General features: G+C 36.2%; 1 protein-coding gene across 1 annotated transcript; it reads left to right on the forward strand.

Annotated features, from left to right (window-relative positions):
• The first annotated feature begins 32,275 nt into the window (after positions 1-32,275).
• CXXC4 (CXXC finger protein 4) lies at positions 32,276-58,761 on the forward strand. Its single transcript, XM_031664376.1, has 4 exons — positions 32,276-32,317; positions 32,436-32,511; positions 34,971-36,301; positions 54,687-58,761. Exons 3-4 carry the CDS (start codon positions 35,228-35,230, stop codon positions 54,729-54,731), a joined length of 1,119 nt encoding a protein of 372 aa, XP_031520236.1. The 5' UTR covers positions 32,276-32,317; positions 32,436-32,511; positions 34,971-35,227; the 3' UTR covers positions 54,732-58,761.
• Positions 58,762-69,501: the final 10,740 nt, after the last annotated feature.

A 69,501-nucleotide genomic window follows, 5' to 3' on the forward strand; every position in this document is an offset into this window, starting at 1 on the left:
CTTGAGGATGTTCAATATCATTCCTGTGGATTATCATGTACATTTTTAATTAAAATTCTCCTCAGAGAACTTTTTTTAAATAAACACAGCATAACTGTCTTAGTCCTTACCGATTTGAATAACAAGTTGTATATGCCTATCTGTGTGTTTGTATGCACAGATATATCTGTGTAATACCTAAAAACCTTTTGGCCTAGGTGGGGCTTGGTTCTCCGAGTCTGGCTAGTTTGTTTTCTCGGATGCCTGTATTTTGTTGAAAACAAGCATGCTCAGCTGATGAGGCAGTAGAAATGGCAGATTCTTTCTGCTAGGCATTTTTATTTTTTTCTGATTTTTCATCACAAGGGACCATTTTGACTTTCTAGCCTTGATACTGAATTGACCATTTTGAAAACTGTAGACTTCATTTACATAGAATTAGAGGTGATGGGTGCAGGAGTAACTGCTGCATTATAGAACGAGTTATACTAGGTAACATATACAACGGTGTGGTTATGATTAGCCTGGCAGTATAATTATATCCATGTCACTGTATTTCTTGGAGTATTGATGACTTTTTTTTAAAGCAGTTCTTTGTTGGCTGGATTTCCAGGAGTACCCACAAGATGTTTATAGTTTTGGACATTGCCAACAAAATGCAAGTAATGCCTCTCAGACATTCTGGTAATCAAAAATGTCCCTTTGTATTTCCAAATACTCCAAAGAGGAATAGGTAACACCCCAGGTTATGGACTACTAAATAAATGATTTCATAAAGGTCACACTAATAAAATTTTCCAAGTGTACGCTTGTTTTACTCTTAGATCTTGTTTTACACTAGATCTTCTAAAGCCCCTCCGAAAATGCTACTTTTTAGATACTACCTAAACTCTAGTACAGCTCTGCTCTGTAAGATATCACAAAGGGCAACATCAAAATTAGGTTTGTTTTTGTTCTCAGTTCTAGTTCCATCTTGGGTTCACTCTCTCCTGCCACAAACTTTGGATAAAAATGTAGAGTGATTTCTCTGACAGATAATACTTTGCCCCTTTTGTGTTTTCTTTTGGAGGCTCTCTATTTCTTCCACTCTATTTGCTGCTTTCCAACCTATGGTTTAAGGATCTAATCTCCAACACGTGAGAGATTCTGGGGTGAGTTGAATCACTGTTCACCTAGAGAAGAGATGAAAGATCATAAGCAATGTTTGTATACACCTGGGTTAGTAGAGTTACTAGACAGAGTGGAAGAAATATTCCAAAAAGAAAGCTAGGAGATCAAGGGGGATAAAAAAAGAACAGTAAAATGTTGCCAAATTAATAATACGTCACAAAATCAAGGGGAAAATAAAAATTTGAATCACTGGAACTGTATAACGGGTTGCATATTACCTATAAGGTAAATCAGAATCATCTGAAAACAAAAAGCAGCTTCTGGTTCACAAGCTGTTTCTACCCACTTCTGCTTTTTTCATGTGGGTGAAGGATTATATACTCTGTTGACTTGGGAAATTTTATAAGGAGGTAAATGCATCTAATTAGGTATCACAAAGCTCACATAAGATAAGATAAAAGGTAAGACAAGATAAGGTTGGTACAAAAGTAATTGCAGTTTTTGCATTGTTGAAATTTGCCTTTTGATATTAGAATAAGTTTTAAACAAATGTGGTTATGTTATACATCATTTTAATGCACATTTCTCGCTTTTTTTTGTGCTAATGACTTATTACTTGCTGTTCATTTTATATTTAGTTTAGACAATGGAAATGATGTCAGACAAAAAGCAAATTCAAGTGATTTTCTTTTTTTATTATTATTATTATACTTTAAGTTCTAGGGTACATGTGCATAACGTGCAGGTTTGTTACATATGTATACTTATGCCATATTGGTGTGCTGCACCCATCAACTCGTCAGCATCCATCAACTTGTCATTTACATCAGGTATAACTCCCAATGCAATCCCTCCCCGCTCCCTCTTCCCCATAATAGGGCCTAGTGTGTGATGTTCCCCTTCCTGAGTCCAAGTAATCTCATTGTTCAGTTCCCACCTATGAATGAGAACATACAGTGTTTGGTTTTCTGTTCTTGCGATAGTTTGCTGAGAATGATGGTTTCCAGCTGCATCCATGTCCTACAAAGGACACAAACTCATCCTTTTTTTATGGCTGCATAGTATTCCATGGTGTATACGTGCCACATTTTCTTAATCCAGTCTGTCAATAATGGACATTTGGGTTGATTCCAAGTCTTTGCTATTGTGAATAGTGCCGCAATGAACATGTGTGTGCATGTGTCTTTAGAGCAGCATGATTTATAATCTTTTGGCTATATACCCAGTAATGGGATGGCTGGGTCATATGGTACTTTTAGTTCTAGATCGTTGAGGAATCGCCATACTGTTTTCCATAATGGTTGAACTAGTTTACAATCCCACCAACAGTGTAAAAGTGTTCCTATTTCTCCACATCCTCTCCAGCACTTGTTCTTTCCTGACTTTTTAATGATTGCCATTCTAACTGGTGTGAGATGGTATCTCATTGTGGTTTTGATTTGCATTTCTCTGATGGCCAGTGATGACGAGCATTTTTCATGTGTCTGTTGGCTGTATGAACGTCTTCTTTTGAGAACTGTCTGTTCATATCCTTTGCCCACTTTTTGATGGGGTTGTTTGTTTTTTTCTTGTAAATTTGATTGAGTTATTTGTAGGTTCTGGATATTAGGCCTTTGTCAGATGAGTAGATTGCAAAAATTTTCTCCCATTTTGTAGGTTGTCTGTTCACTCTGATGGTAGTTTCTTTTGCTGTGCAGAAGCTCTTTAGTTTAATTAGATCCCATTTGTCAATTTTGGCTTTTGTTGCCGTTGCTTTTGGTGTTTCAGACATGAAATCCTTGCCCATGCCTATGTCCTGAATGGTATTACCTAGGTTTTCTTCTAGGGTTTTTATGGTATTAGGTCTAACATTTAAGTCTCGAATCCATCTTGAATTAATTTTCATATAAGGAGTAAGGAAAGGATCCAGTTTCAGCTTTCTACTTATGGCTAGCCAATTTTCCCAGCACCATTTATTAAATAGGGAATCCTTTCCCCATTTCTTGTTTCTCTCAGGTTTGTCAAAGATCAGATGGCTGTAGATGTGTGGTATTATTTCTGAGGGTTCTGTTCTGTTCCATTGGTCTATATCTCTGTTTTGGTACCAGTACCATGCTGTTTTGGTTACTGTAGCCTTGTAGCATAGTTTGAAGTCAGGTAGCAAGATGCCTCCAGCTTTGTTCTTTTGGCTTAGGATTGTCTTGGCAATGCGGGCTCTTTCTTGGTTCCGCATGAACTTTAAACCAGTTTTTTCCAATTCTGTGAAGAAATTCATTGGTAGCTTAATGAGGATGGCATTGAATCTATAAATTACCTTGAGCAGTATGGCCATTTTCATGATATTGATTCTTCCTATCCATGAACATGGAATATTCTTCCACTTGTTTGTGTCCTCTTTTATTTCACTGAGCAGTGGTTTGTAGTTCTCCTTGAAGAGGTCCTTTACATCCCTTGTAAGTTGGATTCCTAGGTATTTTATTCTCTTTGAAGCAATTGTGAATGGAAGTTCATTCATGATTTGACTTTCTGTTTGTCTGTTGTTGGTGTATAAGAATGCTTGTGATTTTTGCACATTAATTTTGTATCCTGAGACTTTGCTAAAGTTGCTTATCAGCTTAAGGAGATTTGGGGCTGAGATGATGGGGTTTTCTAAATATACAATCATGTCATCTGCAAAGAGGGACAATTTGACTTCTTCTTTTCCTAACTGAATACCCTTGATTTCTTTCTATTGCCTGATTGCCCTAGCAAGAAATTCCAACACTATGTTAAATAGGAGTGGTGAGAGAGGGCATCCCTGTCTTGTGCCAGTTTTCAAATGGAATGCTTCCAGTTTTTGCCCATTCAGTACGATATTGGCTGTGGGTTTGTCATAAATAGCTCTTCTTATTTTGAGATATGTTCCATCAATACCGAATTTATTGAGAGTTTTTAGCATGAAGGGCTGTTGAATTTTGTCAAAAGCCTTTTCTGCATCTATTGAGATAATCATGTGGTTTTTGTCTTTGGTTCTGTTTATATACTGGATTACATTTAATGATTTGCGTATGTTGGACCAGCCTTGCATCCCAGGGATGAAGCCCACTTGATCATGGTGGATAAGCTTTTTGATGTGCTGCTGGATCCGGTTTGCCATATTTTATTGAGGATTTTTGCATCGATATTCATCAGGGATATTGGTCTAAAATTCTCTTTTTTTATTGTGTCTCTGCCAGGGTTTGGTATCAGGATGATGTTGGCCTCATAAAATGAGTTAGGGAGGATTCCCTCTTTTTCTATTGATTGGAATAGTTTCAGAAGGAATGGTACCAGCTCTTCCTTGTACCTCTGGTAGAATTCAGCTGTGAATCCATCTGGTCCTGGACTTTTTTTCGTTGGTAGGCTATTAATTATTGCCTCAATTTCAGAGCCTGTTATTGGTCTATTCAGGGATTCAGCTTCTTCCTGGTTTAGTCTTGGGAGAGTGTAAGTGTCCAGGAAATTATCCATTTCTTCTAGATTTTCTAGTTTATTTGTGTAGAGGTGTTTATAGTATTCTCTGATGGTAGTTTGTATTTCTGTGGGGTTGGTGGTGATATCCGCTTCATCATTTTTTATTGCATCTATTTGATTCTTCTCTCTTTTCTTCTTTATTAGTCTTACTAGCAGTCTATCAATTTTGTTGATCTTTTCAAAAAACCAACTCCTGGATTCATTGATTTTTTGGAGGGTTTTTTGTGTCTCTATCTCCTTCAGTTCTGCTCTGATCTTAGTTATTTCTTGCCTTCTGCTAGCTTTTGGATATGTTTGCTCTTGCTTCTCTAGTTCTTTTAATTGTGATGTTAGAGTGTCATTTTTAGATCTTTCCAGCTTTCTTTTGTGGGCATTTAGTGCTATAAATTTCCCTCTACACACTGCTTTAAATGTGTCCCAGAGATTCTGGTATGTTGTCTCTTTGTTCTCATTGGTTTCAAAGAACATCTTTATTTTTGCCTTCATTTTGTTATGTACCCAGTAGTCATTCAGGAGCAGGTTGTTCAGTTTCCATGTAGTTGAGCGGTTTTGATTGAGTTTCTTAGTCCTGAGTTCTAGTTTGATTGCATTGTGGTCTAAGAGATGGTTTGTTATAATTTCTGTTCTTCTACATTTGCTGAGGAGTGCTTTACTTCCAATTATATGGTCAATTTTGGAATAAGTGTGATGTGGTGCTGAGAAGAATGTATATTCTGTTGATTTGGGGTGGAGAGTTCTGTAGATGTCTATTAGGTCTGCTTGGTGCAGAGATGAGTTCAATAATTGGATATCCTTCTTAACTTTCTGTCTCATTGATCTGTCTAATGTTGACAGTGGAGTGTTGAAGTCTTCCATTATTATTATATGAGAGTCTAAGTCTCTTTTTAAGTCTCTAAGGACTTGCTTTATGAATCTGGGTGCTCCTGTATTGGGTGCATATATATTTAGGATAGTTAGCTCTTCCTGTTGAATTGATCCCTTTACCATTATGTAATGTCCTTCTTTGTCTCTTTTGATCCTTGATGGTTTAAAGACTGTTTTATCAGAGACTAGGTTTGCAACCCTTGCTTTTATTTGTTCTCCATTTGCTTGGTAGATCTTCCTCCATCCCTTTATTTTGAGTCTATGTGTGTCTCTGCATGTGAGATGGGTCTCCTGAATACAGCAAACTGATGGGTCTTGACTCTTTATCCAGTGTGCCAGTCTGTGTCTTTTAATTGGAGCATTTAGTCCATTTACATTTAAGGTTAAGATTGTTATGTGTGAACTTGATCCTGTCATTATGATATTAACTGGTTATTTTGCTCGTTAGTTGATGCAGTTGCTTCCTAGCCTCGATGGTCTTTACATTTTGGCATGGTTTTGCAATGGCTGGTACCGGTTGTTCCTTTCCATGTTTAGTGCTTCCTTCAGGGTCTCTTGTAAGGCAGGCCTGGTGGTGACAAAATCTCTAAGCATTTGCTTATCTGTAAAGGATTTTATATCTCCTTCACTTATGAAACTTAGTTTCGCTGGATATGAAATTCTGGGTTGAAAATTCTTTTCTTGAAGAATGTTGAATATTGGCCCCCACTCTCTTCTGGCTTGGAGAGTTTCTGCCAAGAGATCTGCTGTTAGTCTGATGGGCTTCCCTTTGTGAGTAACCCAACCTTTCTCTCTGGCTGCCCTTAACAGTTTTTCCTTCATTTCAACTTTGGTGAATCTGACAATTATGTGTCTTGGAGTTGCTCTTCTTGAGGAGTATCTTTGTGGCGTTCTCTGTATTTCCTAAATTTGAATGTTGGTCTGCCTTACTAGGTTGGGGAAGTTCTCCTGGATGATATCCTGAAGAGTATTTTCCAACTTGGTTCCATTTTCCCCCTCACTTTCAGGTACCCCAGTCAGACATAGATTTGGTCTTTTTACATAATCCCATACTTCTTGCAGGCTTTGTTCATTTCTTTTTCCTCTTTTTTCTTTAGACTTCTCTTCTTGCTTCATTTCGTTCATTTGATCCTCAATCGCTGATACTCTTTCTTCCAGTTGATCCAGTTGGTTACTGAACCTTGTGCATTTGTCACGTATTTCTCGTGTCATGGTTTTTATCTCTGTCAGTTCGTTTATGGCCTTCTCTGCATTGATTATTCTAGTTATCCATTCTTCCACTCTTTTTTCAAGATTTTTAGTTTATTTGCACTGGGTACGTAATTCCTCCTTTAGCTCTGAGAAGTTTGATGGACTGATGCCTTCTCTTATCTCGTCAAAGTCATTCTCCGTCCAGCTTTGATCCATTGCTGGTGATGAGCTGCATTCCTTTGGAGGGGGAGATGTGCTCTTATTTTTTGAATTTCCATCTTTTCTGCCCTGCTATTTCCCTATCTTCGTGGTTTTATCTGCCTCTGGTGTTTGATGATGGAGACATACTGATGGGGTTTTGGTGTGGGTGTCCTTCCTGTTTGTTAGTTTTCCTTCTAACAGTCAGGACCCTCAGCTGTAGGTCTGTTGGAGATTGCTTGAGGTCCACTCCAAACCCTGTTTGCCTGGGTATCAGCAGCAGAGGCTGCGGAAGATAGAATATTGCTGAACAGCAAGTGTTCCTGTCTGGTTCTTGCTTTGGAAGCTTCATCTCAGGGGTGTACCCCACTGTGTGAAGTGTAGGGTGTCGGTCTGCCCCTAGTGGAAGATGTCTCCCAGTTAGGCTACTCAGGGGTCAGGGACTCACTTGAGCAGGCAGTCTGTCCATTCTCAGATCTCAACCTCTGTGCTGGGAGATCCACTGTTCTCTTCAAAGCTGTCAGACAGTGTCATTTGCATCTGCAGAGGTTTCTGTTGCTTTTTCTTGTTGTTGTTTAGCTGTGCCCTGTCTCCACAGGTGGAGTCTACAGAGACAGGCAGGACTCCTTGAGCTGCTGTGGGCTCCACCCAGTTCGAGCTTCCCAGGGGCTTTGTTTACCTACTTAAGCCTCAGCAATGGCAGGCGCCCCTCCCCCAGCCTCACTGCTGCCTTGCAGTTAGATCACAGACTGCTATACCAGAAATGAGGGAGGCTCTTTGGGCATGGGACCCTCCCGGCCAGGTGTGGGATATAATCTCCTGGTGTGCCGTTTGCTAAGACCCTTGGTAAAGCGCAGTATTGGGGTGAGAGTTACCTGATTTTCCAGGTGTTGTGTGTCTCAGTTCCCCTGGCTAGGAGAAGGGATTCCCTTCCCCTTTTCGCTTCCCAGGTGAGGCGATGCCTCGCCCTGCTTCAGCTCTCGCTGGTCAGGCTGCAGCAGCTGACCAGCACCGATTGTCCGGCACTACCTAGTGAGATGAACCCGGTACCTCAGTTGCAAATGCAGAAATCACCCATCTTCTGTGTTGCTCGCGCTGGGAGCTGGAGACTGGAGCTGTTCTTATTCGGCCATCTTGCTCCGCCCGCATGATTTTCTTATTCAATTTAAAAATGGGTTATAAAGCAGCATAGACAACTTTCTGTATCAACAACGCATTTGGCCCAGGAACTGCTAATGAACGTACAGTGGTAGTTAAAGAAGTTTTGCAAAGGAGACGAGAGCCTTGAAGATGAGGAGCGTAGTGACCAACCATTGGAAGTTAACAACCGCCAACTGAGAGCAATCATCGAAGCTGATCCTCTTACAAGCACACAAGAAAAGTTGCCGAAGAACTCAATGTCAACCATTCCAGGGTCGCTCAGCATTTGAAGCAAATGAAAAAGTGAAAAAGCTCAATAAGTGGGTGCTTTATGAGCTGAATGAAAATTTTAAAAATCATCATTTTGAAGTGTTGTCTTCTCTTATTCTATGCAACAACGATGGACCATGTCTTGATAGGATTGTGACGTGTGATGAAAGTGGGTTTTATATGACAACCAGTGATGACCAGCCTTGTGGTTGGACCGGGAAGAAGCTCCAAAGCACTTCCTAAATCCAATCTTGCACCAAAAAAAGGTCGTGGTCGCTGTTTGTTGATCTGCTGATGGTCTGATCCACTACAGCTTTCTGAATCCCAGTGAAACCATTACATCTGAGGACTATGCTCAGCAAGTCGATGAGATGCACCAAAAACTGCAATGCCTGCAACTGGCACTAGTCAACAGAGAGGACTACAGTAACCCAAACAGCATGGTACTGGTACCAAAACAGAGATATAGACCAATGGAACAGAACAGAGTCCTCAGAAATAATACCACACATCTACAGCCATCTGGTCTTTGACAAACCTGACAAAAACAAGAAATGGGGAAAGGATTCCCTGTTTAATAAATGGTGCTGGGAAAATTGCGTAGCTATAAGTAGAAAGCTGAAACTGGATCCTTTCCTTACTCCTTATATGAAAATTAATTCAAGATGGATTAGAGGCTTAATGTTAGACCTAATACCATAAAAACCCTAGAAGAAAACCTAGGTAATACCATTCAGGACATAGGCATGGGCAAGGACTTCATGTCTGAAACACCAAAAGCAACGGCAACAAAAGCCAAAATTGACAAATGGGATCTAATTAAACTAAAGAGCTTCTGCACAGCAAAAGAAACTACCATCAGAGTGAACAGGCAACCTACAAAATGGGAGAAAATTTTTGCAATCTACTCATCTGACAAAGTGCTAATATGCAGAACCTATAAAGAACTCAATCAAATTTACAAGAAAAAAACAAACAACCCCATCAAAAGTGGGCAAAGGATATGAACAGACACTTCTCAAAAGAAGACATTCATACAGCCAACAGACACATGAAAAAATGCTCATCATCACTTGCTATCAGAGAAATGCAAATCAAAACCATAAGATACCATCTCACACCAGTTAGAATGGCAATCATGAAAAAATCAGGAAAGAACAAGTGCTGGAGAAGATGTGGAGAAATAGGAACACGTTTACATTGTTGGTGGGACTGTAAACTAGTTCAACCATTGTGGAAAAGTGTGGCGATTCCTCAAGAATCTAGAACTAGAAATACTATTTTACCCAGCCATCCCATTATTGGGGATATACCCAAGGGATTATAAGTCATGCTGCTATAAAGATACATGCACATGTATGTTTATTGTGGCACTATTCACAATAGCAAAGACTTGGAATCAACCCAAATGTCCATCAGTGACAGACTGGATTAAGAAAACGTGGCACATATACACCATGGAATACTATGTAACCACAAAAAAGGATGAGTTTCATGTTCTTTGTAGGGACATGAATGCAGCTGGAAACCATCATTCTCAGCAAACTATCACAAGAACAGAAAACCAAATACATCATGTTCTCACTCATAGGTGGGAATTGAACAATGAGATCATTTGCACACAGGAAGGGGATCATCACACACCAGGTCCTATTGTGGGAAGGGAGCGGGGAGGGATAGCATTAGGGGATATACCTAATGTAATGACGAGTTAATGGGTGCAGCACACCAACATGGCACATGTATACATATGTAACAAACCTGCACGTTGTGCACATGTACCCTAGAACTTAAAGTATAGTAAAAAAAACAAAAAGGCCCAATTCTTCTCCATGACAACATCCAACCACACATCACACAACTGACGCTTCAAAAGTTGAGCGCATTGGGCCACCAAGTTTTGGCTCATCCTTCACATTCACCTGACTTCTCATCAACCAACTACCACTTCTTCAAGCATCTGTACAACTGTTTCCACGTAAAACACTTCCACAGCCAGGAGGATGCAGAAAATTCTTTCCAAGAGTTTGTCAAATCCTGAAGTATGGATTTTTATGCTACAGGAATAAGCAAACTTATTTCTCATTGGCAAAAATGTGTTGATCATAATGGTTCCTATTTTGATTAATAAAGATATGTTTGAACCTAGTCATAAGGATTTAAATTTCATGGTCCAAAACTGCAATTATTTTTGCACCAACCTAAGTACCTAAAGTATTCTTTACTTCCATAAAGCAGAACAAATGTGGGTTTCTTTAAGAAAAAAAAAAAAAAACACTATTAGAAAAAAATGTGAGTATAGCATTGATACATATACACACACACATGCACACATACACCCCTGTGTGAAAATCCAAGAACATGAAAAAAAATAATAATAATGATTTATAGACTACCTTCTCTATGCAAAGCACTTTGCTAGATAATGAACCTACAAAATCTCTAGTTCTCACTAAAACCCAGCAAGGCATTCACATTTTACACATGAGAAAACTGAAATTGAGAGAGTTTGAGTAAGTTGGATATTGCACATGTAATGTTTTGTATAGCCAGGATTCCAACCTAGTGTTTGTGATTTCAAATTTTACAGTTTTTAATATTTTTTCATTGCATATAAATTAGATTGAGAGGATTAAATGCAGCCTTGTTACTTTTGTGTGAGCGATTTATCCCAGTTAAAGAATACTGATAGTACTTTTTTCATATATTTCACAAAATTAGGAAAAGAGGAATGACCAAAAAATTGTGGAAGACTTTAATTCTATAGAAATTAGCCATGGATTTTAAAAATTATTGACTTGTGTTGATAACATTGGAACTCTCAAAAAGTACATAAAGATAAGGGGAGTAATGTGAACTTCATTTAAAAAAAAAAAGAACTAACTAGTGAAAAAAATGTAATAGCAACTTTGGAAGCAAGTAATCATGTAATTTTCAGTTTAAATTGATCTGTGACAGGGACATTTATTTCAGAACTTTTTGTATGTTTAAAAATAAAATTTGGAAACTACTAGAATGTTCCGTAGTATGGAAAGTTGAACAAATTGTGGTGCATGAAAATGCTGGAAAATTACATAGTCATTCAAAAGAAAGCCTTAGTTCTATGTCAATCGTCTGGGTCAGAGTCTGTGATTATAGTGAGAGAGAAAAGCAGAAGCAGAAATGAATACATGGTATGATCCCTTACACAGGTTAGATTTTCCAGGAAGCAGAATCTGAGATGAAGTTTAAGATCTTTATTTGGAAGTGTCTTGCAATTAACATTTATAAACAGGGGAGGAAAAAAGCAAAATTGGGCAGAGGGTGAAATTGAGTTGTGAAGCAAGCCTGATGAGAATCTTGGCTGACCCAGTGGGGAGGTCTAGAGCTAAAACGGCCATCAGAGTGTCCCTGCATCAGGTCCAAATGGCCAGTCAGTCACACTCTTAACTGGATTAGTCATTTGATGTGGGCTGCTTAGGAAATAGTGTGACCATGGGTGAGGCAGTTCTCTGAAGCTAGTAATCAGTGAAGGGACTAAGGCATCTATTGATAGCACCCCCACCGCCCAGCTTTTAGTCCTTCATTGAGGAGCAATCTGGGTGGTGCCTCTGTCCCTCACAATACCTAAAACAAAGTATACCAAAACCCAAAAGGTATAACCATATTTGTAAATGATTACATATGCATGGAGAAAAGTAGAATATAACCTTGATCATGGGGAAAGCAATTGGGCTGGAGGTAGTATAAGTAACCAAACAAAACAAAAGGGAAAGATATTAATAACAAGAATCCATAATATTTTATACCAGTAAACTTTAAAATGCATCAATATAATACTTAGAAGTATTAAGGAATAGTCATTCCAATAGTATTTATCTCTAAGTTGTGACTACCTTTCCATTATGTGTCTCTATGTTCTTTGAGTAAAAATAAACATGTATTGTTTAGATAATTTTAAAGATTATAAAACTATTAATTTTTATTTTTGAAACAGAGCCTCACTCTGTCATTCAGGCACTTGATCTCTGCTCGGTGCAACCTCCACCTTCTGGGTTCAAGCGATTATCCTGCTTCAGACTCATGAGTACCTGGAATTACAGGTGTCCGCTACCATGCTGAACTAATTTTTGTATTTTTAGTAGAGACAGGGTTTCACCATGTTACCCAGACTGGTCTCGAACTCCTGAGCTCAGGCAATCTATACCTCTTGACCTCCCAAAGTGTTAGGATTACAGGCATGAGCCACTGCACCCAGCCAAAACTAAAAATTAATCGCAAATGACAAGGTCACTTGATTAAAACAAAGCCTTAAGTTTTCAAAGAGCAGATTTCCAAAGGTTTAAATCATGTAGCAAGATGCTCTAAAAGACAAATGGTTTTCAGAGGCATCAGTGGTGACACCAGTCGTAATATCCAAAAGTTAATGTTAATAAGTTAAGCTTCTTTATGCAATATACATTTAGTCAAATGTTTCTTGAGTGTATTTAATGAGCCAGAATCTGTTGTAGGTGTAGAGTTACATCCGGATGGAAAGCAAAGAAAAATTCTCACCCTCATGGACCTCACATTCTACAGGAGGGAAAGAGAAAATAAACAATAAGAGCAATAAATGAGTTAAATACTATGGTAGGTTAAAAGTTGGTGAAGCCCAGTTTCTGAGAAATCAGGCTGTCAGACTCAGTGATTTGCATTCAGGAGTGTTTTGGAGGATGCTCTTGGAAAGAACAACTAAGCGAACAGTAGGAAATAGGTACAAGTAGCCCAAAATGATAGCTTGATGACTAAGTTTAATGACTAAGAGATGCTCATTGTGCCCCCTGTTGGAAGTTTTCTCACTCTAAGAATATGACAAGTAGGCTGATAGAATCTGCATTTGGATACTTTCAGACTACTTCTTGATTCAGGGCAGGAGTGTTAAGGTAGTGCTTATGAAAACTGAAAAGTATACTCTTGTCCATTCCGAGTGAATACAAATGGTATCTTGCCCTCCTTTTCTGAAGAGGTGGAAGAGAATACCCTGGCTAGATCACTTACTACATACCATGGATGGCAAGCATTGTTAACTGGTTCTAGTAGAAATAGCCTATCTAGCAAAGCAACTGCACCTGGGGTTTCCTTTTAATTGAGTTACAGTAAGCCATAAACCCAGGATCCATCTGGGTTTTCTAGAGAACTGTTTGGAAAATTAAATGAAAACATAATGCAAGTCACTAATCTTGAATCTATTATGTATTTAATAGTGGCAATAATTTGCTTACTCTCCCCTGGTTTCAATAGCAATTAATCCATGACCACTGTGAGGGGCAAGTTCCAGTGACTTTGACTTTTTGCTTTTCCCACCATGATAGCTCTTAGCCTGTGGCCAAAGAACAAATGTGGGGTATTTTCAAAACCTAATTATGTCTATTTCAATTGTTCATTCAGAAACCAAGTGAGTCTGCAAATCCAGTGGTCCCAGTGAGTCCACCATGAGCCACACCTGGGACTTGACTCCATTTAATAAGTACCGTCCTCTCCCAAGCAGGAGAGTGTTGCTGCTTTGGGCCTCCCAGGTATCTAGGTCAGCTTGGACCTTGTGTCTAGCAAATCTTGAAGTATGTTTTTCTTTCTCCCTTACTTCACTGTACAATTACCCAAGTAAATGGCAAGGTCCGATTGGGATGAACTGGGAGAATCATTACTGTGTACTTTCTGTGGTGTGGCAGGTTTCTTCCTTCTGAGGCAAAAGTCTAGCCTGCAAGCAGCAATTTCAAGGTCTGCAAAACTGGCTCAGCATTGGAATCTGGAAAAGGGATTGAAACATTTTATTTGGGTGACTTCCCTCAGCCTCCTCATCTTCCATCCTTTATTTTGGTTGTATACATTGTGCCTTTGTTGGCTGCACATATGTCTTACTGTACCTAGACATGCTGTATTCTGTTAACCACCTCTATAGCTCTCCGCAGGTTCTCTCTCCTGGCTGCCACTCTGATGTTGCTGCTCATTATAATAATTGCCCCAACTGGTGTCTGACAGTTCAGCACTGCCACCTGGTCTCTATTAATTAGGGATCCTATGAGTCCCATTGTTATCAGTGAGCCCAGTTATTAAGAGCATCTCTTACCCTCATCCCTGGCTGATAGAAGACAGCCACCACCGAGCTTCTCAGTAATGCCCATGCCCTTCTCACCAGCATATGCCTTTTTCCTTTGGTAAATGAAATTTCCTCTCATGGATCATAGTGGTCTGGTAGGTTTTCTGACCTAGTTAGTGTAACCACTCTAGCATGCCCACTTCTATGAGCCCTTTGATCCCTCTACATCTGTAAGATAAAGTAGTTCTGGCACTTCAACCTCACAGAGTGCAGTCCATTACTTTCTCTAAGCGTCTAGGAGTCATCCTAGTACCTTGTTTGCTCCACATCCCAGAGACCTTGCATAGGTTTTAAATCGTGTAACTTGTAGAGTGTTCTCACATCAATAAACTCTCTTTTATCCGGCATCCTCAGAATCCAGTCCCATGTATACTCTCGTGGATGCTGCCACTATACACTGGCTAGTTTTCCCTTCAGGTTACAATCCCTTTGCTACTTCAGCACTTCCCCTGATGGATTAGGTTATGACTTAACCCAGTTATTGGCTTACTGTTTGGGACATGGGGGATGGAGAGTGGTGGCATATCCTAAAGGGAGCACAACTGGTCTCCAAGGAAGACATCTCAAGCAAAGGTAGGCTAGCCTATTAATTAGCAAAGAGGAGTGTATCACTGTGACAGTCTCAAAGAGTTCAAGAGAATCTGGAGATTTAAAGTTTGGAAGTGCTTCAATCCAGATATCCGTATCCCAGTTTTCAAAGTTCTACTCTTTCCAAATCAGACACCTAATCTTGGCATGGCAGATCCTGGAGTTGAGGATTCCACTTTTTAAAGAGTGTGCTGCTCTTTAATTAAGTGTTGAATCTCTAGCTTTTGCTCTCCTCTGGCCACAGGAGACCCTTTTTATATTAGTTGTTAAAAACACTCACACTTTTCTTGCCATTCTCCAGGTATCATTGGCCTGAAGAAATAGCCATCTAATTCCAAATTTCTTAAAATTACTATTATCCCTGAAAAATTCAAACTCCTAGGACAGCTTACCTGCCAGTGAATTGCTCTTAATGCCTATCTGTTCCCAGTTCCACATCACTGAAAATTTTAATAATTTCACTGCAACCAAATATCTGGGCCTAACAATGTTCCATCTACCTCCATTGAAGGAGTTTTTATTGGCAGCTGACCAAAAAAAATCATGAACCTACAGACATCCCATTTTAGATTCTGCTTTCTAGGATCAGTTCTAGTACAAAAGTCATAGGTCAATTTCCAAAGAACTCTGATACCAAGAAAAGGTGTGTACACAAGGAGTATTGGATAGAGATCTCAGAAACAATTGTGAGGCATGAGAGGAGAAGAACTGGTCAGAAGCAGAAGCTGAACTGTGATGCAGTTGCAACAGAAGATTCAGCTGATCCTACAGGAAGTTCTAGAGTTTGGCTGGTCCATTATAGTTATTGCAACGTTAGGCATGGGGGACAGACAATCAAGTCTCTTGCAAAGGCTAATCATTGTATGCAGGCTGCCGCATAGGAGGGACATAACCTTCAGTGAGGCTGCTCTCTTAGTTCAGGGCAATTATTGGAGGGGAACTCAGTTTAGCTTTATAAGTCACCACCAGCAATAGGGGAATGAGTGACTCTCCCTGGGGAGTAAAGGAAAAATCTAGGCAGTGCAGCACATTTTAACTGAAATGTTGATAAAATCTATAGGGAAAAAATAATTATGTGTGGAAGATCACAATGCCTGAACTGGGGTGAGAAGAGGTGAAGTAGTGGGTTGGACTTTCAATAAAGAGTGGGAAAATGTAGGTCTTATTGAAAAACAACATTTGAGAAAAGACTTGAAGTTAGCCATGCTGAAACCTGAAGGAAAGAAATATGCTCCTGGAACAGGGAATAACCAATGTTAATCTCAAGAAATGAACCTGTTAAGTGTGTTGGAAAATTTGAAGATGGAAAAACCCTAAAATCACAAGTTGCAGAATTATGGTCACCATATAATAGTATTGCTACATATATGTAAAGAATATGTACAGAATCATGTACCCAACAAGAGAGAGAGAGAGAGTGTGTGAATATAAAAAGGCTTTCAAATCTACCTGTAACTTTTGTTTCACTTACTTTTCAAAATTCTGAAGAAATGGAAAAAAATTGATGTTTTAAAATATATGTAAAGATTATATGATATTAATTATATTATTCCCTATTATTTTTAATATACCTGTTATATTTCATAACAAAAAGGAGAAAAATCAATAGGGGTGCCAGAAACAGACATGAGCAGTATATATTATTAGATTAGTGAAATAAAATATCCTGACTGACCAAGAATTATTTATATATAGACAGTGCTGAGCATAGTGATAATTTGTGTAACTAAACTTCATCTTTTTATCATCAATTTTGGCCCTACTCTACCCTGTTCTTCTGACCTACCAGCCACATCCTGGCTTATATATATTTTCAAATACATTCTTTGTCAGATTTTTTAAAAGATAATATCAGATTATTATGGAACATAATTCATTTTATATTTATAAAACTTGAAAATATTAAAAAAAGTTGTGAAGATTAAATAGGGTATATTTTAAATGCCAAAATTACCACAGAAGAAATTTAAGAATTTGAACCCAAAGCCTATAGCTAACATATTGTGAATAAAGGGAGTTTTGATTCATCTCCTCGAAGTTCAGAAGTTCAGAACCAGAAAAGCATACCAAATGTCAACAGAGTTTAAAACACTGGAGAATCTCAGCTACACTTGAGGGAGTTATTTAATCTTATTTTCCTTATCTGGAAAATGGGGGTTGTTAAGTAAGGTATGCATCAAGTAAGGCTATTGTGAACATGAAGAGTTGGGTACAGATGGAATCTTTGCCCAAGAGCTCACTAAGCATTTGCTGTTACTGTTAGCAGCAGATCAACATATACTAATTCTCTCATCTTCATGAAGTTTGACCACACTCATAATGCCTATCATCTACTCTGCATAAATCCAAGAACACATTTCTTAGCATTCTGCACCTGAGCAGCTGAAAATCCACTGCAAAGGTATGCATTCATTTCTTTCATATTGAACTATCAATATTGCTTTCAACCAGCTTACCCTTCTTTTGTTTACTTAATTGAATTCAAGCCAACACATACTCATTGAGCATTTAATATGCTACATATATTATATTAAGTCCTAGACTTCCCTCCTTGCTTTCCAAAGCTAATGTTTCAGATATTTACCACTGATTTTATGCATTGAATCTGCCCTTACATTTACCAGATACTCCTCACCTCTTGCTTCAATGAAACAATAGAGGTAATCATAGGTAATCAGAATTGAATTCTGTTTTTCATCACTGCACCTCAAAATTTGCCTTTTTATTCCCTCATTTTCTCGTTGCTTCTTTAGCTTCCATTTTTGTTCCCTTTTTAGAGAGAGAGGAGAGAGAGAGATTTGTTCTGAGAAATTGTCTCTTGAGATCATGGAGGCTGAGAAGTCCCGTGATCTGCCATCTGTAAGCTGGAGGCCCAGGAAAGCTGGTGGTATAGTTCCAGTCCAGGCCCCAAAGTCTCAGAACTAGGGAAGCCAATGGTATAACTCCCAGTCCAAGTCCAGAAAACCAAGTAACAGAAGCATAGATGTCTGAGGGCAGGAGAAAGTGTATGTCCCAGGTCCCAGTTCAAGAAGAGAGAGAATTCTACCTTCTGCCGCTTTTTGTTCAATTCAGCAGTGGATTGGATGATGCCTTCTTGCACTGGTGAGGGCAATCTTTACTCAGCTTACTGATTCAAATGCGAATCTCTTCCAGAAACACCCTCAAAGTCACACCCAGATGTAATGTTTTACCAGCTATCTATTAGCTTAGTCATTCTGACACATAAAATTAACCATCACATAGATAAAGAGTAACAAGAATGACCCCAAGATTTCTGATCTGAGCAACTAGAATGATGGAGTTGCCATTACCTAAGAGTGCATTTTAGGGTAGTTAAGGGAGAGAGGTGTTTAATTGTAGATAATTTAAGCGGAATTTTAAAGTAGTTAGATATAAAAGTCCTGACTGGAGATTTACATTTTGGAGTGTCTAGGGCACAGATGAAATTTAAAGCCATGAGACTGGATAAGATCAGAAAGATAGTGAGTGTAAACAGATAAGAAAAAGTAGTCTAATGTCTAAACCCTGGGTCACTTCAGTGTTAGGAGGGTAGCAGGGTAGGAGATAAATCAGGGAACTGGTTTTCTAAAAGCCCTGGAAAGAGAACATCAAATGTTGCTGATGGGTAAAATAAGAGGAAGACTGAAGTTGATCTTTGAATTTAACAAGGTACAGTCACTGGAAACCTTGAAAAGAGATGGACTAATGTGAGTTTAATAGATAAAGGAAAAAAGCAAATTATGACATTGGTATATACCATTCTTTTAAAAAAATTAACTATCTAAGGAGTGAATGGGTGATTGGTAGAGGGAGAAAGTATGGTTTAAATTGTTTAAAAATGTATTCCAATGGTAATACTACAGTTGAGAGGAATAGTTTGATGATGACAAAGAGGGGAGAATTGCTGGAGTGAGACTCTATGTGTGGTCCAGTGAGAATGGGAGAGTGTGTCTTTGAAGAGAAACATGCAGAATGTATTCCAGTGGGAGGAAAGGAAGAATGTCTATATACAGATATTAGAAGGTAAGTAGACACGACAGCAGGAGCTCATGGAAACTGCTATTCTAGTAGTTTCTATGAACTCAGTGAAGGAGAAACTTGCATAAAGAACAGGGAGATGGTATTAGAGGTTTGAGAAAAGAAGATATAAAACAGAAAGAAAAAGGAAGAGTAAATGTAATATAATTGCTCTGCAACATTAAAGGCCCACTTGAGTAACTACCATGAAGCTAACATGAGACTTAGATTTGTAAATATTTTTCCAGCCATATGTAGCTATTCAGGGAAGGGAATGGAGCAGGCATTCCTTTACTGTGTTTACTTTGGTTAAACACAGCTTACAAATCCCAAAGTAAGGGTTTAGCCAAGAGATAGCTAAATAAATTGAGGTTTAGGAAAGAGAGTGTTCAAAATGATTGATCATGGAAAATTTAGAGTGTTTGAAAGGGAGTGTTTATAATGATTGACCAAGCTGAGTATGTAGGGAAACAGAGGCATGGGAAGATGACGGTAACAGTGGCAGGATCAATGGATTGTAGGTTCAGTGGGAGAGACCACTGAAGGATATTTGAGAGCCAATGATTTGAGGAAGTGATCCAGAAATACAGGAAGCGATGAGTAGACAGTGGTTCCAGAGTGTGACCACAGAGTTTAGTGACAGAAGGGAGGTGGGAGAAAAAAATAATCGAAGGGAGGTGATCAAGGAGGCAAGAGGACTCGAAGAATTGTATGGCTAAATACTGAAAATACTCAGAATCAAGGAAAGAGTTGTGGTGGTGTGAACCAAGAGTTACAGCTAAAGTTTTCATGGATTGAAGAAAGCCCTTCAGTCCTTTAGATGATTTAAACAAGAAACAGAAGTAGGGAGCGTAGTCTTATGACATTACTGTTACAGCAGTGGAGAACAGAGTTTGAATAGCATGGAACAGTCTGGAAATGACAATGACGAGCAAGAAGGAACCTTCCCCAGGATCACAATTTGACAGCACTACAGGCCATGCAAGTGCTTCCCAAAGAACCACATTTCAACAAGAGCAAGATGAAGGGGATTTTCAGAGAAGCTATTGAGAACACAGGGGGCTTTGCTGATGGCAGACACTCAGTCTCAAAAACCAACAATGTCAGGAGATGGCTATTAGAAGGTGGATATACAGAGCTATATATAGAAACTGGAATGTGAAAAATCAACAATGCTCTGGGAAGCCAGGGTTTATGGCTGTGACTGATACGACAGTAATAGAGTGTATAAAGAGATGAGTCCTAATGGTCTTTGGCCAGTAGTGGAGGAGGTAAGTGTTGGGGAGTATGCAAAGGTTAGAATTTATGGGATTCTCTTCTCCCATAAATCATCCTGATGGCAGTATGAAGACCAGAAAAGGGATGATCTTGACTGCACATTTATCCATGTAACCACTAGGTCTTTGAAACTGTTTACTGACAAGTTTTTCTTATTGCCACATTTATTGGTTTCAATCAGGGGCAAGCTCAAATATGTAGCAAAAGCCTCTAGTTTTTCAGGTTTTCCACGTAAAATAAATAATAATTTCCCATAAAATAAATCACGAAATAACCATAGTTTAGGCACACAAATGAGCAGAAGCCAATTTTGGCATTGTACTCCAAGCAGCAGTAGAAATAGGAGTTTCCCATCTCTTCCCAAACCAACTAGTGGTTAAAAACTGCTCTGAGCACAACTCTAGAATTGCCCCTAGAAACTTCTTTCAAGCCTTTGTAGACCTTTCAGCATCAATGGTTCACTCACTTTAGGAATATCCTTTCTTTCGAGAATTTTTGTTTTTTGGTTAACATCTCCCTTCCAGATGACTTTTTGTGAATCACCCTTCTTGTCCTCTGAAGTTCGTCTTTCCTTCAAACAAACTGTAGGTTTTCCTCAAATTGTCTGCATTGTCTCCCTCCTCTTCCATCCTCTTGCTGGGATCTTTATCTAAAATGCTGCTAAGCGACAAAATGTCTCACCTCCTTTAAATCATCTTCTCCAATGTAAGTCAGAAGGATACTTTAAAACAAAAATAAACAAAAACACACAAGTGAGTACAGATATGTTGAAATAAACAACATATATTGGCCTCTTTTTACTCCTAAGCAAGTCTTTTTCCTCAGCATAACCTTAAAGGCTGTATGCAATTTAACAGTATTCTTCTTTCTGGGTCTCATTTCCCATCACTTGTCTCTTCTTGATGTCTCATTACTGCAGCCACAATCAACAACATACCATTTCTGGGCTCTGCTATGCACTTGTGTTTCCCCAGCTTTTGCTTACACCCTGTCCTTTATGCCAAATATTCTTTCTCCCCTTCTCCAGTTGTTAGTCATGCCACTTCAAAGACTTCTCTTGTGAGGTTTTCCTCTGGAGCATCCCAGACCTCCAAATTATCCAGGCTTTCCTCATTGCTTTTATTACACTATATTGATACTTACAATACAGAGATTTTTAGGGTCTGGTTTTTATTACACTCTGCTTACTTAAATTCTTCTTTTTATAGAAGAGGTGAGATAATTATAATATTAGACCTGTCTTTGTGTGTTTCCTGTCTGAGTACCCTCTATTAAATTGTTAGTTTTTCAAGGAAGTTTCTCATTTCTTCAGTACTTGCCATTATGCCATGCACATAACGTGTTCAAAAAATATTTATTCAATTAAAATGTGATAGAGAATAATCTAGGCTGGAAAGAAAGAGTAAATGGCTATTAGTTGAATTAAGACATGGCAGTAGAATATAAGTTCCATAAGGATAGGGATTTTAACATGTTTTGTCTTTTAAGAATGCTATAAAAATATATTGAATATAAAAGATTAATTTAGGAGATTTCATACTTAATATTTAACACTTAATCTTGAGCAACATACAGGTATTACATGAATAGTGGGGTTGGCTACCTCCCAATTAAAATGCACTTTTGAATAAAATGGCGGCTATTTTTCTCACAGTCAACGTTTAAAAAAATCAGAACAGACATAAAGGAGAAAAATGTTTTCCCAAGTATAATACTAGAAAAAATAGCCATTCTTTCTGTTACAGAACTTTAAATTTTAAAGAATGCCTATGTTCCTTAATTCTATTCAATTTTTAAAATCAATCACTCTCGTGCTGAATATTTTTAAATGAATATGACACTTTGCATGGATCCCATAAATAAACAAAACGTGCACAGCTTTGTTTATGTTAGGAACCTTCTGCTAAGTGTTGCTTCTATTTATTTACTTTTAAATTATGCCAGATTTTTGCAAATTTGAGTCAGTTTGGGGATCAACTTGAAATTTTAAGGACTGGCTATTTACTTTGCTTCTGATTACTTGCAAATATGTTAAGGTAATAGTTTTAACGGCCAGTAGAAGGTATAAGAGGAAAATATTCAAGATATACTTAATTATGGAAATAGATGTACCTTGCCATTTTTAAATTGTTTCTCTTAATTTCTTTTAACTTCCTCATTCTCTTTGCTTTCTCCTCACATCCTATAGCCCTATACCTTATAGATCAAGTTCAGATACTCCCTGATTTATGTAACACAGTATAAAATGTCTGCAATGATGAACATGAGATAAGTTTCAATAAAGATAGGTCAGTAAATCAAAACTTTGCTGGGAAAGCCATGCTGCTAAAAATAAATCTTGCTTATAGGCATTCATAGCTGAAATTATAATTCACTAATTAACCCATAATAAAGAGCTGGCATCCATAAACTGACCTTCTCTTGTTATATGTAATCTGACATGCTTCATGTGATTTAGGGCTGGTTAGTTTTTCTAAGACAATAGAAATCAAGTGATAATAGACTTATATAAGACAACAGACACTGATACTGGTCTCACCAACAACCATCCAATTCCCTATCTTCTTCTACCTTCTTAACCAAATCATGGCTATGTTCAGGAATTTCCTATCCTTCACACTGTCTCGTGTTTCAGAATGATTCCACCTCTAGTTCCAGGGCCGGTAGATACTTATTAGGAATAAGACAATCTCATTCTGTTTGAAAATGGTTGGTTTATGTGTCGTCACATAACCCAATTTTGGGTAATTGGATCTTAGCGGAAGTCAGTGGTGGTGCTTCTAGGAAAGTTCCTCTCTCTAAACACACAAACACATAAAAAAAAAAAAAGAAAGTCCTTTTCTTTTCCCGAATGATTTTTAATGTGTGGAATATGATGTTGGAGCAGTAACTGTGAGGGAACTACTTGAAAGAAAAAATAAGATAATGGGAATAATGAACAAAGAGATGGAAGAAACCTATATTAAGTGTGACATCTATAAGCCACACAGGTTGTTCCTTGCCTGGAGTCTGCCCTACAAGAGACCTCATCATTTAAGCCAGCCAGTTTGAGTAATTTTCTCTTACATGTACTCAGAATTCTCAAAACCTTCTTTCTATGTATTCTTTATTAAAGAATAAAGTTATTTTGTTTTCTCTAACGAATGAATATACCTGTCTGATTTCCTCTGCAAGGAGATTAGCATGCAGTAAAATATCTAGAGGCTAGCTTTTTTTGGACATTGTTCAAATGTTGGACTCTTGATACTTGGTAAAGAAAGGTATGTAAATCAATCAGTGTTCCCATTAGGTAACAGAGTTATTTCTTTTTCACTAATATAAAGTAGCCAAGAATTACAGGAATAGGATATCTTTTAAAATAGAAACATTTTAAAGGAAATGCCATCATATCATCATGCATTTTAAAAGAGCCAAGTAACAAATAGGTAAAAACGACTGCTCTTTCAAGCAGTCCTACCACTATAAAATGTTAGCAGATAACAGAAAGGAACTGGGGTCTGAACAGTGTCGCCCTCTTTTTAAAGAGTAGTTGTTCCCAAAGAAAGAAATACAATGTTATTACGACTATCCAATTCACATTACTAGTCATTTTGTTGATATTCAATGAAATATAACTCCTGATTCAGTGGTAATGAGTTCATACAATTGAAAATTTCACATTATTTACATTCTATTTGAAAATTAGTTCATATTGGAATATATTTTAGGTGAAATCGGTTCACAAAAAAGGGATACAGATAAAATTGAATATGATTTTAACATTAATCTAAATATAATCTTGTGGGATATAATTTCAAATTATAATTAACTTTTTAATATAAATAAAGGTGGCTGCAATGTTCATTGCTTTACTTAACTGACCTATAATGGGGATACTGATAAGGCCATTTCTAGCCCCTAGAATGCCTTTTTGCAAATTAGACCCACCAGAACATGGCTTGGCAAGCAGAGCAATGGGCTGGATTCCAGCTCCTACTTGCCCATTTGGCCAGGCATTGTTGTGCAGTGAACAGCTAGCACAAGTGTACTTAGTTGCCTTAAGTTACAAATTCCAATGCTTAGGTGGGCAAGTGTTAGACAGCAGGGAATGCTAAAAGTGCCAGCAAACTAGAGACTCCATCACTAATAATAGCTACAGCTACTATTTCCAGGATGGAATGCAGACACAATACTTACAGAACTTCCAACTTTCAATAAAAAACTGGAAGTCTAATTCAGTTTGCTTTAACACCATGGATACAAACACAAGGTGTTTGAGAATCAAATTCAGATTATTAACTGGCAGTTTCTAACTGGAATTAAAGGAAGTATGTAGCCACAGCTACTTGCTCAGATACTACTGTTAATCCCAATCCAGTTAGATTCAGAAATGTTGAGCTCCTGGAGGTGATAGTGCAATCTAACAAAAGTGGGACAGAGGCTATGTTTTACATCCAAAGTAAGTCTCAAGTAGCAAAGACCATAGACGTAGATATGGAGGGGACAGAAAAAAGAAGCAATAAATGTTAAATTAACTCTGAAGGAAAAAGAAAAGAAGTGTGTAAAATTAAGTACTATGTAGGGAGAACATAGTTGTGATTTTCAGGTAGTTTGCTTTTTATAGTACTGTTCTACTAAATAGCTCCAACACTTTGCTAACATTAATTAAACCTCACGAACCCTGTGAGATAGGTAATTACTATAATTAAACTGATATTCCAGATCGGTAAAATGAGAGGTAGAATGCCTAAGGTCATAATGATTGTATGACCCAGGTTGGCAGAAAAACTACGTGTTCTTACATCATGTTACTCCCCTTCTAGGGGGGTAACTCTCTCTCTCTCTCTTTGCTCTCTTCCTGTTTTGATTAGGAAGATATAATGATAGGATAAATAAACTTGGTCACTGAGAAGTTAAACTGCAAGTTGATCAGTGAAGTTCAAAGACAAACTAGAAAAATGCCTAAATAAATGATCTGTATTCCATAAATAACATATATAATGTGCAAATTCCATTTCAATTAATTGCATTTATTTTTAAAATTTCCATTCAAATTGCTGGTTTAGCTAAATGCATCAGTAAATCAAGAAATCAATGCACGTAAAGCATTCCCCATACTACACAACAGCATATAAAAGACTGTCATTATTTTGGAAAGAGAACACAACAGACAGACAGAAGGAACTCTTCTTGTTGCTATAACTACGGCATAACAAAGGTCAGCACTGGGAAGGAAAAAAACCTTTCTGGACTGAACATTAACAACTCAGGGATATTGTCTTGAATTCTTCCTCTCCACAAAGAAAAATAGAATTCTTTTTTAAAAAAGGGAGTTAATTGAAGATAAACTAAATGGAAACACACTTTAAAAAAACAAGCATGAAGAGTGGCTTTGATTTCAAATAAAATATTGAGACTAATATTAAGAAACCTGTACTTTTGCAAATGCAGATATCTAGGTTACACTGGAAGTCTAAAATCTCCAGGGAAAAAAATATAATTTTTGTGTTCACAACCATTTTGTAAACATTTCTTTATTCTACTTAAAGATGGCAAATTCAAAAAGGGTGACATTATAGAATAGGAAATGGTTTAAGACAGATTTAATTTTGGAGTTTCACAGAGCTTAACAATATGACTTTTATAAACCTAATTTTATGTCTTCACAAGGTACATTCTTGAAGTAACTCTGTTATTAAAAATTGAAGATTATTTTTTCTAACTGGGTAAGTCCTGTCTAGCAATTTGAAGATTCAGAGGCCTCTTAATAAAATGTCCAGTGCCTGAATGTAAGCTTGCCTTAAATAAAAGGTCCACTTCTTCCTGTTGAGAGGAGTATTAATAGAACATTGGTTACCTAAGTTATTGAATTTGGAGTTTTGATAGAGAATAGGAAGAATTGAGATAGGGGACTATGTTATTGACTTCCAGTGTCCTGTGTGCAGAAGAGAATGGGCGAGAGCAGAAGGAAGTGACACCATCACATTCTGGACTGCTGTCAGGGGAACACGGACTATTGGCACACTGAGCACTGTGGACAAAGTGTTTCCTGGTTAGCTCTTAACTACAAATTTCACCACAGGATTGCCTCACTTTGTATTACTTTACCATTACTTAGCTATCTGAAGAGATTTATGTTCCAGAAGGCACGCAGGTAGTTCTGTGATTAAGGAGAATTTTGCTGGGACAAAGGCCAGCACGGGATGCTTTGATTCTGTCAGGCAAAGGAAAAGGGAGACCCCAAAGAACAGCTTGGGGCCCACGTTACAAATCTGTGTTTAGATTTGTTAGTGCCTGGAAGCTATTTACCATCACTTGATGTTTTGTAGCAAAAGTGATCCATTGTTTCCTTCATGAGTAACTACTTTGACAAAATCTGGAATGTTATTGTTTATATTTTCTAATAATCCAATGAACAAAGGATAACAAATATTTATGGGAAAGTACAAGGAAAACAGCAGCTAATAAAAATCAAGCTATGTCAGTGAGCCTATGGAAGAAAAAACATTCTTCTGGAGTTTTCCCTTTCTAGCCTATCATTGAAAGTTTGGATTTCTGTGTTTGGGGATAGCACTTTCCATGGAGTATCAGAGCTATAGTTTTATAGAAATGGAATTTATATGATGAGAAAAAATATCATGAGTAAATTAAAATGGGGCTATACCAGATTTGGTCTGGCAAAGAACAATTCTAAAAATTAATGCCCAGAATAATACTTGATACATATTTGTCTAGTGTCCAAACTGTATATGAAAATATGTGAATATGTGGTACTTGATTAGCTTAGTTGATTTGAATATGATGTTAATGAGGCCATCGTAATGGGTTTAACCCTGTGAACCCATTATTTTCATTATCCTCAATTGTCACAGTTTTTATCCTTAACAGTGGCCAGCCATTCCATAAGTACCTCCTATTAGTCTTTAGAAAGACAAGGTAAGAGAGTAAAGATAGCTGGAAAAACAGCTCAAAGCACGTGACCTACTGTGTTGGCAGGTTAAAAGTACCAGCTTTGAATATGAAGGTCAGCATTGTGATAACAATGTATCAATATTTAATTAGAAGTGAAAGAAAACAACAGGTGTGCAGAATATTGATTTTAAGAAGTAGCTTCATCAAATCCCAATCGTTAAGACACCAAGACAACTTCCCAAAACGTTCTGAAAATGTTAAATCAAGGGATTTAAAAATATTATTTCATTATGCTATAATAATTTTTTATATGCAAAAAATTTCTTTTATGGAAATAATAGTACTTCAGTTTAGCTCACAGTTCATTATTAATTAAAGATTTTCTCCCCCTCTGGTCATAAGGCAAATGAAGTTTTCTGAGCTAAGTGGATCTGCTGGGATAGTGGGTTCTTAGAAGGAATAATAGTAGATTAGATTCAAAAGATGGAACCAGTTGGAGAAGGGCTTCATGAAATTAATTTTATAAATTTTGCACTTTTATCCTATAGGCAATGGGGAATTTACTTCCATACATCTCATGTATACTATATTATTTCAATATGCATGACCCAGAATGTTTGGAACCTGCCATGTGGTAGGCATAGTAGGTATGAGGTGGGACACAAAGCTGAATAAGACACAATTCCCAATATCAACCAACTCAAAATCTGGTAAAGGAGCCAGGTAAATAAAAATCCTAGGTAGATCTTTGGCCAGTCAAAAGAGTTAAAGAAATTATTCCCTAGTTGTTTTAAGGGAATATTCCTTCCATAATGAGTGTGATTATTTACTATATTCATAGTGAATTACTGTGGCAAAAGAGGTGGTTCGCAGAGCCCATGAACATGAGTTGAGATGTGAGTCCTTGGATATTAGGTAAGAAAGCTCCACACACCTTTTCTGACCTTCATGTTGTGTATTTTCTTATGACTAATAGTAAACATCTCATTAGCGGGAGGTTAAAAATTACCTCTTGGTTTGAAAACACCAGCAGACAAGTTGCATGTTCCCAAGATTTATCTCAGTTAGTTTATTTTTTATTTATGCTTTTTCCTCTGATTGTGTTACTTCTGCTGTCTTTTTTCTTCAGTAAATTCTTGTTTGAATATTCTAACCATGCCTTGGCTATCCTACAAGTATTTAAGAAAGCTTAGTTCTTTCACAGTTGCCAAACTTTCTCTAAAGTCATTAAGACTGTTTTCAGTGGTAATCAGCAAAATAACTTCCAGGGAGCAGAGGAATTTCAAGGTCACATTCAGGGCTGTGTGGTCTACTTAATCCCTTCATCAGATTATTCACCTTCTGTGTTACTCTATGTGGAAGACAGCCAGCTGTCCCTCAGAATTGTTTCTCTACCCCATAGGAATAAAGCTGCATCTTGGAGTTGGCTGCCCAGTAATCTTTGCAGCTAGGTGTGGCATGTAATGAGTTTTTGACAATTGCATGTGAGCCACAGTGCTATGTTCCACTTCAAGACCAAGACCTTTAAGAAGCCATCATAGCTCCTTCATGTCCTTCTGCCAGCTTCATGCAGTTGATGAGCTGTCCTTTGGAGATGAAAAACGTCCCAAGATAAAAGGAATCTTAATCTATGGATCACTCATAGAGAAGAATGGTGTCTGACCTGAAATTCCCACCCTGGACTGTTCCATGAGAAAACATATACTTCTGTGGATTTTGCATTGCTAAATTTTGAGGTCTATTTATTTCAACAGAATATGCTACCTTTTTGAAGATTCTGGATAATGATGAGGATATTGATAATGATTATGATGGAAAGTAGCAGTATTTTAAAGATATTTCAGAGCAGAACAAAAAATGTATGCCGAGTGGGGATACTTTTTTCGGGTGATGCTCAAGATGGGCTTTTAAAAAATTCCCATCAGGTTATCTATGAAAGCTTTGAACTCTCTCCTAGTTAAGATTTTTAAAAAATCATAAATCAGGGTAAAGGCACAAACCACTTCCAGGTAATTGGAAGCTGTCATGGGCATTTTGCAGAGAAAACAACTTCACTTTTTGGTGTTTCACACAAAAATGTGGACTTAGAGAGAGTTATCGGAGAACTGAGTGTTCTCAGGTATTATTATTAAAACCCTGATATGTCATTTTAAAGAAGACAGACATAGACTAGTGAGAGGCATGGTGCATATACGTGTCTACACTAGTATACAAAATTAATGGATATGAGATGAGAAAAAATATTTCCCCTGATCATATTTGGCTAAGTATGCAATCAATTCCCTAGTGGAAAGGCAATAGAATGCTATATCAAAGCCATGAGGTATATTGTTTATAATTTATTTTATAAGTTTAATTGATGCCATATCAACTAGGGGCCTACAATCATAATTAAATCTGAGGTTCTAGTATCAAGAGAAGGTTTATTGATTGATTAATTATTGATAGTGAGAATAGGGTAGAGGTTATAAACATAAGGCTTTGGAATAGACTGGATTGGGTACAAATTTCAAACTTTTTACATACTAACTTTATGACTTAATCCAGGTTACCTAATTTCTCTGGGCCCCAATTTCCTTGTTTGTAAAATGGAAATAATAGCCACTTCACAGGATTATTGCAAGGACAAAATAGAATATCTGCAAATTACTTAGCACAGGATCTGACACTCATGGATCATTAATAGGGGCTATTATTATTAATTATTAAGACCAAACATTCTATAGTTTTCCTTTATCAGCTGGAAAGTAAAATTCATTGGAATTTAGAACATATTTTCTCTCATGTGTTTAAGATTTCATTTTGAAAGTAAGCTTAAAGAGTCTCAAAAAGGAAAGCATGAGAAAAGGAATTTCCAGAAAAGAAAATTTGGCAAAAGAAAGCATGATGTCTTTATTTGATTAAAAACATTGCTTATTTATAAACTTCAAAATTTCTAACATTGGACTGATATTTTAAATATTGTGAAAAGATGTTTAAGAATCTATCATTTTTCTAGCATGTTTTCACTCATTAAAAAGTGACTATATTTTCCTGATAAACTTCCTATGAAGCTTAGCTAAAACAACAAAAAAAAATCAAACGGAAAATTTCCTTTTTTGTTTTTATAAGGCATTAGCACAAGTATAAAAATATCTTATTAACTTGAATAATTAATAGCCATCCAGTTATTTTGTCTATGTCAAATAACCAGTAATAATCAAACAGCTTACGCTTTAAAAAATTACAAAACATGTATATTAATAAATGAGTCACAAAATAAGGCATTAGCACAAGTATAAAAATATCTTATTAACTTGAATAATTAATAGCCATCCAGTTATTTTGTCTATGTCAAATAACTAGTAATAATCAAACAGCTTATGCTTTAAAAAATTACAAAACATGTATATTAATCAATGAGTCACAAAATACACCTGTTTCCTATTGCAATAGTAGCCCACTCTTGAAATAACACCTTCATTTAGGCATACACACACCACAGTTTTAAACTTGCTATCAACAATTTATCCTCCATAGTTGGTAATGTCTTGATATGGTCAAAGTCTATCTTTTGAAATTCAAATACAAAATGGTTTAAAATGTCTTTTCAGCATTTTTTTCTTATTAAAGAAAACATTATATTTTCCTCGCTTATCTGAAAAATTAATATTGCATTACTATAAACACTTTTAATTTTAATACAAAACTTTCACTCTGCTTGATAACACCAATTTAAATAATCTTAAGTTTTTTTCTTTCCTACTCTATAACTTACCTTAGCCACTGTTTTTCTTTTAGAAAAAAATTGTTCAAAAGTATTCATAATTCTGTATCTTATTTTTATAACTATTTCCACTAGAGTATACTTTAATAGTAGGATAGCATGTGTCCACAAATATTTTATTTGAGGCAGCAGTGAAGAGGTTAATTTACAGCTGCATTTATGAACGAGCTTTATTTGTATTTGACCTGCGGTAAAATATTTATATTTCAATTCATAAACTATGTTTTCCCAAGTGGCAAGAAGTGAAATGTTAATCACTTACTATTCTAAAATAGACTGAAATACAAAAGTTTTTGTTTAAGTAAAGTTTGAAATTAAAAAATAGGGCAGTGAGTTAAAAATCTGATTTATTCTTTGTAACTACCAGATGGAATAGTAAAAGAGGAGTTTGGGAGGAGAGAGAGAAGAGAAGAGTAGAGGAGAAGAGAGACAGAGATTGAGATGGATTTTGAGATTGGCCAAGCATCATATCACCGATTTTTTACATTCTGGAATAATAGTATTTCTAGTATTTCGAGGGTCTGAAGAACCACACCAGTCCGTTTTCCCTTACTTTAAAGATCTAAATGGTATTTTTTTTTTTAAGTCTTCCTGGGTACACTAGGAAATTTATTTAAAACCACGCCATTGGGTACGAACTAAGAGCATTCTTCAAACAAACATGACCTTTTCTGTTTCTTGTATTGCTCTTCTCAACCCAGCCAAAAAATCCCAGACAAGTTTATTTACACACACACACACCCGCACAGCACACACACCCCACACGCAGAGTGTCGGAAACGCCCTCTTTCCAACCCTTCCAAACAATTATCTCCGAGAGCAAAAGAAAATAATCAACAGCCCTGTGTGCTGGGCTGAGCCGGAGAGCCGGGCGCGAGGAGGGAGGGCGATCCGCAGGCGAGCAGGGAAAACGTGGCTCCTCTGCCGAGGAGAGGGTTTGTGAAAAGGAGCGCTGGCCCGCGTGCGCCTCTTGTTCCCCGTGTAATTTGCAGCCAATCATCAGTAGGTGTCCACGTCCCTGCGTCCTCCTCACCTCGGCGCCAATCACCCCCACCCCCGCGCCCCCGCCCCCAGCCTCCACACCTCCTCCCTCGCCTTTCTCTCTCGCTCCCCTCCCCCAGCAACCGCACACTCGCACACACACAAACAGAGAGAGAAGGGGGGAGGGTGAGAGAGAGGGAGAGAGAGAGAGAGAGAGGAGAGAGAGAGAGAGAGGAGAGACTCCCTGGCTCCCTCCCTCCCTCGCACACAGCGACTGGAGACGGACGGAGAGCAACGCGCTGGGAGAGGAGAGACCACCGACAACAGCCCCGCGCTCTCACACATACACTCACACTCGACTCTTTCCTCTCCCCCCACCTCCTCCTCCTTCCACCCCCACCACTAACACCATCTCCTCCTCCTTCTCTCTGCAACAAGAAAAAAAAAGCCATTTACAGGTATTTTTTTTGATCCGCATATTTATTTATCCCCCCTCCCCAACAGTTTGTTTACAAGTATTAAAGTTGTAATTGGGAGCTGCCAAGACACATCTGGATTTGTGTTTCTTTGTGTTAGGGGGTGATGTGCAACTAATTAAAGGCAGACTGGCAGCGTCTGCAAATTCTAAGGCTCCCCAAATAAAAAGAGACTGGTAAGTGATTGTTCTTTCTCTTTCTCTGGCTTTTTTTTCTCTTAAATGTTTGCTGTCCGTTGGGATTGTGAAAGTAGATTATTAATGCTGGACTCCAGCAAGAAAAAGCGTCGCTGTATTAATTTATTAATTAATCTGCACCCGCCCCTCCTCCTGAATGTTAAATATGACCTTTGATCTCTATGTCTCTGGTAGACCAGACATACAATATTAGGCATGTACAGTCACATTGTTTAAAGGCAAAACAGGATCATGAAGTATGCATCTCTAATTTAGCTTTGGCATAGAACTATAGTTATTTGTGTGTGTGTTATTTTGTTTTTTAATAAAATCCAAACAATAGCTGTGGCTTAGATACCTTTTTCATGCTCCAGAGATGCATTGATTAAACAATAATGACCTGGATACTGGGCATAATCATTTTCTCCAGTTTCTGGTGGTATTAAACCTTGAGGTAGGAAGGGGGATGGTGATGGCAATCAGAAAAGCAAGGAAAGCTTGTGTTTGGAAACACCACTCTAAGACTCTAAAAAAGGGACATTAAATTATTTCTTTATTTGGAACAAGGTCAAAAGACTAAAACGTTGAAAATTTTCCCTCCACTCAATGTGATGATATCTAATGCATGGTTGACATAACTAGTTTTTACTGAGTAGCAGTTATTATGGTCTTGCAGTTACAATGTGATTCGCAGAAACTGAAGCTATATGCATATTCTTGCTGTGTCTTCCCCCACCCCTTCCAACCATCAAGAATATTTAGCCAAGAGCATTTTGGGGGCACCTTTTGTATTGCCCTCAGACCTCAGAAGGGAGCAGTTTTCCCTAATGCGAAACCACAGAGGTGGTTCCTGAGTGATTAGGGACTTGCTGTGATTGAAAGACGCCTGCAAGCTTCTAATCCAGCCTGGGGTGAGGTTCCTTATCTTGATTTACTTTGCCTAATAGGGATTTGTTTACATAAACCCCTCTTTTTAGGGCACCTCATCAGTAGGTCTTGAAGTTTTTGCACTTGGAGTTTGGGCAAAACTGGTTCATTAACCTAATTATAAGCATAATTACTATAATTGATAACCATTTTGAACTCTGAATATTTGAGACTGAGACTATTGGGCCCCCATGTAGAATTCCCTGAACTCTACATTCTAGACCAATCTATGGGCTTCAAAAGATGTCACAAAAAGATATTCTGGCCAAAAAATCTGGAAACAAAGAAACTGGTTTTTTAGGTGAATATACACTTTATGCTTTTGCTTTACTTCTTGAAAGGTTGTGATGTACTTCTCCCTCTGTAATAAACAACTAAAATACCTCTTCCTAAAGCATAATAATGGCCTGTAAGCAAGGAGATGAATGCAAACACCCAGTTAACATTAAACTTTCCTCTTAAAAAGAGCACAATTTAAAAATAATTTTAATGGTTATTTTTCTCTGGCAAAGAACACCTTAAGGGCTCCCCCCCTCCTTTTACTCAATGCAAAAATCAGTGATTGTGAGAGATCCTTTTCAAAAAGTGCCATGCTTTCTTCTTGTCTTGGGAAGAGACAGCAATCTCTATTAGGAATGATTAGGAATATTCTTAAAGAGGCTGCAGGCACTTGGTTTAAAACCTGAGACATTGCTGATACAAATATGTATCTATGTAATTATGTGGCTTATCTTTATTTTCTACCTTAAAAAAAAAAAAAAAATCAAGTAGAACATCACCCTCTTACCCCCACCAAGCCCCGCCACCAAATGGCTTGTACAATTGAGACCTGTCCTTGGTCCATTGAATTAAGACCCTAACAGAGCCAGCTGTGCTGGGATTCAAACTAATGACCGCAGACACAGAAGGACACCGTGGCAGCTGGTAGTTCTTTTTTCCCTGCCTCTTTAGTTCAGATTGTATGTGGGCAGTCTCTTAGCTCTCAGTTGTATTGTGTTTGCTTACAGTTTATACTCGGATGTATTGTAGACTTTCTCAGTACTTCATTTGCTAATTTCCTGTTCATTTTCCTCATAGGGCCATTGCTGTTTTCTACTTTACAGCATTTGCATGCCCAGGCAGCACTTGTTCACACATTTCATAATGTTTAAATGCCCTCTGCTTCTAGGTAGTATCGCCCTCCCACCCATGATTTGCATGTCTTTAGCACTCCAATTGCCCTTTTCCTTAGGCGTTTGTCACCCCCGTCTTCCCTCTTTCCCTGGGTATCCTGGCTATTAATACATTTTCTCAGGAGGGTTATAAGAATAGGGGGGAGGAGCTGTGGTTTGCTGTGGGGAGGGAGGGAGGGGGGTTGGGAGCGTTGGGGGGATGGGCTGGGGGGGGTCACATCTTGGTGATTCTTATGCAAAGGACCTGATGGAAGAATGTGGGAGCTTTCGCTGTCTGCGGTGGGTTAGTGAGGGAGGTTGTTTATTTATTTTTAATCTTTTTCCTCGTGCAGCTCGTTGGAATGACTTTCTTTATTTTAGTTGTAACAGTTGGAGGATAATGCAAAGGAAGACGCTGCCTGGGAATTCACCGTCTGTGGAAATGAGCCCCAGAGAGGAATAAAGCAGCCCTCACCTTGCTCTCCCCACCCGAACCCACTTTCCCCTCCCGCCTCGGCCCCCACCCCAACACCACCATCACTCCCTTCCCTCCCCCCCACCTTTCCCCCTTTTCCACCCAGGTGTCGGACCAGGCGGTCCCCACTTCCACCCTGCACCCCTTCTTCCCCCCCTGCACCATGAACACCAATGTCTGCGTGGAGCCCGGGCCGAGCCCGGAGGCCCCGGGCTTGCCCAAGGAAAGCCACTTGCCCGAAGGGGCTCTGAACAGCCTTGTGGATTACAACTCGGAAATGGAGCGCTACCGCTCCTTTGCCACCTCCTTCTACAAGACCAACGGGGGCGCCTTCCCACAGGCGGCTAAGATCGCGCGCATCACCACCCCCATCTTCCCCAGCAGCGCCGCCGCCGCCGCGGCCGCCGCGCGCATCGGCATGTCCCCCTGGAACTGCGACAACGCGGCCACCGCCGCCGCCGCCACCGCCATGCTCTGGGGCAGCGGCGGGGGTGGGGGCGGCGGCGGGGGTGGCGGCGGGGGTGGCGGCGGCGGCGGCGGCGGGGGCGGGGGCGGGGGCGGTGGGGGCGGCAGGAAATCCTCCTCCGCCGCCGCCTCCTCCTCCGCCTCCTCCTCCTCGGCGATCCTCCCCGCCGGCGGTGGCGGCGGCGGCGGCGGCGGCGGCGGCGGCGGCAGCAGGACCAGCATGCACCACCGAAACGACTCCCAGAGGCTGGGGAAAGCTGGCTGCCCGCCAGAGCCGTCGTTGCAAATGGCAAATACTAATTTCCTCTCCACCTTATCCCCTGAACACTGCAGACCTTTGGCGGGGGAATGCATGAACAAGCTCAAATGCGGCGCTGCTGAAGCAGAGATAATGAATCTCCCCGAGCGCGTGGGGACTTTTTCCGCTATCCCGGCTTTAGGGGGCATCTCATTACCTCCAGGGGTCATCGTCATGACAGCCCTTCACTCCCCCGCAGCAGCCTCAGCAGCCGTCACAGACAGTGCGTTTCAAATTGCCAATCTGGCAGACTGCCCGCAGAATCATTCCTCCTCCTCCTCGTCCTCCTCAGGGGGAGCTGGCGGAGCCAACCCAGCCAAGAAGAAGAGGAAAAGGTGTGGGGTCTGCGTGCCCTGCAAGAGGCTCATCAACTGTGGCGTTTGCAGCAGTTGCAGGAATCGCAAAACGGGACACCAGATCTGCAAATTTAGAAAATGTGAAGAGCTAAAGAAAAAACCTGGCACTTCACTAGAGGTCAGAGGAGATGATTTCTTGTTTCCCAGTCTCCCCCCTTCCCTCCTCACTCCCTCTCCCCTTCAGGGATTCTTGTCTGGCTTCAAGATGCAGTACCCCTTCTCAGAAGCTTCATTCAGGTGGTAAGAGTTGTAGGTGGTTTGCGAAAGGCTTGGCCTCTCCACCACCCGCCCCAGCTGCACTTCACGTGACACCGCCCTTCTGATAGAGAGAGTGCCCTCCTTTTTATCCCTGGGGGAAAAATAATGTAATTGGTTTGAAGAATCAGAAGTTTCACATTCAGTATGCTCAATGTTTTCCCTTGGTGGTTTAAAATGCCTCCTGCTCCTTATTAAAAAGGGTGGGGCATCTTTGACCAAAGGACTGGACACATCACATCCTATGCAAGTTTACAGGCTAAGTTAGTGGCCCAGTTATAACAGTGAGGACACAGTTTGTGGCACACAAGCCTGTTCTCATTGAAAAAACAATAACAAACTACACAACGGTATTCATTGAAGCTGAAACACCTGGATTCAGAAGGGGATTTCCTACCCCCTTCTAGAATCGTTTTTCTACTCATCAAGGCAGAATGTTTGTTTCCTATTTCATTTTCTGCATATCTGATATTTTTGGAGAAAGTTGAAACTGTGTAGAAAGTGGATTTCCACCTGCAAATTTTAAGGAGATGTGACATAGAATAAAGGGATGCAATTAGTTAATTTCAGGGCAGATGAGAGTGATTTTGTTTAAAAAGTTCTTTTATATAGTTTCAGAATGAATAATTTCTAAAACTCAGTTACAAAAAAAGTATTTCCCTTGGTCTCTGCATTGGACAAAGTAACCATTTTGTGGTTACAAAGTTGGTCTATACACCAAGCACGGTTTTGGTTGATACCTTATATGGTCAATAATAGTTTCTTTTACCTATAGGTCTTTAAAACAGATATTGTACAGATAGTCACTAAAGTAATTGTTAAATTAGGCTATGAATTATGCTACATACAGAGATTGATACGTTGGATACAAATTTTGTATTGTGTCCTGATCAAAACAAAAAAGAGGAAAAATGAAAAATCACAGGTAAATGACTTTGATGGTATATTAAGCAAAGAAATGTGGACAAGTAGTTATAGTCTCTTGATAAAATTTACAGGGTAGATAATTAGATGTTCATATATATGTGAGACTGTAGGTGGTGGATTTAGCATTCTGTGCTTTAACATTTTAACATTCTGTGGGGTGAATTGCAGGATGAGAGTGGCTCTCACAAGGTATCTTAGGGGTATCTGTAAATTATTTTAAAAATTGTGAGTACTGCTTAAAGGAGTTTTCTTTATGAACTGGGAAGCAGTCTTTAAAATAATAAAGAGAAGAGTTAAAGATCTTTGGTACAGATTTGAACACAAAGAAGATACAGGTTTTTTTAAAAAACTTTAATGGTGTAAATCAAACTAGATAGCACTCTAGGATTCTAAAAATATCAGAATTATGTTGATGCTCACTATTGGGTATGATCAGTTTCATCAAAATATTGCATTTTGCATTTATTTTTCTTTATAAGATGCATCAGCTCTTTTTGGAAAGTTTAACTTTACTCCTGGATGGTTTATTGTATTTTCTTTGGCAACTTTCTTTGTGCAAAGAGAATAGCAACTATAATTCAGGTCCATGTATTTTCTTAGGTGGCAAAAAATAGCTTTTGAATCTTCCTTTCTGGATTAATTTATTGTAACTTCTAAGGACTATGGGAAATTAAAATTCAGTTCATACTGAAATACTCTATTCCCAAATGATAAGGACAACATGGCTTTTATTTTTCCTCCTGAAATGCAGTATCTAGAATTATACGTTTGATTCTGCTGTTAGGCCTCATCTTTAGCTAGACTCATGGCACTACTTGCATCCCAATTTAGGATATGTAGTAACTGAGTAATTCTGATTTATTTAGTAAATAATTACCCTGGAGGAGTTTGATATGAGTACCAGTAGGTTCTCTGCACAAATTTCTATGCTGGTGTAATTTTTTTTATGTGATGGTTTTCCTACAAGCTTGATGTGATATTTACATTCTTCAGGCATTTTGATGACAAAATCCCACAAAATTCCATTTTCTTCTTTTTAAAAATTATCATGCACAAAAATTCTGTTAATCTTCACGAGGTGAGGTATGGATGGAAGAGGAAGCTGGTTTTTTCCTTTGAACTCTCAAGGTGATCTTCTAACTTCAGACCCCTTCTATCAGAGCCTGGGTCGTGTTTCAAGGCTAAGATTATTAGCGAAATACTATTTGGCGAAAAGAAATAAAAACTTTAAAAAATTGTATAAGATTCTATCTAGATCATTAAAAAAGACAATGCCATCATGACTGCCTTAAACTGCAAATACAGTTATGGTTGTAGGAAACCAGCTGAGCACACGTCAGAGTGACAGGGCTTCCATGACTGAACTAAAGCTGGAAGAGGAATTGTAGGGAGGTGAAAATCCCCTTGCTGACCTGGTTTCTCTCTTAAATTTGGTTCATCCTCATCTGAGAAAATGTTTTAGAGATTGGATGGGTTCCTGGCTGAGGGCAGTGACTTGGGGACTCATTGTGGATATTACCTGTGGGTTCCAGATGTAAACTCCATAGCTAATATTTGTTGGCTTTGAATTATGGATGCCATTAACATCTGGATCATAATAATAACATATATTCTTATTTATCACTTCAAGCCTCATGTGCCACTCTTCCCATTGACTTCTCATCCCAAAGACTGGAGTCATTTTTTTTTTTTTTCAGGGTGAGAAAACTGAAATTAAGACAGACTCGCATGGATATGTTGGGACTCTCATCCAGATTTTTATCAAAGCCTCCTCTCTAGTATTCCTTTTAAAACTGCCTTCTATTTTTCTGCTTAGTCTCACCTTAAGAGCATCTTATGATGCCCTAGTAATGTGTTTATAAAATCACCCCTTGATCACATTTGATATGATAATGCACACAAAACATTTAGTTTTTCTGTTATACTGTGCACCATGTATTTGCATAACCACTGTTCAGTAAGTCAATTACTCTGTTAAAAAATAGCCACTAATTGTTCAAAGCAGTCCTTACAAATGCTGTCTGCCCCTTGTGTGACAAAAACTGTTTTAAAAATTTGTCTCCTAAATGAAAAATATTAAGTTCTTAGATGTTTTAATAAACGTGATCATATAGAAGATCCTTGTAAGTTACATGATAACACTTTGTCTCTTGCAAAGATAATCCTTCAGTTTTTACATTTGCAACAGTTACATTTCTGCTACTTCTAACTTTTCCCAATCTGATATGGCTCAAGAGATAAAATTGTCCCATGGGCAACCCCAGCCTCTTAGTCTCTGAACATTGTTCAGGTGACATGATTGATCTCTGTGGGACAGCATTAGAGACCACACAGATCTGGTTTCTCTCCCATTAGTTGATTTATGGAATTACATTAGTAAACAGTGCCTCAGGAGGTTTCCCTGCCCCCAATCTTGGCTCTCTTTGCAGTAAGTTTCACACTGCCACCGCTGAGGCTTTCCTTGAGCTGGTGAAGAAACTAGAGAGGGCAGGTTATAGTGAAGACATTGAGAAACTGGAAAGTCAGGAAGAAGGATGGTGCCATTCTTTTTTTCTTTACTTTCTTTTATCTCTTAAAAATCTATCTGCCGAATGTACAGGCCAGCCGTAATTTTTCTACAAGTTAGGTTGAGCTTCTAAGGGGGTTGGTGGAAAAAAATTCGAATGCTGTCTCAAACTTGATAACTTACTTCAGAAGAGTGTAATAGGGGAGGAGGGACATGTTGTATATGCTGTTAAGTTCTAAGAGCCCCAACCATAAATGGCAATTGTAAAACTCTGGACAAAGCACCGTCTGTAATGGGTGCAGGAAGGTGGCACCTGCCTCCTGAGGAAATTAACTTGTAGACCAGATGTAAAATAGGTGTGTCACTCAGACTAAGAGCTTTTAGTCAATAATTGAACATATACATTTCTGAGGTTTGTTGACTTAAAAAAATCTATGGATAAAATGCAAATGTTTTGTGTCTTAAATGGAAACATCCACCAATTTTTCTTTTATGTCATAATTTTTTAAAAAATGAGTCCTCAATTTTTCATCTCAAGATTAAGAAAATTACCAGTAGAAAAATATTTTTATTTTAGCCAAAAAATGCAAATATATAATTAAGTATGAAAGGGAAAGAGGAATTTTTTCAATAAAATTCAAACAAAATGATAGTATATTAACATTAGAATGTAACATATGAATAATATAGGAAAAAGCACCTCAATTTTGTAAATAATAAAGAAAAAGCTTGGAAAACTTTGTCTTTGACTAAAGCTACAAATGAATTTGTGGCCAAGGCATCAAACTGCAATACAAGTTCAATGACATTATTTTTCCATCACTGGATTTAATAGAAGGGAGTTAAAGTTGTTTTTTATATACTTCAAAATATCATGTTGTACACACAGTAAATACGTGTAATTTTAACTGTCAGTTTAAAAACTTACAAAGCGTACATTTTTAATACTTCCTTATTGAAAACAGTACCCTCACCCATCCAACCATCATGTAAATTCTAAGCCATGTTTTAGATGGCAATTAGGAATAGTAAAATAAAGCAATTAAAATTAATTTGTAAATTATGCCATAAGAATGTTTGAAATTCAACCATCATCAAACAAAATATAAACAAAACAAAACAAAAACAAGCAAACACAAGGCATATAAGAGCAAATTAAAAAAAAAAAAAAAAAACTTTAGGTTTCCATTTAATCCGAGAAAAATATTTGGATATTTTAAGAATGAAAAGTGTTTCTAGTGATGAAAGAAATACAAGTTGTCTGGCTTTTCAAATTCTTAAATAATAGATTGCTGAAGTATTTCTCTATATTTTGTTTAGTCTCAGTCATCTACTTTTCTGAATTAATAGTTAAGTTTTGCATAGTCAGACTTATAGATTGATAAATACAGAACAATTTAATAAAATAGCCTGTGAGATTGAAAATTGAAAGGCATGCAAAAAGAACAGGCATTTGATCCATGTTTGCTCCAGTTGGAACATTGTTTAACAGGTTCTAGACTGAAGATCCATGGTGGGGTGGAAACATTGTTGGAATATTCTGGATACAAAGTATCTTTCTGGATACAAAGTAAAACATTATACTATTTGAGTGTTTCTCAGGCGTAGGTTGAAAGTGTGCTTTTCAGAAAGTTGTCTAAAGTTGTTGGTGCTCTTAGAATTTACTGCTCAACCTCAATTGGACAGATTGTCTGAATATGCAGGAAACATTTCACTTTAATTTGCTCTGAAAAAGCTTGACCTAATGTCCTACTGTTCAATATGAGTGGATATGCTTTAATTTCTCAAATTTATTTTTACTCGCATTATGCAAAATACCAAAAATAAATGCTTGCATTTGTCATATAGAAATATCTAGTTAAAGTCATGAGTTAAATTCAAGATTTATTTGAAGGGCCATGTAAATATACAAATTGGAGAAAGGACTAATTCTTTTATAGTTTCTCTTTATTCCCAGATTAGTTTGTAAAAAAGCAAAAATGAACTGAAAATAAAATCTAAATTTTATTAGTAATGTGACTTTTAGTCACTGATTAACATGTCAGATGACCTTAGGTGGGGCAGCAGGGTGTTCTAGCAAGCATAATCTTTTATAAAAAATTGTTTTCAAGAAAGTATATATTTTTTGTAATCCATGTAAATTTTGAGAATTTTGTGCATGTGTAATTTTGTTCCTTCATTTGTGCTTCAGTGTTTCTGCCCATTTTTAACATACTTTTAAATCTAGCATTTTGCTATTAGTCTTAGGATTTTCAAAATATTGGGGGAGGGGCGTAAGAGTGATTTTATCCTTGAGTCATATCTTGTTCCATCACATGCAAACACCTGTCCTGAAATTGAATTATTCTTTGGGGTAATCGAAAAGCCTCCCTCCATTCAGCATCTTATGTTTTCTGTTGTTTATTGAGTTATGTTGTACCATACTTCAGATGCGACAGCCATTTAATAATGTTGAAGACTTAGCTCTGCAGGGGCTAAAAGGGTCCCAGCAGGCTTGTTAACTTCTACTGTAAAACGTTATGAGAAATATTTTTTCCTCTGTGAAACTTCTGGGCTTTCTCTTAATTTATTTTAAGAACATGAGAATCCATAGCTAGGTATGAAATCAAGCCTGCTGAATTTTTTGGCTTCCTCTTTCTTAATCTTTAACCCATTTATTTCCCACTACATTTTTTACTAAAGAGACTGTGGCAAAGCAAGCAATTACTTTTTCAAAGACCTCATATTCAAGATGTATTTCTTTGGTTTATAATAAACGACATAAATTATATTCAGGAAATAGATGACTAAGCTCCTAGATTTTAATTTCTTTTTATTTAAAATTATATGTGCTCCATGTGACCAGATAGATACAAAATTGTAAAAAGAGCCACTAGTATCAAGTAACTTAACAGTTGAACAATGTTAGGTACATCAGCATGACTTCTCTGAACTTTATTTCCTCATCAATAAGATGAAAGTAATATCAACCTACCTTATAACGTTTTAATATGGTATGTAGTTTAATACTGTTGGCAAACTAAAAGATGCTATATAATTTCTCAGTCCAGTTTTAAAACCATCAATAAAAATGGAGAATAAGGCAACCGTATTTATAGATAACAAACCAACAGGTTACTTATAGTTTTCAGACATTAAAGTCCAGATGTCCATTAGTGGTGTGTGGTTTTTGAATATTTGTTTTAATCACGCAGTTGGCAAAGATATGGCTTGAGTTTACTTGGAAAGAGATAAATCTAATTGAACATGTTTTCCTTGTTCCTGTACTTGCATTGTCAAATGTCTTAGGAAACTGAGCATATTATCCAGCGAAGTCAGTCAATGTGGTGAGCCGATTTCAATTATTTAGTGCTCTTTCTCCTTCCTTACCACAGACATGTCACCACTATTAATTTTTATATATTTCAATAGATGTGTGTGTATGTTTCACATTACTAACCCAATACTTTTATTTGACTATTATATTTCCAAGACACAGAGATATTCTAAATGTGAATTTGTGAAGTCAAGAGAATTTTTGTAAGAAAGAAATGAATTCCAGTTGGAAAACTTGTGTAACAAATATTGGAAAGTGAACATATTTAACAAATTTGGAAAATTGGAAAATATATACATATAAGTATACATAGGGAATAAAACAGGTAGATAATCATTTTACATAAAAAGTAAAGTAGCTATATGAAGTTTTTCTGTTTGTTTTTGGCTAAAAACAGAATATTTTTTTAAATGAGGACAGTTACTAAGCATTAATAGGAATAGCTGGTGTTTTTCTGGGGAAAAATAGTGATAAGCCCTAAAAGATTTGTAATGCTGACCAAGAAAGATGAGAAACAAAGGAGAAAGGAATATTTAAGCCAGAATCCAATGCAGTGTATAGAAAGAACTTTGACAAGATGGAATTATGGATTTATGCTTTGCTTCAGCTGTTATAAAAGTTTTTTCAGATGATAGAAAATATTTTTTAAAAAGATATATTTTTTTAATGACGACCCAATACTTTTGGTGTGAGAGTCAGCTGAGGCTTGAGTGGAGTGGCAGATGAGTTAGAGATAAGGAAAAACAGATTGTGTTATAGCTGATGTTATTATTTTTACTTATGCATTTGAAACATTTGGTAGAATAATTCCAAAGTGTAACTAAAAGAGAATACTTCCAAGATGGGTGGAAAATGGTATCCCATTTGTGTCTCTTCTGCATTAAAATTCATATTTTAGAAAACATTCTTGAGAAAGTAAAGTGTCAGACTATGGGAAAGACGGTGCTGAAAGTGCTGTTTCTTGCCCAAAGACTAAAAGACAAAAGTCAAAAAACCCACACCAAACCACAACTGGATTATTGGTAATACTATAATGATAGGGATCAAGAAGGATGAGAAAAGAAAGGGATATATGTTTGTAGATTAGGAAAAATTATGGACATTTCTATTTCAGCAAATCTGGCAAATGCCAGAGAAGATATATTTTCTCCAAAATTTAGAGAATGAGACAAGATTAAATACATTTTTAAGTGAATAGAAGACCATATGAATTTAATCATTTGGAAATGGCAAGAACTAGTGTGGGTGAATCGGGGTAGAAAAATAACTATGCTTGGGAATAACTTCTCTATTGGCAATGCTTTTTAAAAAAAACTAGGATAAATTAGAGAAGTGATTATCTTAATGGAGTGAAGATAAGAAAAAAAGGATAAAATTAACAGTCATATGTAGATGTATAAGAAGTGAAAAGTTGTGGAGTCTTCCATTAAACATGAAATATTTTGTATGCTCTACCTTTAGTCCATGAAAAACAAGAGAGAGAATATTGGCTTGTTTCCATCATAGGAAAAATACATTAGCTCTTCTTTGTAATGCTGCTATATGTAGAGTTAAATTCATCATGAAGTGGAGTGGTTTTAGATTTTCCTCATGTGATTCTTTTCACATGAATTCATTTTTCTATAGTATGGAGGTGTGTTTATCAAACTGCTGGTGACAGTATGTTGGTGGTCCATGAAACCAATGTTTTAACTTACCATCATGATTTTTTAGAAAGTAGATTAGAATAGAATGGAACAGAAAATGTATGAGCTTATCACATGTAGTAATAGCAAGTACTGTTCAACTTCTGTTTCAGTTATGTACACTTAAAGAAATGTATGTGTGTCTATGTGCTGAGTTGCTATGTAAAATGTATTTATAACTTTTGGTTGCAGTCAAGTTTGAAAAACACTAATCTAGCAACAGCAGCATCACTATTGAACAAGTCTGTAGAAGGAAAGAAATTATATTTGAACAATGTTAACAAGATACAGAGTAAAATTGAAATGTTTCTACAAATAGTGTACTTTTACTTATTCCAGGCAGGTCTATACCTATGCTGCCTATTCATGAATATATGGTATTAATTAGCACATAGTAAACCCTTGATAAATTCAATTCAATTTAACAAATGTTTAGGTGGAACTGTTATCTTCCAAGACTTAAGTTCCATGTATACATACATATGTGTATACCAATATATATGTACATGCATATATACACACATACACACATCCTGGCTTAAAGAACCTTAAATGTTCTTTATTCCTGCTCTGTTTACAATACGCATGTAATTCTCTAGCTCTAGGTCTTAGTCCTTAGTCCATATATGTGTATATATATATATGGAACTATATATATGTATATATATATTTTTTTTCCTTGAGACAGGGTCTTGGTCTGTTGCCCAGTCTGGAGTGCAGTGGCATGATCTCAGCTCACTGCAACTTCTACTTCCTGGGTTCTAGCTATTCTCATGCCTCAGCCTCCTGAGCAGCTGGGATTACAGGCGTGCACCATTATGCCTGGCTAATTTTTGTATTTTTTTAGTAGAGATGGGGTTTCACCATGTTGGTCAGGCTGGTCTTGAACTCCTGACCTCATGCAATCCACCCACCCCAGCCTCCCACAGTGCTGGGATTATAGGCATGAGCCACCACACCCGGCCTCCCTATTTATATTTTAAATTTTCAGTCCAAGAAATGGACAAATGGACACATTTAAACTAACATTGAAATTTTAGAAAATTCTGTAAGCAATCTCACACCTATTTAAAAGCTTTAGAATTCCTTGACTCATCCTTGGTTTAGTTCTCCACATCTAGATAAGTAACACAGACTAATATGATCTCTGCCTTGCTACCTCATGTGATTCTGTAGTATTATATTTTCTGTTTTATTTCAAGGCATATTTTACAGAGTGCTGGAAAACTTTGTTTTACCTGAATAAGAGAAAAGATTATATTGGAAGAGAGAAAGAAGGGAGGGAAGGAAGGAAGGGAGGGAGGGAGGGAGGGATAGAGGGAAGATAAAAGCAAGGAAGAGAGGAAGGAAATACAGGAAGGTTACAGGATTGCTACTCTTTAAGGGAAATCAGAAAGGGGCATATTGGCAAAAAGAAATGGCATACTTAAGGTCATCTTGAGTCTGGTTTAAATAAGAAATGAGAAGCAGTAGTTAATGTCTCAGAATTTATGGAAAGGTGTCATGGGTCTGGGTTTAGATCCACTAGAACCACTAAGCATTGTTTTTTTGTTTTGTTTTGTTTGTTTGTTTGTTTTTGTTTTTGTTTTTTCATTTACCATGATGGAAAATCTAGTTTCAGGAAAACTAAGTATGTTTTCAGGATTTTTTAAAAAATATTTTTAAAAGTAATTTTCAAGTCTGCAATCTGCAATTAGAAACATAGAAAGGCCAAGATGGGAAAATGAGCGCTCGAAACTAATGACAGTGTTTAGGGAGCTCGAGGCTCTCCAACTCCTATAATAAACTGATAGTACAAAATATCAGTGTACTTTTTAAGTAATCATAAGGAGAATTTCTAAGAAAATACAGAATCTTGTATATAAAAAAGGCGACTGAAGAATGATGGTGTGAACGATATCAATCACTACATCTTATAAATCCTATGGTGAAAAATTAAACGTATTAATTTCCTTTGTTAGTTATTTGACTATCTGAATGTGGCTATGTTCTACATAGATTTATATACTCTGGATGGAGCACATGATACTTACAGAAAAAGAGGTAGTTCATGAAAACTTCCTGAGGAGAAATTAGAATCTAAATACTTGAGAATTTGTTCCAGCATAAGAGCAAATGCCTACCATGATGTTATGGTAGTGGAAAATGCTTAATAGTATTTATCTTCTTGATGAGATAGATGAACCAAAGTATATTTCTAAACAGTTAAGAAACATGTAAAGACTTGATAAAAATTAAATTATTATTGACCGTATATTTTTCAATTTTATTATTTTAAAAGATAATTAAGAGAAAAGACCGAAAGTCAAAGTCAGAGTGATTGTGAATTTGAGCATTCCATATGATGGCAATTGAAAGGAAGGAATAAAGGGAGGGAGGGAAGGTGGGAGGGAAGGAAGGAAGGAAGGAAGGAAGGAAGGAAGGAAGGAAGGAAGGAAGGAGAAAAGGAGGGAGGGAGGGACAACAAAAGCTACATGTTATTCTTAGAACTATAGTTTTAATCAAAGTAAATTATTTTGGTGATAGCATCTAGTTGACAGAAATATTTAGAATTAATGTTTTCTAAATTCCTTTCAGTAGGTCATAAACGTAAAACATGCTGTGAATTTTAGGCGGAGTCTGTCCCAGTGGTTGTATGGTTCATAACAGATTCTGAGCCACATGAAGTTCAGTGACTACATCCAAAATGCTACTTGACTTAGCCTAACAGGAAAATTTCTATTAAACTTATTTTCGCTTTTATGTAATTAAGAAATAAATATTTCTCAGATCTCAGAACTGTAATAATAAAAGAGATACACCATATTGATTTGCTTATGGAGGTTAAGTGTAACTACTTTATTTTCATATAAATTAGAGGGTGTCCAAATCATAGCTTTGATAGTCAGGTTAAACATTGCCTCCGAAGATAAAGTGATTTCTCATTTTCTAGTATTTTATATGAATATTTACACTGACTGCTTTAAAATTAACCAGATCTTCAAAAGTGTCCAACCACTTGGTCTGGAAAAGACTACTCATTGTTTTTCAATGGCTAATTCACAGTGAACTCACCTAATGCTATATTGCTGCATTCAACAGGAATTACTTGAGAAGAAGTTGAATTGTTGAACTTTTATACACACATATATATTCATATATATGCACACATATTTATTTAGAGCCTATAACCACATATATTTATTCATATGTATACATGCAAATGAAATATGAACATAGGAATATATATAAATATTTTCAACCATTCTTGAAGGTGTAGTATTGATTTTATTAACCTAATTTTTACTTTATAAATCTTAATTTTACTTCTAATTTTCTTTCACATTCTCTCTTACACATAAGGTTAAATATATAAAATTGTTTTGATAAATACCTTTTAAATTTGTGAATTATTGAAAGATTTTCCTCTTTCTGTTTACCATGGTACCACCATGCTATGTTTTATTTTTATATGGGTGAGAACATTTTAACCACTAAAGTACCCATTTATAATACACTAAATTTACTTATTTGTTAGAATGATGTGGTTTGAAGTATTTTTACCAAATTTAACTGAAATAGAATTATACACACATAGTATTATCAAGAGACTTGCTTAACTAGTTACGTTAGATCTATGGCCAAAATTGGGTATATTTTTTGGTCACTTCTGGACCAGTGTGAATCGTGGTGTTAATCTGTCTATCATTTTACCTCCCACCAACCCACTCCCACCCTGTACACACATTCTCCTTTAGACATCTGTTTTCATGACAAGCTTTATCACCATATGGACTTGACTTAGTGCCTTTACAACATAATATATAAAGTCCTCTTTCCATTTGCAAAAGTTAGCTAGGTTTACCTCCTAAAGTCACACTGTCACAGTCTAAAATCATGTTGTCACAGTGGTGATGGTGACTGTGGTGGTTGCAGTGTAGGAGTGCAAGGCAAAGAGAGCAACAGGAGTAACAGCCAAGGGAGAATCAATTATCAATGAAAAGGCCATCTCTAGTTCTCCATCATTAATTGGAGAAATCTTGGTCACAAATGGCAATTTGGAAACCAAAATATGGAATGTTTCCTATAATAATATTTAAAGCCTCCAAAAGTTATGTCATAAAAATTATCTAGTTATTTGGTACTTCCCCCTTTTTAAATAGGGGTCTAATATTCCAGTTAGTGGATGATGTTGAAAGTTGTTTTTAGTTTATATTTGGGTAATGACCAAAATAAGGTGTGATTATACCAAAGACATACAGTTATGTAATAAATGAATCTGGATTATGGGAAAAATTAATCTGCTATACATTAAATACATAATATGGATTTATTACAACACAGAAGAAAAAAGTGAGGTATAATTTAAAAAATGGAAACAGTATATACTTACATTACTCCAAATATTAAATTTAGATATTATTAATAAAATCTTATCTTGTTTATAATAGCAATAAATTATTGGACTGTGTGATTATCATTAATGGTTCTCTTATATTATTAGCCTATACTTTACCAGTGTTTTCTAATAACTCTATTTTAGTTACTAGACTATGATTTCTAAAATTTATCACTTACAAATGGAATATAGAAACACCTTTCTGCTAAAAACTTGTTGGGGAGGTGTTCACCTTTGCTTGGTATTATTTTATATCATAATTATTAATTATTCAAAGATTCATATTACTATGCATTAACGTGTGTCAGTCTGGTTGTTCATATTCACAATACTGTATATGTAATACAACTTTCCATTTCTCCAAGTAGATTTTGAAATTTTGTCAGTAACATAATCAAGAACCTGTATAACAATGTTTTAGCATTCTTCATGAATCAAATCAGAAAAAAAGGTAGTTTTTTTCACCATAAGGAACCTTCTTGCATTTGTTCATCCAGAAATTTCTGAAGTTTGAAAGTTTTATATATAGCCACAAATGAAATCTATATAATTGAATAACTAAAGGCAAACAATTGGGTCCATTATTATGTTTTGTCATATTTATTTGCATACTTTCTACTGCAGAATTTCAGTGATTCATTAAGGTCTTTGCATTCTAGTGTGAAATGATAGACTTGAATACAGTGAAGGTTTCCAGTAGCAAGGCCTCAGATGCCCAGGAGTCTAAGAAACTTATAGTGGGCCTCCTCATAGTGAAAACAGTATTTCAAAAGGTTATACAATAGGTGGTGTTGGCTAACTACAGCCTAAAATAACCCTAAGTTTGGTTGGGATAAAAGCATGCTTCACGATTATATGGGAATCATAAAATGATTTCATGACTTTTGTTTCTTTAATAAAAAATGGGAAAACAGGAAATTATTTTTGATTAGTATAGAAATAATGGTATCCCCAAATAGTAACCTCCAGTTGGAAATCATGAGAGCCATCTTGTTCCACAGTAGAATTTTGAAGGCCTAGGTGAGTCACTGAAATTTTTGATTTGAAAGTATATGAATAAATATTGGAAAGATAGGTTTAACTCTAGTTCTAGACATTTCTAGGGTCATAATCATGATCTCAATTTAAAATTGTATGTAAGGTGAATTTCAGCATCAAAAGTTATCATTAATTTCCTTTTTGAAATCTCAGGTCTAATATTGTTATAAGTTTTAAGTGCAATTTTGTAAATATTGCTACATTTTACACACTGTACCTAGATATGAATGGCCAATCCACATATCCTCATATGTACAGAGTTAGAGATACCCCATTTTCAGCTTTTAGGAGCTGATGTTTTATTAGACTTGACATATTTATGACAAGAATATGTAGATGCATTCTTCACCTGATGATACCACTTTCCATGTGACTTCTTCACAGGTATGAAAAGAGAAACATGCTAAAATCCTTAAGGTGAAAGCCTTTCGTATTCTTTATTATTTTAGGTTGTTTAATTATTTCTTCACTGCTGATTTAATGAAAATCAAACTGAAATATATATCTTCCAGGGACATTATTAATTTTTAAATTTATTTTTAAAAGTAAATATAAAATGTACTTGGACTTGGATTTTATCATTCTTTTATTCAAGGAAATTCCCTTATTTTTCATGTAATTTAGGGAGAAACCGAAGACTCCTTTAGACTTGAGGGTAGTGTTGTACCTGGCCTGTGTAGGGATGAGTTCTGTGGAACACTGTGCTTTACAGCAGTACCGGAAAGAGAGCTGGGGCTGCAGGTTTCTCCACAGGCCTCCTGGGAGCAAGATGGCTGTGTGTCAGTGTTTGCACCTGCATGAATAGTGAAGGCTGCCTTAAACAATGCTGATCAACTCAATTCTATTCTTTACCTCCCCACCCCCTTCTCTTCAGGGGAATCTGGCTTTCCTGTCACTCAGGATAAAGATCCCCTGCAAGCAACACTGAGATCCAGAAAGTCACTGTAATCTCATCAAGAGTGTGAATCCCTAGCTGGGACTTTGAATTTATATAATCCAAAGGTAGCTAGCTGGTCAGGGTATTTAATCTCCCACATTGGTGTGCTGAGCCCCTGCACCATTTAAAAACAAGTCTTCTTACAGGGATAACCTCATTAGTTGACAGAATGAAAAAATACGTGTCCTCAAATTAGTATAAACTTAGTTAGACACCTATAGTTTTAACTCCACATTTTATCTATGAAAACATTGTTGCTTCACCCAGCTTGGCTGAAACAAACTCATGCTTCACCCAGCTTGGCTGAAACAAACTCAATCAGTCCTAAAGTACATTTCCATTGTTCCTGATGAAAAGTGGGCAGGAGATTAAATATACATCTGTTTTGGGTAGACTACAGGCCCCTAAAGAGTTTTGACACTTAAAATCCTGAAATACAACTGTTAGTTACAGAAACCTTACTACAAATTTCTGGTGTGTGCCTTGATTATTTTCTAATTACTGCACCAGTAGTTTTCCTAATTTTTCTCACATATTTTATTTGGTGATTTCCCAACTAATCGTTTTTAGGCTTTTTGACCTCAAGGATCTTAACATAAGGAAGAAATAATTTTTAAAAGAGGCTTCCCTGCTTACCTTCTCACTTCTCCTGCAATAAACTGTCCATATTCTTACATCTGGGGATGCATACTGGTCTCAATGTATGCATAGTAATATCACGATGCACAGTAATATCAAGTAAGTGTAGAAAACCTTTGCTCTGCTTTTCTCATGTTTGCATTGTTTAATTAATTTTTACTGCTAACAGGTATTGAGAAATGATTATCTTTTTTCCCACAACAATGACCTTTGACCCTAAGTGGCATTTGATGAGCTTGCTTTTTCTAAATGTTGCAAATAAAATTGAATAACTGAAAGGGGCACAGGAGGAGCAAGAGTTGGAAAAGAGATTTAAAAGTATATCTAAGACATAAGGACTTCATCTCATTTAAAAAATGTACTCCATATATTTTTGCTGTTTATCTTCGTAAACATATATGTTTATCAAGATACAAGATTACATAAGTATATATTTATAATCTTGTTTCCAGTTGGCATCTGAGAGTAAGTTGGCATCTCTGTGTCATACATATACACATAAATGTGAATATATATGAATATATATGCACATGTTTATTTTTCATATGTGAATCTGTAACCATAGATCTATAATTGCATGAATATGCTTGGATCTAACTTATCTCGTTAGAAGTGACTACATTTATATAAGTGTGCATACTTATATAAAATTTATTCTTAGTTGGCATCAGCCAGTGAGTTAGCATCTGGTATAAACTTTTAAGTTTTCATTTATTGCTTTTGTGTGTGTATAAGGCATGAATATTAGAATGGGAATGTTCTTGTTACTTCATATAGCTTCCTAATAATGATTAAATTAATGTAATCAAAGCATATAATTATTAACTTTATTCAAAAGTTAACTTTAGAGAGTAGTGAAGAGGTTTTTCTTACCAACTGAATCAAATGATAGAGATTCAGGTATGCATACTGAGCTGGAAAGGAGAAAACCGATGAAACCATCAGGAGTAAGGCATAACATATTAATAAGATCAGTACAATTTCCATGGGAATAGTGAACTTTTTTGTTTTTGCTTTTAGGAAACTCTGCTCGGGTAGATTTGTTCTGTATACGTATATGCAAACTTGGAGTAGGTAGATAGTCATTTGTCAATGATTTGTTCTTAATACAGTCATTTTGAAATTTATTGTGTTTGTTGTTAGGACAGTCTTTTTAACACTTATTTTAGTACAGATAGTGAAAAGCAGGTTTGCTTCCCAAAATATTTTATTGATTTCTAATTGACATCCTAATCAATACTTTTATTACTAGATGACATAATTACAATAGGACAATGTCAACCAAATAACATGTGTGAGAAAGTAAATAAAAGCTAACCTCAATTATTAGAGGGTTTTTAGTAGAATTTTGTATTTATTTTCTGAAATCCAAAAGTCAAGTGCTATTAACAATGTTTTAAGATGCATTACAAGAAATGTGTGTATATGTATGTGTTCATGTGTTTTTGTTTACCTAGTAAATATATTGGCACTTACATTCAGCACACCAATTTATATACTTATTTATCCTTAGCAGCCATTTTACGATTTATACAGGCTTGTTGGGCTGGTCTAAGGAATAAAATCAACTTTCTTTTACAGGAGAATGTATTCTTAGCTTGTTGTTTCTTGCATATCTTCACTGTATATTCATGTGATTGTTTTATGTATACCATTAGAATACATTTTAAAGAAGGATATGGCATGAGGAATTATTGGATGTTAATGTACATAGAAAATTCAAACTTAAATACCATTTACCTCACAAGAAAACCTCGTAGTAACTATAAGCTTTTTGTTAGGAGGATTGTTTATACTTTGGTGCTAGCTTGATACTTCTTTGGAGAAACCATTTATAGGATGTTTACAATTCGATAGGGTGGTTATTCTTCATTGAATATCATTGGTTAGTAATCAATTTGCTTTATATATATATTAATTTGTTGAAAATAGAAACTCACTTTGAAACAGTGATATGTTTTATCAGTATAGTTCTCATTTGACTATAAAATGTGTTTAGAATTTAATAATTGATAAGTATTGCAGGTAATATTGATATTTGTTATTATTCTGTCATTTAAGAAAATCTTCAGAATAAATTACTTAACTGAATTTTGAACATCAGCTTTACATAATTGGATATGTATGTATATATTGTGATTTTTGTACATAAAACAGTGACCTAAATTTCAGTTTCAGTTTTCGGTTGCATTTTTGTTAGGGTGATTAGAAGCACAGTAATTTAATCATAGTCATTTTAACTGCATAGATGCTTACATGTCTCACTCATGTTTAAGACCATTTGCATAGCTGATTGTGTCTTTAGAAATACAAAAATACAAAATAAATAGCTATCATTAGAAATGACTAATGTAGAAAGCTAACTAGCAAAAGTGAATCCTTTCTTTTTTCATGATGTGATTGTGCCTTCTGTGTGCATGTTATCGTGACAGTAAGATGATCCACTCAAAATGATGTAGGCATTCTGCAAGGCAGATAAAGATTTTAAGTACCTGTGCTGACTGGTCTTCCTAATATTGGTTAAGAGGTTGAACTTTCCCTTTATTCTGCTTCCTATGTGTGTTTCAGGCTACATTTCCTATATTTTTAAACCAATGTGTTTTAATCAGTATATTCAGCAAGTTAGCATTAAATTCAATATTCTAATTATTGTCATGTTATAAGATTGAGCATTTCTTCTTTTTATTAAATGTTGAAATATACAAGTCATTATGTTGTATATTGGTAGCTAAAAATATTGTTGAAGTGTAAAGGAGAAAAATCTAATTTTATATTGGCATAGAAAGAAAGCTTAACTTGTTTTCTTGCTCTTTTTTTTATAGAGAACACCTGTTCCCAGCGCTGAAGCATTCCGATGGTTCTTTTAAAGCAGTAGTATATCTTATTTTCAAGGCATTTGGAAATGAAGGGCAAACTAATGTCTTGTTTTAAGAAACTGCTTAGTCCACCACTGAAGAAAATATCCAGAAATTATTTTCACTTTACATATAGGGGTTTCTTCAAAAAAAAAAAAAAAAAAAAAAAAAAAAAAAGGAAAAGAAAAAAAGACATAAAAATAATGTGGGAGCTTGGAGAATTGGCCAGTCTATTTACTTTCAATACCCTGATTCTTTCTTTGATGTAATTTAGCTATAGTAGTGAAGTTGTTGTCTATTTTGAAAGTGGCTGTAAAAAATAAGTTTGGGTAAACCCCTGCTGTAAAATCATGTATCTTTGCAAAGTACATATCTATACTTCATTTTCAAATATATGTGTTTCAGTACTGTAAACTGTACAGATAGCAGCTTGTATTTTGTGTGTTTAGACACAAGGAGACAATCATGTCTGAGCATCTATGGAGATTAACAGTTTGTACACAACAGTATGGTTCTGCAAGTTAAATCTGGAGCAATAAATTTTAGCTTTAACTATTTTTTGCCAGTGGTTTAGAAGCAGCAACAGCACTGGCACCATTTTGCCATGCATCTTTCCATAGAGACTTGATGCCAAGTGTTACAAGACTAAAAGATGATGATGCATCCACCAGTTACCTTCAGTTTTATTGTTATAAGAGGGGAAGATGTTATGAAAGTTTCAATTAATCTTTTGAGCACTATATTAGAGTAGTGGTTATGCACTTGCATTGCTTACAAACGAGCTGTACAGAAGGGTATACCTCCCAAATACTTAGTGTAGTTGACTTGTCCTGGGTTGCACTGTAAGGCGGAGTACTCAGAGTAGTTGGAAAATGCAGAATCAGTTGTATATTTTTTTTTTTATAAAAACAGTGTTTTTTAGGCTAAAGAATAAAGTATCATATCTTAGGAGGGGGAAATTTATAACTGACTTTTTTCCCCGGCCCAACATGGGCTGTATACGTTTTATTGTTTCTTAATTGTTTTCTTATTTTTTCTGTAGGAAAAAAATCTTAATAAAAACTACCCCAATGTTTTCATTTCATGTATGATATTAAATGGGTAGTTTTAACACTTGAATATGTTGAAGGCTTCTGCCTTGAGGCAGGACTTGATATATTTTTAATTTACAAAGAATTAAACATATTCATAAAAGTGAGGCATTTTATCTCTTTTTATTTTCTTTTCTCATAGCCACCCAGTTGGACTAGCGGTCTTCCCCTAGTCCCTCAGTAAAATGCTCCATTGCTGCCATTTCCATTCTTGTCACTTGACGCTTTCATCCTGAGAAGGCAGGGCTGCAGTCTGTGGAATTTCATAAATGCAAGACATACTCCTCCCCCTACAATCTACACACAAAGGATCTGATGCTTCATAGAACCTGTGCTACCTTTTCATGTAGGAGTTGGTTTTCTTATCACAGTCAGGGTTCTTAAGACCATCCCATCAGGACAAATATTTACATTTCATTTTATTTTTGTTTGTCTCAATTATAAAGACTATTTTCAGTTTCAGGAGTAGAACAGGGTTAAGCAAAAATATGTAGAGTATAAAAGTTGCCTACTGCAACTTTTTGTTCTTTGTCCACTAGCCAGTTGATTTAAGCCACTACATCCATTAGCTTGCTGAAAAATGTTAGCAAAGTAAATCACGCGAAGAAAGATAATTTGAGAAGAGAATGGGTATGGTACAATGAAAGAGGCTGTAAAAATTAGGTAAGACTAGTAAGTGAATATTTTTAAAAATTTAGTTGTAGATTTGAATGGGATATGATAGGACAGAAAAGATTTTTTAAAAAGCAGAAAGAGTGTTTCATGGTGAAAGTACTGGGGGAGGGTGGACAAAGCATGCACACATGCCAATTTGAAAATCAAGTGTAACTTACCTCACGTAGAGTATGAATACATGGTCCACAGTTATGGTCAACAAGCATTTTCAAGAAAAACTCATGATGTGTTACACCCATCCATGTTTAGAGACGAGAATTAACTGATTACAAGCTAAAATGTGCTATATACTGTATTAATTTTGAGATAGCTTTCTACTTGATGTATATTTCTTTCAGGCTTTCAATCTAGTTAGAATTTCAGCTTCTGCTGTGGGACCAATGAGAGCTGTATGAGTTTTTTTTTTTTTTTTTTTTTCTTTTTCCATTATTTTATTTTATTTTTCTTTGTTTTTTGTTTACCAATTTGCTAATTAATTACAAGTAAGTGAAAACTTACTTTCACACTTGAATAAGCTTGCCTTGCTCTTTGGAAAATGATGATTGTTATTAATGAAGTGAAACAAACTTCTAGTCAGGCTATATTAGGCATACAATAACATAAAGATCTCATAGCAGTATACTGAGAGTCTAAAATACATTCTAGTATTGCATGTCTTGGTGTTCTTTTGTTTGTTTGCTTTTTAAAAGAACTAATGAATCTGTATATTGTAAACTGTGGTGTTTTACATGTCAATTCATTTTTTAATGAAAGAAAATTTGTTGATTACTTAAATGAGAAAGTTTAGCGTTTCATTCATTCTCTTATGTTTTTTATTCTTGACATTGTTCTTTTATACCACCCACTTTTTAATGTTTTTGGTTAAACTCCATTTATATAATGTAGGGTGCATATAAAGTTCTCATTGGTGATGTTGAAGAAAGAGATGACTCTTCTGGCCTTTCTCTAGTTTTCTTTTTCATATGTCCATGTACTGAGAACTTGTAAAGCTTATCATTATAAACCTAAGGCAGTGATTTGAAGGTTTACATTTTTCATGATTTTAAAATACCAATGAAATGTAACTTTTAAAAATTCCTCGCTGTATGCTTTATATTCACTGTCAAGAAAATTCAGAATGTAGATTGTGTGGACAACTATACACAAAATAATTATATATCAGATAAACTGAATAAAAAACTTTGTAAGAGTGGTTTACGCACACAGGATCTTGTCCTCCCTAGGCGTGGATAGAGAGATGCCATAATCTGCCAGCATTTGGGGAGAGCATGGTAAATACTTGAGGCATTGATACATAGTGCAGTGAGCCAATTTCCTTTTCAATTGTCACTCAGTACCGTAACATCACGAAGAACATCATTAATGCAAACCTCTCACTAGGCCTTCAGACCAAAGTGGCTTTCCGATGGACTCTGCCTGTCTGTCTACAAGTGGAGTCAGATTCAAAGTAGAAATGTTTCCATCCTTGGGAGAGAAAATAGGAAGTCTGCCCCCACTGTAGGAGTATGTAAAGATGTCTCCTGGTTGCTTAATTCCCAACACTCAATTTCCTTCTTCTAAACACATTTATAGGGAGCGAGGGATGGTGGGCTTATTATGACTTAATATTAAGCAATCACTAAAAGAAAGAAATGTTCTGTTCCTTTCAATCAGAAACCCTGATATGTAAGTCGTGCAATTAATGCTAAAGCATATAAAGTCTTTAAGCTGATAAGTATCTGTAATCAAATAATGAAAAAAGGAAAGCCATTAAATGAACACAGTATTCAGGGTCAAATATGTTCAGCAAAAAGCCGTAGTGGGTCTTTGATCATGGTTAGATTCACAGTGATATCAAACAGTTGGTTCTCATGTAACAGCTAAATGTTTCAGATTTTTTTTTTATTAAATTTGGCATTTCACACTGAGATCTGTATTCCTAGTGAATAAAAGACAGCTACTATATTAGGAGGGATTCCATTTTCACAATTGCAAAACAGATATTTCAGGAACATGGGCCACAAAATGTACTCCTTTCACAGTGTTCTCCTCTTCTGAACTGTGCAGTTATCTATTAAATTTTCTAATAGATATTTGTGTAAGGTGTATGTATGCTTGTGCAATTATTTAAAAAGCGGTTTTGGAAAACAGTGTATTTATTAAAGAAAATTACTTATGGGGCATGTACAAAACTGTAAAAAAAAAAAAAAAAAAAAAAATCACATTCAATTTGCCCAGTAAAGTTGTTTTTGTGAAATTTCTGTGTTGTTGAATAAAGGACTTTAGTATTCAAAATATCTCTATTTTTCCATGATAAATTTTCATTTGTGGGATTTTAAGCAATGAGCATATGATCATAAAAATTTAATTTTGTTTATGATAAAAAAGTTTATAATCCTACACTTGCCCTTATGTCAGTAGAATGAGTGCTTTGTATAAGTCTTTCATAAAATACTCCAGGGATTTTTCTTTTTGTTTCTCTTTATATATTTTTTTCTCATATACTGAAAGAAAAGAAAAAAGAACATGATTCCTTATCCTAGTTTCTAGAGAATATATTTTTGTTGAAAACTCAAAACGTGTAAATAGAGGAAGAACTGAATGCACCCAAACATTTCTCCTTCCTTCTGCATGATAAGTGTGCCGGGAGAAAACATCTCAGGCATTTTTTTTTTTTTAATACCGTGAATGCAGTCTTGGTGATGCTACTTGAAAGCATTAATGTACATGAAGAAATATGAAACACTGGAATTCTGTCTTCAGCCACTCTCAGCAATACTCTGAGATGAAATTTTTATTGTGTTACTTTTTTTATTATGGAATATTGTGGTCCACACAGGTTAGTTGATAGTGAATGTGCTTAACACTTATTTCACTGCTTCTCAGTACAAGGTCCAGTTTTTTTGATGCCTTATAAACTACAAAAATACGTAGAACATGGTTTTATATCTTGGAAATATTTAATATGGTTTCAAACACAGAACTTCATACAATTGAAAGAGTTCATATCTATAGAATATAACACTGTATTAGAACATTTTTATACATTTATTAAACATTAGCATGTGTTCTGTTAGTGTAATGTCAAAAATATAAAATATCAGGGCTAAGGCAACAGAATTGGAATATACATGGTGAGAAAAGATAGATACTTTTTATTATGCGGGCTCCTGAATACTCAGTAATTTTCAGGTAAGTCACTATGCTTCTGTATCATATTTTGGTATAAGCAACAACATTATGACAAATAGATTTAAATGGATTTTCAAGGTAATACTTATTTTTTAATTTAAATCATCAAAGATACAAATACTTGGATGTTCGTATGTAATGATAAAACAATAATATTTCAAGAGAGTTTGAATAAACCAAAAAGACAAGTGGGGCAAGGAATATCTATAACTTATTTAGATACTGAGTCTGATAATAATTTAATATGAACTTTGCACAAACGTATTTTTTTCAAGTGTTTATTGGTGAAAGTTGTTTTTGTTTCTGTATTTTCTGCAGAAACTGTTTTCCATTTTTTTCCACTCTTGTCTTTTCTTCTTTCTTTTTCTTTTTTAACTTTTAAGTTCCAGGGTACGCGTGCAGGTTTGTTACATAAACTTGTGTCATGGGGGTTTGTTGTATAGACTATTTCATCAATCAGGTATTAAGCCCAGTACCCATTAGTTATTTTTCCTGATCCTCTCTCTCCTCCCACTCTCCACCCTCTGAAAGGTCCCAGTGTGTGTTGTTCCCCTCTATGTGTCCAAGTATTCTCATCATTTAGCTCCCACTCATAAACGAAAATGTGATATTTGGTTTTCTGTTCCTGTGTGTGTTAAGGATACTATGTCTTTTTTAGTGGAGAAGAAAATATTATTTGAAATAAACACAATGAGCACAAATTTAAGGTTATATTTGCATATGCTACATAAGTAGCATAGTTATACATAAAATTTTTGCTTATTTCAAAATTTTGTTTTTAATCTTTTATTCTAATAGCTTGTGATCTATCTTTGTGCTTTTTAAAATTCAGATTTTTGGGGCCAGTTTATAAGTCAATGTTTCTTAATTTCAATGTATTTATATAAAATGAAGTATCAACCAAATTATCTTTTTAGGTAGGTCTGTGCTTTATTTACAATATGTTACTTATGACAAAAAATCATTCTGGTTAACAGGTGTTATACTTTCACAAATTGGAAGCAATGTATGTATCTCTTTCCAAGAACACTACTTTAAAAACTATTCTTATGTCTAACATAAGTATAAAGTATTTTTAATACTGAACTGAGTTGCATTACTTCTTTAACAGTTAGATAGTAGGAGAGTATGTTTGCCTGGCTGGAGTTATGATCTTCTCTTTACAGCTTTTCTGAAAGGTAATCTTCTATTTAAAATCTTACAGCTTCCAGAAAACTGCATAGTTGTAAGGGAAATTGGTAAAGAACATTTAAATGGTACTAGTTAACCGTTGATACTATCCTAAAACAAATGTAACTAAAAATCCTTATTCATTTTATCTTTTAACAACTTTTTCAAAAAGTTGTTTCCATGACTTACCTTATACTTTTATTTAAAACATTAATATTGAATTAATGTGCATATGTGCATATATAGACATACACACAAATGTGTGTTTTCGTGTAGGTAGATCAATCTGTGTATATATGTGTGTGTTTTATTCAACAGAGTTTAGGCCATGCTCTAGAATAGCTGAGGGCTGGCCTAGGTTATTAAGAATCTCTAAGGGAAAGGATTCTGTCGCTATTGTACAGTTGAAATTAAATTAGATGATTCAACATTTTATGATGCTTGACCTATTCCTTGGGAATTAGAAAATTTGGTGAGGCCACATAAACTCTTTTGGGCTTGTTAGGTATGCTTTAATGAGTTGCCACTTTAGTTCACTGTATGCTATTTTTAGCCTCTTGAGGAATTTTGTTGAAAATTATGTGTATAATTTATTTCCCTAATACTTTCTTTATCTTCATATAATTTGAACATTTGGGGCATATTTATATTCTGTTGGGCTGTTTGTATAGTTGAACATTGAGTGCACATCCAACACTAACATATAACTTTATCTGGAGCATATATGCTTTGACTATACAGAAAAAGCCTTTTTTTTTATTTATTTATTGTTATTATACTTTAAGTTGTAGGGTACATGTGCATAACGTGCAGGTTTGTTACATATGTATACTTGTGCCATGTTGGTCCTTTATCTCAAAGGAATTTATGATATCTACAGAGCAGTACTGAGAAGAACATTAGGAACATTTTGTTGTGTTGGCAGACTACCAATTGACGTAATTTCTCATTTATTCAACAAATATTATCGTGTGTCTTCAATGTAGCAGCTACTGAGGATATCAAGATGAACAAAATATGATTCCCAACACTCTGCCATCACCATGGAACTCAACCAATGGCCAAAACAAATATACAAATACATAATAACTGTGGAAAGCATTTGTTATGAAAAGAGCAGGCAACATGTGGAGGAGTGATAGAAAATAGTAGAGTGAAGCTCTTTGATTTCAACACTTTCCAACTGAGAGAAGGAGGTAAGACCTGAATACTCCTAGAAATAAAGACAAAGAGATTAGGAATGGCAGGGAAGAAGAGGATAAGTGCAAAGTGCTGAGAAATACTTAGTCCGAGCTGCTATCGTGTCTCATGGAGATTACTTTCATAGCTACCACAATATTCTCCTTCCATTTATTCTTATCTGTCTTCAACATATTCTCTATGCTTCAGCTTGAGTTAACCTTTTACAACAAACACAACACACACAGGTTTATGTGATTCCATGTTTATCATCAATGACTTCCCATTATTATTAGAATAAAACCCAAAATGTGATCTATAAGGCCATTTGTGGTCTGGCTCTGCAATCTTATTGCATATCATGTCACTCCTTTCTCTCTAAGTTCCAGCCACTTGGACTTTCTTCCAGTCTCTGCAAGTCCTATTTATACATATAAATAAAAACTGGAGTTTCCCACATTTACAAGATGGGCTTTCCCTCCCACCTCAGAATATTCTGTTCACGGTGCTCTTTTTTGCCATCCAGGCTGGAGTGCAGTGATGCAATATAGCTCACTGCACCGTCAACTCCTGGTCTCAAGCAATCCTTTTGCCTCAGCCTCCTGAGTAGCTGGGATTACAGACATGAGCTACCACCCCTGGCTACTCATGTTATTCTTAATACCTAGAATTCCCTTTCCTTTTCTCTCCTCCTGGACAATGCCTCTTCATTCTTCAGAACTTTTTAATTCCTTTTTAGAAGAAATCCCTTCCTAATTATTGTGACTGCCAAAACTCATCTAATTTTTTTATTTTTATTTTTGTTCACTTTTATTTTTATTTATTTATTTATTTATTTATTTTTTGTGACATAGAGTCTTGCTTTGTCACCTAGGCTGGAGTGCAGTGGCATGATCTAGGCTCATTGCAAGCTCCGCCTCCCGGGTTCACGCCCTTCTCCTGCCTCAGTCTCCGGAGTAGCTGGGACTACAGGCGCCAGTTACCATGCCTGGCTAAATCTTTTTTTTTTTTTTTTTTTTAGACACGGGGTTTCACTGTGTTAGCCAGGATGGTCTCAATCTCTTGACCTCATAATCCGCCCATGTTGGCCTCCCAAAGTGCTGGGATTACAGGCGTGAGCCACCATGCTCGGCCAAAACTTATTGTAGGCTCTCGAAGTACCTTATACCTCTTCATAGCAATTATTGATGAATTATTTCATTCAATAAATATTTACCATGTGCTCTCCATTTATCTAGGCAACTCATAGTTTCCTTTCTAGTGGAAGAAAAGATGTTATTAAGTAGTAAGTAAATATACATGCACACATATAAATGCATATATGCGTATATAAAAATATATATACATACAAATGTCACATGGTAATATGTGCTATGAATGCAATTTAGGAGGGGACATGAGATTGATTAGGAATACCTGTAAGCTGAGAAAGTAAGGAAGATAACTGGAATTTTAAAGGAGTAGTTAGGAAAAACCTAGCTGAGAAGATGACATTGGAAATAAGACACGAAAGAAGCACGGAAGTAAGCCACATGGATACCTTAGAAATAGCCTAACTGCAAAGGGAATTAACAAATATGAAGACCTCGTGACAAGAATGGGTCTGGAATTTTCAGGGTCCAGAAAGAACCCATTGTGTCTGAAGTGCAGTGAGTAAGAGAATAGCAAAAAATATGGTTAAAAAAGAGACAAGATTGTGTAGTGCCATGTTAAACACTCTGACTTATACTCAGTGTGAGAAAGGAAATCTTTGGAGGGTTTGATTAGAAGAAGACATAATCTGATGTATATTATGAAAGGACAGCCTTGGCTACTGTGTTAAGAATAGGCTATCAAAGGTCAAGGGGAAAAGAGGGAGACCAGTTTGGGGAAGCTAATTCTGTAATCCAAGTGAAAGAAGATAGTGGAAATAGGGTGTTAGCAGTGGAAGTTGTAGAAAACAAAAAAGAGGTTGAGTTCAGCATATAATTTGAAATAAAGGCAACAGGATTTGTAGACAAATCAGGACTTACATATGTAAAGAAGAGAATAATCGATAATGACTTCAAGTTTTTGACACGGACAACTATAAAAACGCAGTTGCCATTTACTGAGATGGGGAAGACTAAATTTTGTTTATGGCCATACACAATTTAAACTGCTTCTAACACACTCAAGTGAGGATACCAAGTATACAACTGAATATATGGACTTAGAGTTAAAGGTACATTTATAAACTGGAGATATGGATGGTATTTAAAAATAATGAGCCTGGATGAGATTATTAAATAAGTGATTGTGGATACATACAAGGGAGAAAGGTCAAAGTCAGACCTGGGGCTCACCTACAACAATTGTACCTTCACCCTCCCTACTATAATCATCACATGGTTGCTGCCCATCACCCCTATTGAACAAAGTAGAGAATAAGTGGAAACTCAAGGAAAAGTTCTGCAAGTGAATTATTTCAGTTCCTCCTTTTCCTGGTAACACATATTCCTTTAACTATTAGTTACTCTAATCCACAGGTGGTTAACTATTCATCCCCCTCAATTTATCCCTTTTCCACTGCATGTAAAAGCATGTAGTTGTTTATTTATGTTTATCCATACACAACATTCTGATGCAATAATTACATTGTACATGACAATATTTTTCTCTCAACGCATATATAAATACATGAGTTAAAAGTTTGATGCTGAGTGTAGTTTGTGTATTTAAAAAATTAAGCACAATTCTACTAAAATTTGTGTAACACAATCTACCTGTCCTTATATTCTTTGTTGGCAATTGCCTTAAAGGAGATGAGATTATTATTGCTATTTAACATCTCTGGGCGCTGAAATGTTTGAACAGAAAAGTGGGTAGATGTTAAAAACTACAAATTGAGAATTGAGATGAATTTGGGTGTGCTCCCAATCACAATAAAGGCATAATATGATTTTCAGTTTCGCCTAAACTTTCCTTTACAAGGGAAGAAGTTGGTTCATGACTATTGAAATATTCGAATGCAGTGTTTTCACTAATTACTGTTCTTGTTCTTTTACCCTCTAGACTTTACAGAGTTTATCATAAACATTTTCACTAATAGCCAAAATGCATTCCAGGGGAAATGGTTAGTCCATAATTATTTCTTTATATTTTACATGGGAAGAGAAAGTATTTTGCATCAGAATTTTCTTAGACTTAAGTTTCATTTTAAAACCTGCTATTGGACAGAATCTCTACATAGCACAAGATGTCAGTTGAATCCTTACCACTTGAGTTCTGAAGACTAAAGAGTGACTAGCTCCAAATCCCAAAGAACTGAATAGTAATTGCTGCAGCCCATTAAAATCCCAAGGACCTCAATATATCCAGAACAAGAAAAGAAGCAATGACTACAACAAAAACTGAAATGGTTGATTTCACAACTTGGTAGAAAATGTTAAGGATGTTACAAAAATATCAAGAATGAAAAAATTTGAGTTGTAAAATAACTTAGGAATAAAACTACAATCTACACTTTCTTTAGGAGCTTGGGCCACATTGTCACCATGGATGACTACAGAACTTCTGAGGCTTATCAACAGATCCCATAACTAACAAATACATAAATATCCACAGCAATATATCACTTGTATAAGTAAGGGTTAATTTACAAGCAGAATTATTAAATGCAATTCTCACACTGACATTATAACAAAATTGTGAACCTGAGAACATAGAGTACTTCTCAGTTTATGAAGTCTATCGTGGACCAAGTTCTTAAATAGCTAATTTAAAGGAAGCTGGCACACAATTTAAAGATGTAATTTGAGTCATAGTTGATGATATACTTTTACTTGTTTAGCCTTTTATGCAGCTTGTTTGCATTCCTTGAACAGATTTGCTGTTTCTATTCTAACTGCATTGTGTATGGCATGAGAAATGCTGATTAATTCTTGTGGGTAATCATCATACACGCTGCCAATGTTGTACATTTATATCTTTCATTTCATAATCTATGTATACATTCCTTATGTTATTAGTGGAAGTGGCATATAATAGGTAAATAAACCTGCTCTTGATTTAGATAAAAAATGACTGCTGATCCTTTCTATCTTTAAAAGAAATTTCATTCGATGGGGAAATCTGGTATAGCTGTTATTTGCTTGAAGTAGCTTTAAATAGAATTCTTTAATTGTCTCTACAGCTGCCACCCACAGTAAACTCTAAAATATCAATTGTAATTGAAAGATAAATTTGCATTTTTAACGACATTAAGTTAATATATCTTACTTTATGAACTCTAAGAAAGTAAAGCTGTTCAATGCTACTGGAGTGTCCCTTGAACAGACCTTTTGGATCATTTTCACACGTATATTGTAGATGAGTATTCCATCTACTTACTTTTAAATAGAGAAGTAACATATGACTTCCAGGTGAACCTAATTTAGTAGAGTACTTAAAGGTTTGTTTAGAGAATAGTGAGTGAGTAAATAGGTTTTTAAATGATGGGCTATAGTTTGAAAAGGCATTTCACTACAGGTCCTAAAGTATTTAAAAGGAAATAAAGTGCATCACTCATTACTTTGAGGTTTATAGTCAGATTACAATTTACATCAGAGTTATGTAGTGAAAGAATGAAAGAAAAAACAGATAATATAAAAAGCGAATTTTTCCTTATCTTTATAACCTTATTCCTAACTTTACCAGTCTTTTGTTGATGTGCTAAAATAGAACCACTAAATCAGATGGTTCGACTCCATATATCCAGCCTTCCTGTTGTCTAGAAGAGTAAATGGTTTCTATGAAAATGAAGCTGTTTAGAATATCTTATTTCATACTAAGTTATTCTGTTAAAAAGGTAGAAAGTGTAACTACTCACAATGGATGAAACAATAAAGGGGACTGCATCTCAGATGACTGAAATGTCCTGAGGAAAGACTAAAGTAAAACTCATGTTATTTTATCCTATTTTCTTTGTCTTTTCAGTACTCTCAGTTGGCTTTATTCTGAGGCTTTATATATGTCTTTTGTGGCCTTTAGCACTTTGACAGTTTATTTTCCATTGCTAGTGGTTTCTGTATAGGGAACAATTTTTGTTCCTGACAAGTTCAGAAAAAAATCTCAGAATTAATACTGAATGGATCCATTTGGCTGAATTGGATCATGTGCTCAACCCATAACTAGCTGCAAAGGAGGCTAAGCAAAGATTTGGTTTATCTTAGCCTATCCCTAAAATTGGGCCAGGGGGTACTGCCTCTTCCTATGACATTTACTGAGAATGAAAGAAAAGTAGTTCTCCAGGGAAAACCAGGGTTTGTTTATTAGAAACAGAAATAAAAATTGATAGTGGGCAGGAAAAAATGAATGAAATGAAGCAAAGAAGGAAGAAAGAACTAAAAGGGATAAACAGAAGAAAGAGAAAACAAAGGAAAGAGAAGGAAGAGAGACGGAGAGAGAGCAGGAGGGAAGAAAAGACAGAAGGAAGGAAAGAGAAATAATATGTGGCTCCTATATCACGTTATACTGAAGGGTTAATAGACAAGGACGCAGCAGGAGGGAGGAGGCAGAGAACTGAGATCTTAGCTGGAATTCTAATAGGATCATTAATTTCTGTATAATTGTATGATAACTCTATTTGGTTAACTTGAAAGATCTATTTTTATTAATTAGTCATGTATATGCATAAACACACACACACAACACACAGGCATACACAATACCATTATGTCTATGATTGAGTCTACATGAACACAACACTATTTCTGGGATGAAGAAAACAATTTATGATGAGTTTGATAGCCTTTTCGGCAAAATTCTATCCATTATGATCACACTATTCCTTATAGAAATGTGTGCAAATGTTGATTGTATAGAAGATGAGCAGTAGGTTTATATATGAAAGGTTCTTTTTTTCAGAGAACTAAGACAAGATCAAACATCCTAAAATACAAATCAAATTTTAGCCACCAACTTTAACATGCATTTTACACAGATTCTTTAATTGTATTTGCTGCCTCATGATTGAACCTACACTTTGCTTGATTCGACCCAATGAGAATGATTGAAGCCAAAGGTTTACCAGTTTAAGCATACTTTAATATTGTTCATCTTTAACTCAACTACATTATGCTCATGAGAAAATTCTTATTTATTATTTCTGGGACAGCAAAATTATTTTCCTATTTTATGCTATTATTTTATCAGATAATAAAACTATATGTAACCCAATATGTAAATGGTTATACCAACATTGCTATGAAGACAAAGATGGCAAAATTGGAGGAAGTAAACCATGGCTGGTAGTGCTAGCTGGCTTAATATGCTTTTTTTTTTTTTTTTTTTTTTTTTTTGTTGTTGTTGTTGTTGTTGTTGAAAAGGTCAAAGTCTAAATCCTGCACACATGAGTCTTGCTTCTACTTAGGCATATAAGCGGTTAGAGAGTATCACTACCAACTTTACAATGAAAAAAACCTAGACAAACAGCAAATTCATGACTTTTCTTGAGCCTATGGGAGTGTTGATGTCACATGACACCAACTGGCCCCAAGCCTAAGAAGAGGCATCTACAGAGAAGAGACATGTTGTGCCCCAACTTACCAAGAAAAGATGTACCTAAACATTGGCTCTAACTGAAAAGCGGAACAACGTGCAAGACCTGATTGGTGACTTCGGTAGAGAGATGGAGACGATGAGGAAAGCTCAAATAGGAATATTAGAAATGAAACACACAGTAACAGATTAAAAATGCCTTCAGTGACGCAGCCGAGGAAAGAAGAATCCATGACCATGAAGAAATGTCTCTAGAAATCCCCCAAACTGAAATAGGATGGGAAAAAAGAGAAAATCCAGTATACAAAAGGTACTTTGAAGTAATGCCACATAATATTTGATGTGAAAGAATGGGTGTAGCAAATTCACATGCATAAAATGGAAAACTAAGTTTTTGAAAGACTTGGTTCTAATTTAAAAAGCAAATGTCAGAAGATCCTTAGAAAATAAAGACAACAATTTGTTTAGCAGTCCAGGTCCCTTTTACATAATGTTTGGTCATTCAGGCATATGTGGCTTGTTTGACTGACAGATGTCAGCTTCCACTGGGCATAAGGCAGCAAGGAAAGCATTTGACTTCATGCCACTCTACCATATGAAAAAATCCCTACCCTGAAGAGTTTTAACAGAGATGGCTGTAGTTCCACTGAGGTTGGTTTAAGTATCATTTCCTTGTCTTTTTTTTATCTTACTCTCTATAGATGAACCTAATTAAAATGGCCTATTTAAGCAGTAAATAACACTTTTAAGTAAGTTGGCTTAAAGAAAAATAAGAACTTACTGACCTGTGTAACTGAAAAGTCCAGTAATCAGCAAGGCTAAGTCTGGGTGCTTAGGGGATATTGGCAGGTGTCTTTCCCTCTGTCCCTCATCTGTGCTTCACTCTTTTTAGTATCATTTTCAGGCAGAGTCTCACTCTCAGTGACAACACGGTCACCAGCAGTTCCAGTCATACTGTATTTCAGTTGCAACTCAGCAAAATGTTTCTGAGAGAGAGG

This window comes from Papio anubis, chromosome 3, assembly GCF_008728515.1.
Source record: "Papio anubis isolate 15944 chromosome 3, Panubis1.0, whole genome shotgun sequence".
NCBI classification, from domain to species: domain Eukaryota; kingdom Metazoa; phylum Chordata; class Mammalia; order Primates; family Cercopithecidae; genus Papio; species Papio anubis.

Excerpts from the sequence above, each read along its gene's own strand:
- CXXC4 (XM_031664376.1), top strand. The coding sequence starts at position 35,228 with ATGAACACCAATGTCTGCGTGGAGCCCGGGCCGAGCCCGGAGGCCCCG. Across the intron at positions 36,302-54,686 it reads AACCTGGCACTTCACTAGAG|AGAACACCTGTTCCCAGCGC; the intron begins GTCAGAGGAGAT and ends TTTTTTTTATAG.